This window comes from Cupressus sempervirens, chromosome 7 (assembly GCF_028749045.1).
Source record: "Cupressus sempervirens isolate cs-2001-9-10 chromosome 7, ASM2874904v1, whole genome shotgun sequence".
NCBI classification, from domain to species: Eukaryota; Viridiplantae; Streptophyta; class Pinopsida; order Cupressales; family Cupressaceae; genus Cupressus; species Cupressus sempervirens.
The window spans coordinates 63727031-63799119 of record NC_143124.1 but is presented as its reverse complement, the minus strand read 5'-3'; the positions used below and the strand labels follow the sequence as shown (position 1 = coordinate 63799119).

Here is a 72089-nt window from a genome sequence, read left to right as displayed (position 1 = left end):
TATTGAATACTATTTAATAAATATTAAACAATTTTAGAGTTGTTTAATGAAGATGATAATGTTAAGAATTTGAAGATTATTCATGTTAAAATCTACGATGAGTCTTATTGGTTTGTGATAGGGATCTTTTTCAAACAACGTTTTTATAGACAAAATATCATTAGAACAATTAGAAAATGGAGTTTAATAGTTGATTTTAATATTGATTAAATAATTGTAAGATGATAATTTATATTATGTTGATTTAAATTTAAAAACTCTGAATGATATTGGATTAAGACTTAATTATTATGTTATTGCTTAATACGTTTGAATACCTTAATAGAGTTAAGAGTTAGCCAAATATTAACAAATGAGTTTATGGAAAGATTCTATAGATTGAGTATTTATAGTTTCAGGAGTTTATTATTTATTAATGTTTGTAAGGATTAGCAAACTATTAATAAATAATGGTTTAAATAGATATCAACAAATTTGATTAGATTTAATCTAGTAGAGATTATTTAATGATTAAAGTTCTGTAAAAAGATATTAGTTTTTGGTTTGAAGTATGATTGATTTTTAATCAATATTCATTGAGTTGTCAATATAATTATGTGATTGAGATTTATCTTGAGATGACTTTCATTAATACGAATTAATTAAGGAAATATTAGTATTCATAAAGAATGATGAATGAGATCTATTAATAAGATTTCCAATATAGCTTGTCATTGAATATTGGCAAGTTATTATTATTGAACTATGAACATGAATATTTGTGTATGGCTGACTTTTAGTTATTAGTCAATTAATATTCATTGGGTTGATGGTTTGGTTGTGAAATTATTAATTAAATCAATTAACTAAAGTTAATTAGATTTAATTAATATTTAAGTTATGTAATGGAGATTTAATTCTTTTAATAAGATTGTAGAAATATTGATATCAAGTTGATAGGTCTTATTCTTGTGACTTGAATTATGATTTTAGATATTATATGATTGTCAACGATGATGACGATTAAATTAAAAGACTCAAACTTTAGTAATACTTAATTAAGTTTCTAATTGAAAACTAATAAGATGTAATAGGTCATGGATGGTGTACCTATGTTAATGGATTGAGATAAATAAAGTTATAATACTCTTATTCGAAGATTAATAATTGGCTTTTTTATAATATAATGAATAATAATCTTAGAAAAGTTGAAAGGTTAATTAATTAGAATATAGATCATGGTTAAATATAGAGGACAATTTAATTAAAGGTCAATGATGATCAGTTTAGTGAATATTTATCTTTAAGTTATTCTTTGAATGTAATTCTTAATAATGGAAGGATAATGCTATCGGGGAACAAATGGGTTGACTTGTAGGTCAAATGATGAAACTTAAGACACTTGAAAATATACTTCCAAATAGAAAATTGGAAACCTCTACACTTGATTCAACTATGTAAGATAGCAAGACTAAAACATGTGTCTGCATCATGTATTTTATATGCTTCTTGTTTTGGGTTTTGGGTTGACTAGTGTTGACCAGTCCTAGGTTGTTACCAAAGGCTCAGGGGTTATGAGATGTGTTGGCATGTTGATCTTATTTGGTCTTGATCTTTATAAGCCCAACCATGGTAATGTGATCGTATGCTCTATGAAATGTTTGTATTTACTGATTGTTATTGTTCATCAATCTTCATGTGTGAAGCTGAGATATATGTGTATGAGACACTTGAGCTAATCATTTTTGAGTCATCGATCAGTTATCCTTTGATTATTTTCTAGTCGCCATGATGAGACTGGAATGTGGATTTATTTCTTGATGATGTCCTGTTGTGACATGTTTGACTCAACCATTTTGGAGTCTTCGATCAGTATGATTTTGAGATATTCTTGGTTGCTTATTGAGAACCAGTGGATATTGTAATTTATTTTGAGATATATTTTGATTATTGAGAACCAATGTATACTTATGATTATCAGTGATGCCTTCAGTTGCCAATAGAAAACTGTTGTGGTCATAATTTTCTATGGATTCTTTTCAGATGCTCATGGAGATTTGATGATTCTTATCTTGGAGGTTTGATGATTTTTTTTATTATAGATATTTTATGCTTTTATGCATATTTGATGAATTTATTATGGATTATCTTTTGTGATTTTGAAATTTATGATTCCATGAGCTTAGGATAGGTAATCTACTTGTAATATCGGGAAGTGGCTTGCAATGGGGGTCGGGGCCCTAACTGGCTGCCAGAGTAACTCATTGTAAGTTTGTTTAATAATTGATAACATTTACACACTAAATGGGGATTAAATGAACCTAAAAAGATAAAAAAATTTGTTCTCGCCCATGCTTTGAGCGCTTGTATAGGCTAGGATGGGAGTAGTGAGAACGCATGGTTGCGATCATGCATTTTGTAGTATGCCTCGTCAGTATGAGAGGATACTAGTGGCTGCATGAGATCAGTATGGACCCATCGAGTTTAGCTAACTACCAGGGTAACTTGGACATGATAATTGCGATGACACTTTCTCGCTTGCAGAGTAGGTTTCCTACATGTCTTTGTGTGCCTCTGAAAATTAGATGTCAATTTTTTGTGTGATTGGAACCTTTGAGTTAGAATACTTTTCAGATTTTTCGACTATATAGATTTGTGCTATGTGTTATGGATTGCCTGTTTGGGACTTGAGATTATCTCCTCAGCACGGTGGGAGTGGACCACTTAGTTTCCACGCGGTCGGGTGGTAGTGTATTTTCTACTCTTATCATTTGACATCCGTCGGAGACATCGTGGCTGGAGCATTCTTGGTTGGTATTTATCTTCATTATGTTCTTGGAGCATTATGATAGATGATATACCTTATGATGGATGTATTTTTTTCTATGTTTCCTATATTGATGATTTGCATATGTTAGATGATGGTATTCTATGCTTTACTTTGCATGCTAGTAGGATGTTTTAGGAGTGACATTTTTACTATGTTAATACCGATGATCTCTTCAGTACTTTGGAATGTTATGCACAGAGGGATGGCTAGGATCCACGATGGTCTAATGATGCTATTTATGGTTGGGAGGAACCGTGCACTTAGTTATTTATGTTTGTGATATATGGTTATCTCTTATAATGGATATTTATATCTTTATGATGATGATGTATCATGTATGATATGTGATTTCATTTACTTTAATTGCATCATGGATTAATATTGGATGATGATGTACTTTATTTACGTGGATGCTTTATTCTTTTAAGCTTTTTCATACCCTGTGATATGTATGGTGGATGATTGAGCAATCTGAAGTGTGGTTACAAAAAGGACACTAGTAATATTGTTTAAGTACATTGGATGTATCATTGTTATTTCATAAGGATGTGATGTTAGATGAATAAGTTATGATTAGATGTGATTCAATGTTAAGGGATCTTTAAAGAATGTAATCTGTTATGTTATGTTGTGTGTACTTTTATTCGAATTGTTTCTATTGCTTCCGCAAGTGTTGTGAATGGTTTATCTTTCATGTTTAAAAAAAAAAATTTGTTTGGTAAACTTAGTGTAATTCTTTGGATCCCTTGGCAGGGCATTACAATGATTTTGATCAAACCATAGAACATGGTAAATATATTTAATAATATATTTATGAATTTGTACACTAAACAAAAATAATAATGCAAAACATGGATTTCCTATTTAAATTTGGTGGGTGAGAGAGAGAGAGAGAGAGAGAGAGAGAGAGAGAGAGTGTGTGTGTGTGTGTGTGTGTGTGTGTGAATTGAATGTTCAATTATATGTAGAAAGGTGCTCTCCAACTAATCAAAGCTCATCCTTCTTCTTGCATCAATTTGGTTGTATAAGGACTCTACAACTATATTGAATTTTATATATATATATAAAACAAGGGATTCTAGATAGTTAGCTCCAGTATAAAGTTGGGGTTTTAATGCTAAGAATGCTATACATGTTTTTGTGTAACCTTAGTATTGTGTAAGTTATTTTTTTAAAGAAGAACTAATTAATAGTTTTAAAAGCTTTGTGGACTATACACAAATTGAGAAATTGATAACTTGTGAAATCATCCAATGGACATCATATTAAGTTTAATTTGAAGCATTCTTGATCTCAAAAGTGACAATTCTATTAGATTATAATTGAGGACCCCACTGTAGTGAAATAAAGTATAATCATCAAATCAATATAATTGTGCCATTTTTTTAGAAAAGTCTTATGATAATATTAAATTCCTTTCAAAATGAATGTGTATTTATTTATCTTACATTCAAATATCCCTCAATTATAGTTTCTATTGATAAATACAATTGAGATTTATTCCTATAATTAATTAGATGAAAATGTATCACTTGTTATTGTCATGTGTGTGAAGCGATAGTGCAAAATGGCAATATTCTCATTATAAGTTCATCACTAGATATAGAATTTTTTTTACTATATCTCTCTGAACTATATTGTATTGCTGATTTTATGTTAGATGCCTTGAGTGAACTTAGTACTCTTATGGTTGGGTGCAACATGGAAATTGGGGAGGGATAGAAATTGATGAAGTATGCTTTTTTTCTTTCTCTTTGTCAATTCTGATTTGAATGGATACTACACATTTTGTTTCCTCTATCAACTAAATTTGGATCAAATCATTTTCGCTAAAGCCATTCTATTTTAATGTATATGTGTAGATATGTCATTATTTCATTTTACTATGTATGTGTAGATATAGTATTATTTATTGCACTAAATATGTGTATATATTCTGGTTACTTTTATTTTCCCTACCACATTCTATTATTTGGATACTTAGGCATATGTGGAAAGTAGTATATTTCATGGCTGCACTAGATCCACCGATCCTCTTGTTCCAAGTTGCTAGGCTTGTTATACTGGGATCGAGGCATTCTTCATGTCAAGAAGGACTCTAGGGGAGCTAAATACTCCTTGGTTGGCATGGTAAAAGCCCCTAGGTTACATTCTCATCTTAGATAGTTGATGGACAATATTGGTTAGCTATGGATTGGGACTTGAATATGGATACATGATCGAGATAACTGGTCTTAAAGCTCTTCAAGTGATTTAGCGTATAAAGTCATGTCATTGATGTAATTAATCATTCAATGCATCCATTGGTATATTGTACAACCAAACCAACACACACACATTTAATTTTTTGTCTTGGATGTATGATGAGTATATCAACATCATTTAATTGACATACTAGTTTCTTGATTAATAAGCAATATTTCTTATCCTTGATTTTGATTAAAAACATGGACAAATATTTGGTAATCCTTTTTATGGTTTAATTTATTGGATGGTTGAATAGGGAACTAGGGTTTTCTTATTTTGAATTCTACATATCTCGCACATTTGATGATGTGGCAATGCTTAGTAGGACATGGTTCTTAATTATGGTTTTAGAGAAGTGTTTAAAACCTAGGGCCTTTGGCTACTATGCTAGTGTGTACAGAGTTGTATAGATGTAGGTGTTTGATCTAGTACCATGAGCAATAGAGCTCTTGTTTCTGTTGGAAATATGATAGGAAAAGTAAATTTTGAGAGGGGTGAGGTGCAAATCACCTCAAAATTTCAACCATAAAATCATTCACCTTGTAACACTATAACTAACAATAGAATATATATATATATATATGAATCCAATAACAAGTACAAAGAATGCAATAAATTTTTTTATTTATTAACTCCACTTAATACAAGTACAAGTACATAGATTGAACCATTCTCAATCTGAAAACCTCAATTTACAAGTAAACATCATCCAAATATGATTTCATAAAGATTCTAAAACATATAGAGTTCAGTATAATAATGAAGTATAATCTCATCCTTAAATGCCTATGTCCAAAATACTAACCCTACTAGCAAATGAAAAATGATACAAGAAGAACTTCAATAAGCATCTTTAGCTACTTGAAAACTCGAGACACCTGGAAACACACAGGATGCAACACAAAACAAAAGAGGGCTCAGTAGACACTGAGTTGAAAAGCGTAATCCATCTGCATGCACGTTAGACCAAACATATACAAAACCATAATGCAGATATCTATTTTAATATAACACAGTGCAGTTCCAAAATTAATATGCAAGAAGTAAACCTTTACTCATTATTTCAAAATTAAACTCACACTATGAATAACATGTAAATGAAACATATATATACTGAGGTGTCATCGTTATGGCACTAAGATACTGCATCCATGTATGGTATGCTCATAGTCAACACATAACAGGTTTCTCTACTATACTCATCATATGACATAATAGAGATCTGCCTTGTTCTCCGTACCTAACCATTTAGGTCCAAGTCATAGGTAAGGCAAATTTAATCATTTAATATGAAATTAACCCACCCAGTTCATTTTATATGTTTTCACTACATTAAATAACTGAATAGGATTACCCAATTCAGCCACCCCGATATATGTTCATCTCAGATATTCTTAAAATACACATCAAATAGATATTTTAGAATGCCTATACTACATTATACCACATTCCTCATCTATATGAACTTAATTTCCACAGCTAATCTTGAAAGTAATGCCTAGGTTATTTCAACAATATGAATAAAACTTTAATATTAAGTACTAGTAAATACAACTAATTGTGACATCGGATTTAGTGATACTTACTAATCTAAACATTATAACTTTATCCCTATTGCTAAAATAAACCAAAAAAACCCTCAAGTTAACTATGATAATAAATTCAATGTACTTATTATATTCTTTTTGTTTACACGATCTCAACATATATCATTTTCATCTATTCATTTGTTTGAAACAACTTTCCATATCAACATTGAATGGAAAACAACTCTGAAATCAAATAACAAGATACAGTTAAAGAATAGAAGAATTCTAATTCATTTCAAACACCATATATAATGAATTGATATACTTCATGAAAAATTTCAAACAGTAAAGAATATCCATAATACATTCACCTATAGATTATAGAAGTGTATTAAAATTCTCAAAGTAATAGTAAAATGCTAGTAATTAGCAATTACAGGGTTTAAGTTTTAATACCAACCTTACCACTAAAATAATTATATTATGCCAATTAACAATCTTAAAAAAATTCTAATCTTACTCAAAACTAAACTTTATAAATCATTTTATCAAATGCGACTGATCATCTTAAATAAAAACTCAAAATGACCCAATCATTCCAAAAGGTAATATTTGCTAATGATAAGTTTCATGCTAATTATTAACAAATGTCGATGTCAAATCTTTGCCAATGACTGTTTTTACACCCATATGATCTTGTCCATGTTTGATGTTATGCCTCCAATTAGCTCATATTCAAATCTAAACAAGCCGCAATTAAAATGATTGATACAACAGTTATGTGGATTTTTTAACCAGTAAAGACAACAGTTTCGATACACTCAATTTCAATTCGTGTTTATGTTGAAGCAACATTCAAAAAATCGAGCAACAAGATATGTTTACTAAACAACATGTTTCGAATAGCTTATACTGCCGCATTGACCACAACATTTCATGATAACAAACCTATGTTCAATAAATTTTGATACTACTTCTTAAAAACCTTCAACAGTCCAAAATTTTATAACCAAAAGATATTGACCTGCTAACTGTTCATTCAAATGCCTAAGCTTGGTGCCGTAACCATGACTCACAAAGAGGTATGCTTTGTAACTCTTGTTTAAGACAAAACCCCAAAAGTTACATGCCAACATATTGCACTCTTTCTTGCTTGACGTGCAAGCATGAGTGCTCACAGAGCTAAGCTCTGTGGGTACTCATCCTTGTGCGCCAAGTAACTATATAATACAATTTCTTGTGAAGTCTTTTATAAATTTTTTAAATATAATGACCCAAATCATAATCTCGCATATGCATGAAACACAGGGGTGTGTGAGATCTCAGAACTTCACATACTCCTCTGTCTCATGTTTATGCAAACTGAATGACTGATTATAAAATAAAGATAGAACATATTAAAATTTTCATGGAATGAGTTCCATTCATTTCAAATCTAAATTTAAAAAAATAGAGAAAGATTAGGGTAAGGAACTGCGCCCTACCTGAGAGATAGTAGAGAGTAATTGCTCAGCACCAAAAACTTTAGTAACTCACCGAGAAAGCCAAAGCCCAAAAATAAATACCTCACTTTTAAAATGCAGAGACCCAAATACTAGCTTGCAACAGAGGATATGATGATCAACAACATAAACCAAGAGAAATTTATCAAAAGAACTGGCTGAGAGCAACACCACAATGCTCAGCCTTAAAAACTCGAGATCTTTTTCAACAAATTCTTCCATGAACCCAATTCCATAGCGACAAGGGTTACAAGTGTTCTTAAATCAAAGCAGTGTGGCCAAATTTTTGGCCCTTTCTCAACAGATAACCAAACTATCAACAGGAAATGGCCGACTATACTAACAGTGCCATAAAACCTCATTACTCTGCATTCAATGAACCTTCCCTCAAAATCGAGTCGTGTAAATGGTAGTTTCACTACCACTGCCATGATTTGGCTATGTTCAAAGCAAATATCCCTTTGATATAAAAGTATGCAATACCCATGAGTTTTTGTGTTATGTAAATCTCATTTCATATCATCAATTAAACAATATGATATGTCCCGATCCACTAGAGAATGGTAATAGCCACGGGTTAAAACCCTAATAAAAAACACCACATAAACATATTGATGCCTTATTTTAAAAACCTTATAAAAACAAAAGAATGTATATATATATATATATGTATATACATATACATATATATATATACATATGTATGTATATATATATATATGTATATACATATACATATATATATATATGTATATGTATATACATATATATATATATGTATATACATATACATATATATATATATACATACATATGTATATATATATATGTATATGTATATACATATATATGTATATACATGCATATATATGTATATACATGCATATATATGTATATACATGCATATATATGTATATACATATATATGTATGTATATATATATGTATATGTATATACATATATATGTATGTATATACATATATATGTATATACATATACATATATATATACATACATATATATGTATATACATATATATGCATGTATATACATATATATGCATGTATATACATATATATGTATATACATATATATATATACATATATGTATATGTATATACATATATATATATACATACATATATGTATATGTATATATACATATATATATATGTATATATACATATATATATGTATATATACATATATATATGTATATATACATATATATATGTATATATACATATATATATATGTATATATATATATATATGCAAGTTACTCTTCTAAGATAAGATTACAAACATATTTAGATGAATACCCCCTGCCCCCCTCCCACCTTTTGCATAAGTGACCAATAATTTAAACTCAAGGTTATAATACCCAAACAATATTAATTGAATGACTGCTCAGTGGTAAAAGAGAAAACTGAACAAGTATATATATATATTTCCTTAAGCTGGTAACATCAAATAGAACTTTTTTTGTAAACAATTGTACCTTGGCAAAAAAATTTCATATAGCATAACCTAAATTTAACATTGGGCAATAAATAACTCGCAATGTTTACAAATGAGTTCCACCAAAACAACTGAAGTATACTTTCTAATATTAATCCAAAAGTATAGTGCATCATAAAATTAGAGAATTCAAATATAGAATCTTGAAACAAGCTAAATATTTAGACATACAACACATGTCCCAAGGACATTATCACCAAGTTCAATAGATAAAAAGAACATAATTTCAGAGAAAAAAACTTATAACCACAAATTCCTAATATGAAGTAAAACCCAAGAAGTGGTCAGGCATGACACACCTCACATCCATCTCATAATTTAACATATAAACTAAAGTAAAAAAGTAAGCATGCACATCCATAGCATCAAAATATGTAAAATTTCACACATGACACAAGATATGATTACCTAGAAACCCTCCAATGAGAAGGTAAAATTGGGGTTCAGATGACACCCAAAAATCTTTACTACTATAGTTGTAAAGTGTATCCAATGAAGGTTACAATTGTTTGACCATACAATATGATCTACCCTGTGAAAGCTTTGCCTTGTTAAAGGCTTATAGTTTTGTTAGATCTTACTTTATTAAAGCATTTCAACATCTTATTAGAAGTGTGCCTAATTAAAGGACTTCAACTCATAATTAAGTAAGCACCATGTTAAAGGATTAATCATAGCTTATTTGGATAAACTTAAAAATCATGGTTCATTTGAGGAAGGAACAATTTCTAGTGGGAATATATAATAATTTGAATATGAAGAACTTTGGACCATGTGAATTACTAAAGAAGCATGATCAAGGAAATGCTTATGAAGTATAATTTCCTAGTGGCATGAATATTTCAGTAGTATTTAATATTTTAGATCTAACATCTAATGTCATGAAGGAAGAGTTGAAGATGGGGTTACTGAAGAAAAATGGGATATTCTATAAACTATATAGGGAAAATTGAGGGTATATTGGACACTCATGTTGGTAAAAGAATTGTTGGAAGTCTTAATTTGGAAACACAATACTAAGAGGGGGAGTGGGGTGAATCAGGATATGTAAAAAAATTATCCCTTAAATAAACTTTAGTGAGTTCATCATATTTTTCATCTCATATGTAATTCATGCATAACATTATGTGTAAAGTCAAATGCTTTAACATGTAGATCCAACTAGCAATCACATGCATGAAATGTAAACACATAACACAAAGATTTGGTTACCTAGAAACCCTCCAAAGTGAAGGTAAAACTAGGGTGGGGATGACACCCACAAATCTTTGCTACTATAGTAATGAAGTTAACCTATTGTTGGTTAATAGTTTGTCTTCTCATTAGATTTATAATCCCTGACTCTTCTTCACACCCAAGGTGAGAAAACAAGAGAATGTCACCAACAAATGGGTCAGTGTATATGAACAATCACTGCCCTCTGAATTAACAGGTACAGTTCCCTAATTGTATTAAATATTCAATGAATTTGTTTTTATCAATCACTAGATACATTGAGTAATGAAATTAACTAAATTACTTTGTCAATACAAGCAATTCAGGCTGGATAAAATGAAGATAATCTATAACCTCCAGTAGAATGTCAATTATAGATCATCACATGAATTTTAATATCTAACTAATTCTATCATATTTTATATGAAATGCAGATTCTAATTGGCGAATAGGAGCAATCCTATATAATGAAAGGAAAATAGAATTATCGTGACTATAATTTTCTTGGGAAGAAATAGAATTCAGGAAGACATCACAGTATCCAAAATATAAGTATTCTTTTTATTCAAAAAAAATTGCAACTAAAATAATACTAGAAAGACAAACCAATAAGTAGGCTAAGTAAATGGAATTACTTTGCTACCTTCCAATTCCCCCCCCTTTTGCATTTAATTTTCCAATCCTATATATAGTCCACAACATACGGCTTTCATCAGAGCGCTAATTGTTTCAAATTTTGGAATTTGAAAAGACTGGAGATTAAAATTTTTGAAATCACAAACAAAGGGACCAAAATGGCTTTGTCTCTTCATTAACTTTTTTCAATTGTAAATAGAATAGGGAACTCCAGTAGTCCTTTTCCAAGTTCATTCGTATTAATTACACCATCTCGTTAATTGCATGCTTGAAGAGATCAAGATGAGAAAGGTCAGTTATATTCAAAACTTCTTGGCGCATCTGATGTGATATATTGATTTCCATGGGTGAACCAACAGCTATATATTGTTCAATTATATGTCCTAACAAATATATCCTCTGTGCTGTATCAGCAATAGGAATTTTATTCAGCTCATGCACCTCATCATAAAAGTGCACACTCTCACCAGCCATCCGACTGTCTGCAAAAGCCATAAAAGAATGTTGAAACTTTTTCTGATCAAGCAGTTTTTCAATAGGTTCATCCAAATTCAGAGGCCTTTGACATCTACCAAAATGATGGACTAAAACTATGGTAACAATTGGCTCCGTCTGGGGATCATGTACTATAAGGTTCATGAATAATTCAACATCTCTGGTTTCACACTAACTAACAACTATCCAGGGGTTACCTTATTTCCATTATTGCATTTGGTACAATTTTAGGTCCTACCCATTATAAGAATATGGCAACCACTCACCTAAAGGATGAATTATTCTGATTTTCTTGTACAATTTGAAATGGGCCTTTCCACAATGATTGAAATTTTGAATGCATTCCCCTACGCTCCTATCTTTTATCCCACAATAATACTAGATCACCTTCCATTAACTTTCTTGGCCTTGCCCTTTTATCAAACAAATTTTTGACTCTGCTTTGGTGTTCTGTAATTCTATCTACCATATCTGCTCTTTCTTCCTGTAGCTTTCTCAGATACAAAATTCTCCTTTCTAATCCTTCCTTGAACACACCATCTTCAATCGTAGTCTTCAATTTACAGGTAGCTAACTCAAGTGGTAATGGTCAGATAGCTTCAACACCATAAACTAATTCAAAAGGTGAATTCCCAATAGCTCTTTTTGGAGTAGTCCTATCAGGCCACAATGCATCATACAGTTTCTTGTGCCAATTCCTTTGATTATCTAAGACCAACTTCTTCAAGATGTTAATTAAATTCTTATTACTAGACTCTGCTTGTCCATTGCCTTGAGGGAAGTAATCTGATGAATGACCAACCTGTATTCCATTATCATAACAGAAAGCAATGATTTCTGCAGAAATAAATAAGATGCATTATTCATTACCAATTTTGTAGGAACTCTGAATCTAACCAATATTTTTTCTTTGATGAATTCACAAACCACTGTAGAAGTAGTCTTTTCCATTGCCTTTGCTGCTACCCATTTACTAAAATAATTTGTGGCTGTTAGGATATAGGTATGTCCTTGACTTGAAGGAGGATTTATAGGTCCTATAAAATCTAGACCCCATTTCTGAAAAGGAGCATCTATTATCATTGGTCTTAATGGTAGAGCGGCCAATTGTGGCTTTCCTGTAAACAACTTACATTTCTCACAATTTGCAACCCATTTATACGCATCTTTAAACATACTTGGCCAATAATAGCATTGTCTGAGAATCTTAAATGCAGTCACAGTAGAAGAGAAATGTCCCCCACAGGCTTCATCATGAAAAGTCTTCAATAATATTACCTACTATTCTTTATCCACACACCTTAAGAAATTGCCATCTATTGCTTTCTTGTACAAAAAATCATCAAATATTACATACTTCAAAGCTTTATTTTCTAGATCTCTCTTTTTTTTTCCTGTTAAACCATCAGGACACTCACCATATGTTAGATAATAAGCAATGTTGGAAAACCAAGGATCTTGTATACTCACCATGAGCACTTTATGATCATCTTCAATGTGTTGATCCTCTGCCATAGCTTTGCAAAGTGCATTTCCTCTTACTAACTTCATTGGTTTTATGTCTATATCAAACTCCTGTACTTTAGCAATCCAGGTTCCTCTATGATTACAACCCACTTCTTGCTGAGTCAAGATACTTTTTACTGCAACATCAGGCACATGAATAACTGAATGAGAATGTAGAATGTAAAATCTAAAATTTTTCAACGCCTTTACAACTGCATATGCATGCTTTTCCATGTGAGAGTATTTCAATTCCTAATTTTTCAAAGGCACACTCATGAAAGCAATGGGAGCTTGTATGCCTTCCTTATTTTCCTACATTAGTATGGCTGAAACAGTATGTTCTGAAGCATAACAATATATGATGAATTCTTTATTGTAATCAGGATGAACTAAAACAAGTGCATTTGCAATAGCCTCTTTTATATTTTCAAAATATTTTTTACCAACATCAGTCCATTTGAAAGTTTGATTTCCCTTCATCATATCAACTATACTTTTTACAATCTCAGAAAAATCAGGAATAAACCTCCTTAGAAAATTCACCTAGCCAAAGAAGGATTTAACTCCTATTTTACTCAAAGGTAAACTTAACTGTTGAATAGCTTTAACTCTATCTGGATCAATTTTAACTCCTTCTTGAGAAACAATATGGCCCAAAAGTTTACCTTCAGCAACACAGAATACTAATTTCTTTGGATTCAATGAAATACCATGATCTCTGCACCATTGCAACACTTTTGCCAGATTTGTAATGTGGTCTGCATTTATTAAACCAAAAGGCATTATGTTATATGCGAAGGTGCCCCAAGGTGTAGTGAAAGCTATCTTATATTGATCTTCCTCCTCTACTTGTATCTGATTATATCCTGAAAATCCATCAAGCATGGACATTATTTCTGATCCTGCAACCGCCTGCAATAAAAGGTCCATGTTAGGTAAGGCATAGTTGTCCTTGAGGGATGACTAATTTAAATTTCTGAAGTCTACACAAATTCTTATCACTCCATTTTTCTTCCTCACAGGAACAATATTTTCCACCGAAGTAGAGTGATGAATAGGGTAAATAATCCTAGCTTTCAGCATCTTGTCAATTTCTTTGAAAATTGTGTGTTCTATCAAAGGATTATAGTTCCTCTATTTTTTCCTGACAGGTGTGGCTCCAGGTTTAAGGGGAATTGTGTGTTTGAATTTTCCGTTCATAAAATTTTTCAGATCTTCATAACTCCAAGAAAATACATCTTGAAAATTAATCAACAATTCTTTGACTTTTATTCTCTCTTATGGAGTACACCACTTTCCTATGTTTATCATCTTTGCACTATCTTCTATCCCTATATTAATTCCATCAAATTCCCCACAAGTTTTCCCTTTTTTATTCCTTTCTTTCCTTATGTAAGCATCATGTTTATTGAAATTTTTTTCCAATGAAACAAAGTGGGAAGGAATTCTGTTACCTTTTAATTGAACTGTGCTTGATTTAATGTTTCTTTCATTATCTGATGAATGTTATTCTTGCTGATCACTTTCAAAACAAAGGTCTGCAAAAGGGCTTGTACCTTCAATAAATTGCTGAATATGTTTATCATCATCAAACACTTGTCAAGATTCTTCATTATTAGGGACACTAGGTCTGAACAAAACCTCCATTCTATACACTTGATCTTTGAAATCAACATGAGGCAACAACAAAGATGCAAATATGGCGAGAGAATCTGCTCTAGTATTTTGATCTCTAGGTACTGAAATTATTGAAAATGCTTCAAAACTCTCAATCTCATCCCATACCTTATTCCTATAGTTTCTCAATCTGTTATTTTTCACAGAATACTATTTTCTGATTTGTCTTACCACCAATTCAGCATCACCTTGTACTTTAAGCAATTTGACTCCTCTTTGATTAGCCGCTTCCATACCAAGAAGGAGTGCTTCATATTCTGCAGTATTGTTAGTGTTCTTGAAATCTAAATTATAATCCAAGCATGTGATTTCTCCATTAGGAGCAATCAATACTACGCCTACACCAGAACCGGCTTTAGCACAGCTACCATCAAATTCCAATGTCCATATTTGTTTATCATCAAAATTAGTCTGATCTTTTTCTTCCTGAACATTAGAATCATCAAACAAAAGAATGTAATTACCAAATTGCATTTCCTAATAAAGTATTTGGGGCCTAGGATCATCTGACTTGAGCACAGTAAACTTGGCTTTTTCTTCCAGCTCTAACTTCACTTTCTTATCCCCTACTTGAATAGTTGCAGCAGACCAGTCTAATTTAATTTCTCCTCCTATGTCTTTACAAAAGCTTCTACTGAGAAGCATCCCATAGCTGGCAGGGATATCAGCCATAAGTATGGTGAGTTTTAATCTTTTGGAAGGATAGGCTGCAAGGGCAACTTGGGCATCTTTTATTTGGCCAACTAGGGGCACTTGTTTTGCATCCATTGAATAACATCTACCAAAAGCTTTAGTCAAAGGAAATCCCAAGGCTTTAGCTACTGATGTAGGCATGACATTATCAGAGGCCCCTGAATATATAATACAATTACTCAATCTATTGCCATTAATAAAAAGAGATATATAGAACGGTCCCAGTTTTAAATTTGAACAAGTAGCTAAAACAGCGGACTCTTCTTCCTGAAACAACTTAGAAATTGAAACACCTTCTTCATTTAAGGATCTACCATTGAAATTAGCATTGACAAAATTATCAACCTTATTCGTACAATGTTCCACTAATCTTTGAAGTTGATGAGGATTTGATTTCAAATAATCAATGGGAGAAATCTGAATTTTACTTTCTTCACAAAACTGTACAATGTCAAAAGAATCAGATGACTTACCTCTGTGATCTTTGTGTGAAGAATTAGCTGATATATTATTATCTTTACCAATTTTACTAGAAGATGCCTGATTCTTATTAGGTACAACATTGGATATTTGATTTTTCTTCTTCTAATTTCTGGTCATCACAGTGAGTTGTGGTCCATCCAATGTAGCAAAACAATCACCTCCATTTTTTGAATCTGACTCATACTCACAAAATAGATTTACAGAGTTGCCATGTAGAGCATGGTCATCATCACTTTTTGGATATTCTATTCTCTGTTCTTTCTCTTCTTCCATTTGTCAATACCTGATCATATCTGCGCATGTTTCTCCATCATGATCAGGTCTAAGATGTAAAGCACACATCACATGTTTCTTAGGAGGAGCCTCAATAGCCAACCTCTGTTGTGGAGCAGGAATTTGTAAATTCTTATTCCCACCTTGATAAGGCTGATGAAAAGAATGAGCAGGCTTAGTGACCTATTTCTTTAATGCAATTAGTTCATTTGATAACTTCTGTAACATTGTTTCAGTGCTATTTGAAGTGCCAGTTGTGCTATTAGAAGGCCCAATATGAAGGTCTTTCTTCCATCTACTAGAAGCTATCATATCATCCTCCATCTCTACAACTAATTTTTGAGCCGTTTGCAAATCAGCTACATTAGCTCTTCTTATTTGGTAGCCAAGTTCAGGAGGCATAGAACTGATGTAGAAAGTCTTCTGATTATCCACTGTAGGTGTACTGGCAGTTGGAATTCTTTTTATCAATTTATTAAATTTGACATTAAAATCCCTCATAGATATAGATGGTTCTTTCTTTATTTGAGCTATCTGTAATAACAAGACTTGAGCATCTTCAGTACTTTTATACCTGTCTTCAAATCTTTGTTTCATGTCATTCCAATTTTTTATACACCCTATAGGCAAATCCTGAAACCAATTTGCAACATCATCTACAAGAGTATCTATGAACATTCTCACTGCAGTGTCTTCATAGTGAGGATTAACTACACTACAAGCCTTATGAAAAGCACTTAGATGCTGCTCTGCTGAAACTATACCATCACCATTGAATTTTGGAAAATTCTTCCTTGAAGCTCTTGGTAAATCATGATTATTTGCAAGGTTCAATGGTCCTATTGCATTTTCCCATGGGACTGCCATGTTTGTTATTGCTAAGTTTTGTATAGGTGTCTGAATGGAAACTGATAGGGAAGAGCAATACTGTGTAACAACAGTGAATTACAAGTGGTTGAAATGGAAATTCTACCTATTGGAGGAGAGGAAGATTTGCTTCTTCTTGGTCTAAAAGAGGCTTGCACAGGCAACTGAAATTCTTTAGGATTCTTGACTTCAAACTCCTTTGCTCTTGTTATTCCTTTCATGAATCTATCATCTAAGATAGGAAAATTGACCTTCTTAAGTTCTTCATACACTGGGTCAACTTTTCCCTTCTGTTTCACACTCCTGGTAAATTTGGAGTCCAGGGTGTTTATAATTCTAAGAAAAACTTCTAATACTCTTTATTTTCAAAATATTTTCAAATTCTCCCCAGCAGAGTCGCCAAAAACTGTTGGTTAACAGTTTGTCTTCTCGTTAGATTTATAATCCCCGACTCTTCTTCACGCCCAAGGTGTGAAAACAAGAGAATGTCATGAACAAATGGGTCAGCGTATATGAACAATCACTGCCCTCTAAATTAATAGGTACAACTCCCTGATTGTATTAAATATTCAATGAATTTGTTTTTATCAATCACCAGATACATTAAGTAATGAAATTAACTGAATTACTTTATCGGCACAAGCAATTCAGGCTGGATAAAATGAAGATAATCTATAACCCCCAATAGAATGTCAATTATAGATCATCACATGAGTTTTAATATCTAACTAATTCTATCCTATTTTATATGAAATGCATATTCTACTTGGCGAATAGGAGCAATCCTATATAATGAAAGGAAAACAGAATTACTGTTACTGTAATTTTCTTGACAAGAAATAGAATTCAGGAAGACATCACAGTATCCAAAATATAAGTATGTTTTCTATTCAAAAAAAATTGCAAGTAAAATAATACTAGAACAACAAACCAATAAGTAGGCTAAGTAAATGGATTTACTTTGCTACCTTCCAATTTGCTCCCCCCCCCCCCCCCCTCCTTTCGCATTTAATTTTCCAATCCTATATATAGTCCACAACATACGGCTTTCATGAGAGCGCTAACTATTTCAAATTCTGGAATTTGAAAAGACTGGAGATTAAAATTTTTGAAATCACAAACAAAGGGACCAAAATGAATTTGTCTCTTCATTAACTTTGTTCAATTGTAAATAGAATAGGGAACTCCAGTAGTCCTTTTCCAGGTTCATTCGTATTAATTGCACCATCTCGTTAATTGCATGCTTGAAGAGATCAAGATGAGCAAGGTTAGTTATATTCAAAACTTCTTGGCACATCTAATGTGATATGTTGATTTCCATGGGTGAACCAATAGCTATATATTGTTCAATTATATGTCCTAAAAAATATATCCTCCGTGCTATATCAGCAATAGGAATTTTATTCAGCTCATGCACCTCATCATAGAAGTGCACACTCTAACCAGCCATCCGACTGTCTGCAAAAGCCATAAAAGAGTGTTGAAACTTTTTCTGATCAAGCAGTTTTTCAATAGGTTCATCCAAATTCAGAGGCCTTTGACATCTATCAAAATGATGGACTAAAACTATGGCAACACCTATTAGGGTTAAAATTTTGATCAATTTTGATGATATACCTTACTAAGGGTCTTCCTTGTTAGAGGTTGTTAAGACTATTTGCTCTTACCCCGTAGGAGGATTTTACTCTTACAATGAAGTAAGGACTCAGTTAAGATATTTAATAAATTTATGCTAAAACCATTAGGTTAATAATGATTCAGTACTTGATCCTTCAGCCTATACTCTTCTACTAATTACATATCTCTTGTCTTGAATTCTAATATGATCTTCAATCTAATAAATCTCTATTCTATCATTCACTACTTCATAAGGTCACTATCTCTATTTTGCAAATAAAAAAACTTCACTCTTCTGCCTTCCTTGCAATGTTTGCACTTTTACACATAGATATTCTTTGTGATTGCATAGATAAATTTCTCTATCTTCTCCACATACACTCACACACTTACAAAAAATAGGGTTTATATCTGCTCTATTTAAAGATTTTTTAAAAAAAATTCTAGATGCTTCCCTTTTGCCTCTTCATTTGATTGGTTGATCACCTCTCTTAGGGATCTATGATCCATGTCATAAATACATAATTGCCTCTATAACAAACTCTACAAATATTAAAAGTCATGTTTATGTTGGCTTGAAATGGTTTACTCAAAGTTTTTATATATCCTAGCTTGAATGTTAATTCTATGTTACATATTGTTCCTATTACTCAACATTCACTATTCTTTTCTTCAGTTTCTCAACCTCAACTATACTTGAGACCTTTAGTGTAACTTGAAATCAATATTCTCTAACTGCTCAAAAATCACTAGGCTTGGCTTATACTGAAATACTCAATGACCAAAGACTTTCTCCACTCCTATAGAGCTCGATATTTACATGTTTATTTACAATTCTTTCACATGACTCGACCTATATAAAGTAGCTCATTTATAGTGATTACCTACTAACTCTACCTTGTATATAACTAAGTGTTTGACACTAATAGACAACATGATTTAGAGATACCAAGAAGTACAAGAAATAAGACATATGAAGAATATCTGGTCAAATAGAAAATAAGACTTATTGAAGATTCATCATGGTTAATATTGTCACAAAAGTTTTCACCTCACCTAAAGTTTTACCTGAAGGAAACCTTGTGAAAATAACAAACAATCTCCAAATGTGAGGCTTGAATAGTGAGATTGATTGTCTCGAGAAGGCCAACTTCCTTACTATTAGGATGCACCTAACTACTCTTTGAAGGAAAAGAGAGAATTAAATGCATGGAACCAAACTACCTAATATAATCTAGAGGGATGATACACTAAATAGAAATGGTTACAACTCTTACCTTATATTCACAATACATCAATGAAAACTCAAATATACAGGTCCTAACTCTATTCTACTTCCAAAGAATGACATGAAGGTTAGAAACTAATAAAAATATTGAAAGGAATAAATCTTGATAGTACAATCTTTATCAACAAATTAAAAACAATTTGTAAAATCACGGGAAACAAAAACTAAACATTCAAGGAGAGGCACGATACATGCACAAACTAATGAATGGAAAGAAGAGGCAAGAAACCAAATATTTTATTAATGGAATTCAATGAATATAGTTGTAGAGTAGAAGGCTATTGCATGTAAACATAATAGAATAGAGGAGAACCATTTTTGTATATTTACAATTGCCTTTTGTAGAGTTTAGGAAGAACTCACTAAAACCCTAAATTAAACCATTGAGTTCAAGTTGAAGAAGAGAAATAACCACATGGTCTTTTATCATTGAAATACCCCACTAAGTCGTTTCCAAACATTGAAAAGCCTCATGCTTGGGAAACTTGGACATGTGGTGCAATCACATTTATCTCAAACCATTGGGAACACTCATGGGTCATAGATCTTTATTCCGTTATACATTATGGAAGATGATCTTTTAATCGATCATTATATCTCCACTATCTATCTTTGGCTTAAAAGCCCTTGTGCAAAATTGTTTACATAAGTTGTGGGACATGTGGCTGCATTTTGGGGTTGTGAAGCATTTCCTTCCTTTGATCCATAAAGACCTTCTAAAATGTTGACACTTATTTATGTGTGACATCATCATTGGATCCACCATATATCTTTTTTTTTTCCTACAAGAACACAAGCATCTTTAGATCAAGAAATATTTGATGGTGAAGATTCCATTTTGGGGCCTCACTGTACTTTCTTTCTTCAATGCTTCACAAACTCTTGAAATTCCAACATGTGGCCATTGCTACATCACCACCATCGAGTCCCACTAAAAATGGACATAGGAAAACTATTAAGGTAGATGCGTAAATTATTTAAATGAATAGGGTGTGTGGCAATACTTAGAGTGAACGAGCCTAGCAAGGGGATCCAACCTAAGTGACATGTATGGGTAATATGACCCTTCAAAAATGTAATACAAATTTATATCATTAAAGGGGATAGCTAGGTTTTTAGTTAGGTTTTGGCTATTTTAGTGCATTGTACAAACCTTACTGCCATGAGCAATGTATCTATGATTGAATTTCAATAATGGAAACAAGGGAGTAAAAGGAGTGGAGCTTAAATGACTAATAATTCACAAGGAAGGAGGTTAACCATCTTGGTTTTCCTTTTAAGATCTAAGATGTGACAAGATCACTTCTCAAAATACCCTAGGTGTCTGATATATGAGCATCCTTGGTGTAAGGGGTAATCCTACATCACTCAAAAATATGTTAGTTTTTTTTTTTTTTTTTTTGCAAAAAGGGTTCTCTTCATGTAGAGTTGTTTTCAGTAGAATCTTAATTTTTTAGTAAGTTGGCCATTCAAGATTATATTATTCTAATTTATTCCCTAGAGGTTCCTTCTAGATATATCATCATGCCAATTAAGTTTCATTGTAAGATCAAGTCTATTTGTGAACATAAATTGAAAAAAAAAAATAGTATTGTTTCCAAGGCATAAACACTTTGAGCTTAATTTTAAAGGATCTAAAAAGGAGTTCAAACCTCAACTAAATGGAGCTTAGAATAGTTAAGTATTTCAAAGTAGTTTGTGACATTTCTAAAATGGGGTTATCATCTTTAATTGGAGCAACCGACGATGAGTTGTGGTCATTGAAAGTCACGCCACCTAAAATGAGAAAAAAAATAGCTTTCTCAAAAATATTATTTGAGTTTTAAAAGTTATTAGGACCTACTCTTATTTAATAAAATACAAATAATAATAATATTTTATGTTTTGTCTACCTCAAGGTCTAGTGTTAAATTTCTAAAACCTTCTTGGGTAGTGGAAAATTTTCTATATAAAGAAGGCCCTTAGGGTTGCCTAGGACAGTTTGGGGATGTTGGTGGTGGCTCTCACTCATAGTATATTGTATGGAAAATGACCATGCAACTTTGGAAAATTTCTTGGTTAAATTTTTAATTCCATTCTTTTGGAAATAAAAAGAAGTCAATTTTATGTTCTTGCAACTTGCTATTATTTAGATATTTGTATTACATGTTTGTGTTATTAAGAGGAGTACCCTTCTTTAGTTATCTTTTAGTGTGACTTGAAATGATTACTTGTTAACATGGTAGAAGGCAACACAAGAGGTGATAATAATGTTTTTCTCCTCACATAGTAAGGCACCCATACAAAAAATTGTATAGAGTATTTAGACAAGTCGATTTATTTTTATAAAAAAATTCCTTGATTAAAAAAAGAAAAAGGTCATTTGTTCAATATACTAAAAAAAATGTTTTTTAATAAAACATGTTGATGCTACATCAAATTCAAAAGACTCTCCCCTTCTCCACCTCTCCCATTTACATGTTCAAAATCTATCATTCAAAGGGAAGATTATATGAGAGGAAATTAGGATTTGGTATATAAACCTTATGAAAGAATACTAGGCATAAACTATAGTATGTTTCTAGTAGATTAACATGGTCAACATTTTCTTATTTTTATTACTTATTTATTGAATGCAGATTAATAATTTAAAAATGGATTTTAATCACCAAAATAAAAGGTTGGAATCATCAATGTTATTAATGAGTAATAAAAATAAATATTAAAAATTGTAGTGTCTACCCTAGTTCGCATTTTGTTGTCATTGCCAAACTCTTTTAGGCCAAATTTATGTTGATGATTATTCGTGATTATAACCCTTTTGTTTGATTTAGTATGTATTTTGTTATGTTGGGTTTTCGTATTTTACTTTATGAGTTCTTGGTGTATTTTATATTAATTAAGTCTAATTAAAAGATTTAATTAAAGATTTAATTTAACTAAAAATTATTATGATACTGTAATATTTAATTCTATTTAATTGATTGAAAAATTAATTAAATAAAAGAATTAAATTTGGAGATGAAGTTATAAATAATTTAATAATAATATATTTAAAGTTCATTTTTAAATAAATGTTAAATATTATTATTAGTTAAGTTGATAAATATTTTTTTAAAATATATAAAAAGGAGAAAGATATTAAATTATGAAAAAGTTTTAGGTTCGCATGATGCGTACATGAGATTAAAATATAAGAAATCAATTAAAAAGATAAAATATGCGAACTTAATAAAGATATTTTAATAAAGTGCACATGAGATTTAAAAGTTAATAAATTAAATAAAAGTGAAGTCAAGAAAATTAAATAAAGTAACTTAATAATTCCTTTCACGTGCATGAAAGGAATAATAGAATAATATTTTAAATAAAAAAAACTAATTGTGCATGAAAGAATTAATTAAATAAATAATTGCAAATTAGAACTAGTGGAGACACAAACCCTAAAAGGTAATTAGAGTTTATATTATAGAGTTTTCTGGTCATTATTGCACACACAAGTTTTGAAAAGCAACTAGAGGGTTTGGAAAAGAAGGAAAATTTCATGGTTTGAAGGATTTTGCTTGTAGTAGGAATTTCTCATCTAGTTGTTACAGTAATAGCATCAGAACCAGGTAGGTTCTTGAGTTTTCATTCATTCGGTAGAATTATCTTATTTAGATAATCCTATCTTTTTCGTGATTGTTAAAATTGAATTCTAGGTATCTTTGTATGAATCTTCTTTCTCTTGTTATGAACTTTATGATATTGTGTTGTATCTCATCTATATAGTAGAGCTGGAAGAAAAATAAATCAATCGACAACCCTGTCCATAAGTAAAACAAAATCATAGTTAAATTTGGGGAGGGTTTGAGATAAAAGGAAAATTTAAAATTAGATATTTGAATGGTTTATTGTATCTTCTCTATTAGACTATATTCACAAATAATATTAAAATAAATTTAAAAAAATATATATATTTTAATTATTTATTATGGAAAGGGTCTTGTTGATAAATTGTTTAAATATAAACAAAGTAATTTAAAAGAAATATTAATAAATAAAATTTTTAAAAACAAAAAATTTAATATCTTATAAATAAATGAAATTTAAAAAATAAAAATAAATTATATATATATATATATATATATATATATATATATATATATATATATATATATATATATATATATATATATAGAGTTTTGGAGGGGGATATTCCCAGTTCCCCAATGCACTTATCTTTCATTATCACCAGTAGCCAACATAGTGCAATGTATGCAGTGTACCTGCAAGTGGTCACACGACTTATTAAAGGCCGATGGCTTAAAAGCCTGTAGGCAATGATATTAAATCGCTTTTCAAGTTTTGATTTTTTTAATTTGTTATAAAGTTTTAATAGTATAAAGTGTTATTAATAGGTTTCAATTAATATTAATGTATATTATTTAATTTAGTCGATAGGCTATTTGTGGGAACTTTGTTCTCGGAAATTAAATTTTTGATGAAAAATTTGCAATAGTTTAGCCGGAAAATTGAAAATCCTTCTTGTTAATTATTTACTAGCCAGTTTTTATCTCCCTCTACTTTTAACTCTTGTTTTGATATTTATTAGTTGTTATCTCCATTTTCAACTATTGTTTTTCTTTTTCCATTTATTAGTTGTGATCTCATGTTGTGATCTATTCAGTTAACTTTTGATTTTTAAAATTGATTTTGATTTTAGTTTTTAAATTATTTTAACTTTTTATTTATATTAGTTTAATCTTTTCTTTAAATATATTTTTTAGTTTTTATAATTTATTTAGTCAATAAAATATTTATAGACATTTTTTTTTTGTATTTCTCTTATTATTTTTTTATAATAGAGTTTTTGATGGGTTTTTTTAAATGATTTTTTTTTTCATATTTGATAAATTTAATTTAAATAAATAATATGTATTAATCTATTTTTAAAAAATTAGTAAATATTATGTTATTTAAATTAAAAATTATTAATAGTCTAATTTGTTCACATAATATTATAATGTAAATATCAACTTTTAACTATTGTTTTTCTTTTCTTATTTATTTTTAAAATAATTTTTAGTCATTAGTTGTGATTTCCACATTAGCTCATGTTGTCATCTATTCAGTTAACTTTTGATTTTTAAAATTGATTTAGATTTTACTTTTTAAATTATTTTAATTTATTTTTTGTATTAGTTTATTTTTTTCTTTAAATTATTTTTTAGTTTCTATAGTTTATTTAGTTAATAGAATATTTATCAAACTTTGTTTTTTTTGTATTTCTCTTATTAATTTTTCATAATAGAGTTTTTGATGGATTTTTTAAATGATTTTTTTTCATATTTGATAAATTTAATTTAAATAGATAATATTTATTAATTTATTTAAAATATTTTAGTAAATATTATGTTATTTAAATCAAAAGAATTATTAATAATCTAATTTGTTCGCATAAGATTATAATTTAAATATCCACTTTTAATTATTCTTGTTCTTTTCTTATTTATTTAAAAAATAATTACTTGTGATCTCTACATTAGATTATGTTGTGATCTCTATTTATTAAACTTTTGAATTTTTTTAAATTGATTTAAGTTTTAGTTTTTAAATTACTTTAAATTATTATTTTTATATTAGTTTTGTTTTTTCTTTAAATATTGTTTTTTCAGTTTCTATAATTTATTTAGTCAATAGAATATTTGTTAGAGATGTCGCTATTTTTCATTTTTTCTTTTTGTATTTCTCTTATTAATTTTTCATAATAAATTTTTTGATGAGGTTTTTTTTCAAATGATTATTATTTTTAAATATTGTAAATTTTATATCTATGTTTTAATATTCAAATTTCTTATTTTTGTATTTTCATTTTTTAAAAAAAAAATATTTACATTATTTATTGTTCATTGTTCATTTTTCTCTTAAATCTCATGTCCTATCGACACACTTGTTGCATGTACAAAAGCATGCGATTGCTAGTAAATATTATGTGTTATGTAAATATTCAATTTTAATTTATAAAATATTAATGAATTATTATTAATAATTTAAATTATGCTCAAATCTATACCTACACAAATGTTTAAAAAAAATATTTTATAAATTTTTTTATTAAAAATAATAACATTAACAACTAAATAAATTTAATAGTAAAATAAAAACGAAAAAACAAAAGTTTCATATTGCTGGAACAAGATCGACAAGATTGTGTATCTGCAAAAGTATTTTAAAAGATATACATAATGAGAAAAATAATAATAATACAATTTTATAAAATAAACAAAATATATATTTACATTAGAACCTTAGGCTATGATCGGTCATTGGTTTTGATTGTGAAAATATTTACACATCCTAAAATACAATCGCCTTTCTTAAAAAAAAACATATGTCAAACAAGAGTTATGGCTAACATAAAACTGAAGTTTAAATTTGCATTGATCGACGTGATCAACATTCAAAGGTTGATTTCAAATTAATTTCTATTTTTTAGGATTTGGCTTAGCATGCACCATTCCCTAGGAAATCTCCTACAAATAAGGATTTTTCTTTTCTTTTTTGTTTGTTATTTTTTTTAAAACTAAAACATGTTAATTATTTTTTCCCCATTTCATAGCCATTCTCTCACACGTGGCCTATTTGTGACTAATTTAATTAAGTATTTTCTATCTTGGGGCAAAGTATGTAGGCTGAATATTATTTTTATTTTATTCTATTTAGGAAATGTAAGTATATGTATTTCGATTTAGGGATAAGTTTTTTTTTTTGTATTTCTTTAATTTATAATTTTTATAAATACAAATCTATAGATTGAAATTGATAGTATGTGTAATATTAGTTTATATTCAATATAAACATGTTCAAATTTTAAGGTTCTACAATTAAGATGGTTATATTTAAATATTGTTACAATTCAAATAAAATTATGGTATTTAAATATATTCATATTGTTTGTTAATAGTTTTTAAATATTTAGTCTTAAGGCGTTGTTTGATTTTGAAACATGTATAACATGATATAGTCAAATTAAAAATTTGAAGATAAAGAAATTCAACTATATGCTTGAAAACTTATGTTTTTACTTGTGATCCTATGTTAATGTGATGTTTTCTGTCATGATAGTTCTTTTTTCTTTGAGTTGTATTAGTTGGCCAATTAGTATGCGAACCAGAGGCTTTGAGTTTTCTTTTATATGATTATTTGACTAGATGACATGAAGCATTTTATGCTTTGAGATGGGATTTATGTTTATGAGTTTTTTTTTAAAATGTGATGTATTTATGTTTATTTGGGTTGGGAGAACCAACTTGTTTTTGGGTTGCCTATTAAGGAACCAAGTTTTATCATTATGGGTGTTGTAGTATGAGACGCAATTGTATTTTATGTTCTTAGGAGAGGTTGTCTAGGTACGTGTCTTGGGAGTGGCTTGTTGTAGGGGTCTGAGACCCGAAGTGGTCAGTGTCAGGGTAACCTATTGTAAGTTATGTAATAAGTGATAATCTAATAATTAATAATTTGGGGTGAAACGTGCACTAAAAAAATAAGTTAGAGATATTTTCCCCACCCATGCCTTGAGTGCTTGTATAGACTAAGGATGCGAATGGGATGATTGCCTCATCTTCTTGAGAGGTCTTTCTAGTTCCACATGTGTCATGTTGAGGGTCTAGGGTTCAGAGTAACCAGTCCACAATAACTCAACGCTTGAGGGTCTAGGGTCTATTGAGAGACCAGTCCAAATTAACTCAAGCAACCATGTGATGACACTCCCTAGTACGTAGCTTGAGTCTTCTCTATAGATTTTGTGTACCTTTGGTGCAGTACTTATTGTTGGATGTGTTTATTGTGGTTATTTACTTTCATTGATGATGATTGGTGATTCTTGGATGGTGTACTTTTGACATGTGGATTTTGATTTGAGGTGGATATCTTCCGTTGATTTTATCTTATGATGTTGGTATTTGATTTATGCTGGGATCTTATGATAGATGTTATTTACTAACATGTTTATTTATATTGATGATTAGCATGTGATAGATGATGTTATCTACTTTATAGGATCATCTTATGCTTTATTCTTGCATGTTATATTTCTTTATGCATATGATGTAGCATGTTTTAGGAGTGACATCCATATTATAATATTACCAATGATCTCTTTGGTGGCTTGGGATGTTATGTGTGGGGGATGGCTAGGGCCCATGATGGTCTAATGATGATATTGATAGTTGGGAGGAATTGTGCACTTAGATTAATTGTGTTTTATGATGGATGGTTATCTTTTACAATGGTTTTTATATCTTTATTGATTGATGGTTTCATTTACTTGATTGTACTTGTATCATGGATTCAATGAGGATGATGCATCTTTGTTTTTGCATATTTATATTTATTTAAGCCGTTCATACCCTATGACTTGTTCAGTGGATGATTGAGCATTCTGAATTTAATATTCCAAGACGCATTTGGAACAAATGTATATTATGGACTTTGGACTTTCTAACTATTCTTTCATGCGGATGTGGTAGTTGTTATACTTAGTATTTGTTAGATTAAATGTGATTCAACGTCATAGGATCCTTAACGAATGTAACATGTTATGTATGCTTACAGATGATTGTATGTTATTGCTTCAGCTACTATGTGTTTGATGTGTATGTTAATCTTTCTTGTGTTTAAAAAAAAAATGTTTGGCAAACTTAGTAAAACTTTAGGTTGATTCTTTTGGATCCCTTGGTGGGGTGTTACAAAAATAATGCAAAATATTTGTAAAACATAATTCAAATATTGATCAGAAAAATAAAAACTAAGGATCAAACATGAAACCCAACACTCTATCACAACAACCAAGGATAATGAATAAATATATAATATATTACTGTTATTCATAAGTTATAACTCTTGAATTGGTAATGAAACTATCACTAATACTTAGAATCAAATTAGAAAATATTAAGAAATGTTTTGTTTTTGCAAATGATCAATATTTTGGTGTAATGTTATGAAACCAAGTGATATATTTTTTTCATTGGATGTTACCAAACATAGTATGCAACATAGAAAAATTCAGAGAAGAAATAACTCATTTGCGCTCTAGCAACATGTTTTTTCTCATATTCATGATAGCATTTATTGCTCCATATAAATAAATCCATCTTATATTGCATTAAAAATAGAATACATGAAAATTAAAAGGAAATAGATCATGGAATTATTATTTTCCTTTGTAATCTTGTTTGTCAATCTAAAAGCCATCTAATCCAACTACAATATCGCATTAATTTCACTAACTAGCAACCTTGAATACTATTTACATATTTTGGAAAAGTTACCTAATGACTTTTTCCCATTGAGTTCTTTACTCATGTAATAGTGAATATAATCTTGGTGCTTGAACTTCCTATATAAGGAAGGGTGTTCTTCATCTAGAAGGTTTTTAGTAGGAGCCACTTCATCATCTAAACCCGGATAATAAAACATAGAAATTGATAATCTTTCCTTCACTCTGTTTGTTACTACTCGATGTTCTATACTCTTGCATATTCCATTTGTCATCACCTATATTGAAATTAAAATTCTTAATAAGGTATATGATAAAATTAAATCAATTGCCAAAACTTAAATATCATTTACCTCTATTAGGTCACCAATATAAATGAAAAGTGCATACGAAATAGCTTTGATAGGAACCCATTTTTTATTCTTGCAAACTTGAAGGCCTTCTATTTGATCATCTTGAAGTAAAATTGTTATGCCACTTCCATCCAAATGAGGGTTTAACCCCAATACTAGTTCAGGCCTAGAATAAGGTGGATATAAATTCATCCTTACTATCATCATTTGATCATCCCCAAACATTTGTTCAAAATAATCACTCTTTAATTTTAAGTTTTCCGCAAATAGACTAAGGATCATCTGAGCCACCCTTTCCACTTCAGTAGTGTAACTCTGTAATGCACTCCTAAACCACATATTAAAAACTCATTAGTTGGTAGTTCAAATTATTAATAATAAAGTTTGTATTATAAATTATCATCAAAAAATTTCATTGAAATAATCACTCTTCTAGTGTATCATTGAAGTGAATAAATCAAGAAACATTTGAGTCATTCTTTCCACTTAAGTGGTGTGACGAATATCAAAACTTACATACCATGTACCTCTATTAAGTCACGAGTATTAACAAAAAGGGCATAAGGAATGGGTTGGATAAAAATTTATTTATTGTTCTTTTGAACTTGTAGGCCCTTTTTTTTCATCTTGAAGAAAAATTGTTAGGAACTTAGGACACCTTGTTCTGAATGATGTCTTGACCTTCACACTAGATCAAGTGATCCTCTCCAAACCCTTTTTCAAAATAATCTCTCTTTAATTATATATTTTCAACAAATCGATTAAGAATCATTTGAGCAATGCTTACCACTTGACTGATAACATTCTGTAATATATTTCTATAATCCCAAACAAAAAATCATTAGATGGTAATTCAAATAATTAACTAAAACATTTTATGTTAATTGTAGTGCTACATAATAAAAATAAGTAATAAATTTATAACAAAGACAAAGTACAATGAATGTAATTTTTTTTTTAAAACAAAATAATACAAGTACAATGATTGAGCCACTCTCAATCCAAAAACCCAAAATAAAAGAAGATATCATCCAAATACATTTCCATTAAGATACTAATACTTATTGAGTTCAGTACAAAAATGAAGTACAATATCATTCTTAAATGCCTATGCCCAACATATGGACCCTACAAGTAACAACTTCTATTTTTAGATGTAACTTCAACAGTAATCCTTAGCTATCTGCTAATCAGCTTGAAGCACCTAAAAAACACACAGAAAATTCAACACAACACAAAGAGGGCTTAGTACACACTGAGTTGAAAAGTGTAATCCACCTGCATACATGTTAAATCAAACATACACATATCCATAATGCAGATATCTGATCCACTTAACATAGTGCAATTCTAAAATTAATATACAAAAAGTAAACATCTACTTAACAATACAAAATTAAACTCGCACTAAGAATAACCAGTAAATGGATCATATATATACTGAGGTGTCATCACTATGGTGTTAAGATACCGCATCCATGTATGGAAAGCTCATATACAACACATAGTGGAATTCTCTATTGTACTCATGAAATGACGTAATAGAGATTTGCCTTGTTCTCCGTACCTAACCGTAATGGTTTAAGTCATATGTAAGGCCAATTATCATTTATATGTAATTAACCCACCCAATTCATTTTAAAGTTATAACTGAATTAATTAATTGAATAGGATAAACAAAATTCAGCCACCCCAATATATGTTCATCACAGCTATTCTTAAAATACACATCAAATAGATTTACAAAAGAATGTACATACAACAGATATAAAATCAGTATACAACATGATACTACATCCTTTCATCTATTTGTAACACATCTTATTATGCCAATTGCAAAGTAAATTCAGATAATTATAACAACAGAAACAAGACCTACAATATCAAGATTATGCAAATACAATTAAACTGTTATCTCATCTTAACGGTACATACGTAATCTTAATACTATACAATCAATGTCCTACTGACATAATCGTCTACATTTAACTTTGAAATGACCAAGATAACAAATCAAAATGCATATGATATTCCTGTTCAATATAAAATCCTTATCAAACATATATCATTTATCCAACATTTCCATTGAAAACAATTTCCAATTCAATAATCGATACAAAAACATCATTAGAAAAATAATTCCAATTCACATACATATGATTTCAATATTGTTGATATCTCAATCGCATTTAGTTCCAGTATACAATGGTATTCATTTCAACCCTTGCTAACTATAATCACTGTTTAAAATATCACATACTATACCATATAATAGTTTCCTTCAGCATTCAATTGAACAACTATTAAGCATTGTAAATGTTTTCATACAAATAAAACTTGATCAATAATGCTAAGTATACATTTATCTTATTTCCAAATTCCAAATTAGCATAAGATAACTAAAATCTCAATAACATATGAAACTCCAAAATATAATCAAATCATAATGCCCGTTCACACAGGATATTGGCTATTCCATTGATATCTTCCAATGTGTCGATACTATAATAAACTATGTTGACGAAAAGGAAATTCATCTATTTAAGGTTGCAAACAAACTATTCAACATAATGTCTATGACTGGTGTTGGATAATAAAAATTAATTAAGTTCCCAAATATCATATGATTACATTAAACAGTTGATAAGAAATTTGAACCACAATCAATTTCATTGACATCGACTGTTTGACAACATTTAAATCACAAAATAACACTATGCAAAAAATTGCTAATTCAACATTATATAAGTTTCATGCTAACTATTTGACCTAATGCCTTTCCTTGATTTCATACAACCATTCGATACCTTGTCTATGCTTAAGGTTTCAAACAACTAAAATACAGAATAAGACTTTAAAAAAAAAAAAAAATTGATGTTTTACACCTCAAAAATTAATGTGCAAGATAGATAAATTCATTCTAATTCTTATAATGTTGGTTGTGCATGGCGAATTCGAAACCCCAAAATCTTGTTAAGAATTCTACATAATAACTAAGTCTCGGCTTCATGCAAACTGTTCAACCAATGACTGTGCCTCAATTTTCATGCAAATTGTTTGATGTAATGAGTGTGTCTAGATTTTCATAGATAAATGTTTAATATTATGATTTAATCCTAAGTCCATGCAAATTTATATAGTCACAAGAATGTATTTCCTACTAGGTTCAACTCAGTGGGAATCACATGTTTGGGGAAAAGCCCAATATATATACATACAGAAAATCCCAAAATATTTCACCATACTTCACATTCAAGTATGGATATGTGCAGGCCTGCACCATATACAGTGCCTAACTTTGCATATATCTATGCTTGAGTGTCAAATATTCTTCATTTAAATCTAATACATGCATATTGAAATACAAATGTGAATATAAATAGAGAGAAAGAATAGGATAAGAAATTTCCCCTACTTGTAAATTAGTAGAGGGTATATGTTCAGCACGAAGTACTTCAGCAACCTGCCATTAGAGCCAAAACAAATAAACTTGCTTGAAACAGAGAATAAGGTATTCAACAAAAGAAACCGAATGCAATGTTAAAGATTGATTGGTTCTGAGAAACTCAATAGTTCTCGGCCTCATAAGAAAGTATCTACTTCCAGCCAACACCCTTCATGTTGTCGACTCTTCAGCAATAGAACACAAGTGTTATGCTTACGTAGAGCAATAAGGCCAAATTATCGGCATTGCTTCCTTAGAAGCCTCACTTGCAAAGGCATGGTGATCAAGGCCTTTAGTACTATTAAGGCCTCATTAACTTGCATAAAATTCAACTATGACACTTCACAAGGCCAAGTATATGGTAGTCTCAATGCCACCGCCCTGTTTGGCTTTTTTTTTTTTTTTAAAAACAATGAATATATTAAATAAACTGATATATTTCTGGATTCGATTGTGTAAAGATTTTTTTACCATCAACATTTCGAATCACACCAAGTGATCCATCATCAGGATGAAGAGAGCAAGAGATGTCAAACAAAATGGGTTGCAGAAGTTGAAAGACTCAAAGATATAGGGACTAAGGGAGGGGGATTGCACGCACACCAAAGAAGTCAAATGGGGAGATGGTAGGATAGAAGATCATAAGTGATAGACTCCCAATCAACAAGGGAACCAAGTATAAGAGAAGTGAAAAGGAAACTAAAGAAATGGCCAGATGTAGGGCATGTAGCAAAAAATGCACATCCCACTAAGAACGAAAAGCAGAAAAAATAAAAATAAAAAGTCAAAAAATAATTAAAAATGAAAATAAATTACTAAAAAGTAAGTTGGAAATACATATAACAATGCATAGAAAACACCACAAGAACAAACTGCTAAATAATTGATGGTAAAAAAATCTTTACACAATCGAATCCAGAAATATATCAGTTTATTTGCTATGGATTGTGGAAATTTAATCTCTTTAAATGAATATATTCCCTTTTTCATGGCATTCGAAACCCATTTAGGGTTACATGTTACCTAAGAGGTAATTAAACCTTAAAAAAAAAAATAGAAAATGTTTATGCCAATCTCAACTTAGGGTATATAGACCCTTTTAAAAACAAGTATATACGCATTGCCAACTGCAGTTTATAATAACAAGTTAATATAAGTCATGTAATCAAAACCATCTTAGGGTTATATGTATTTAGAAGAATCTAAAACCTTAACATCATATGCTTATATGCTATACTGAAAACAAATCCAATGCATTAATTCAATCCCTTCTCAGTCACACACAAGAAATTACAACGACAAGTTTCAAATATATACAACATATTAACATACAAATGTATTTGCAATGTCAAGAAAAAAATACAATTCATAGAATGTAGTTTACAATGAGTTTGAAACATAATAAACATAATCGATACCCAATCAACATGGACTTATATATATGTCAGTTTTCAAATCATAAAATCCTAAGTAACCTTCAATGCTAATAAAATAGTTCTGACCAGAAAATACGTACAACATAAGTCTCATGTTCCAAAGGACAATAATATAGCCAAATTCTATAGAAATAAAAACATAACATCTGAAAGGAATTTATAACAACAAAGTCCGAATATGCAGAAAAACTGAAGTAGTGGTCAGGCATGACACCCTCCCCCACTATGATTCGACTTTCTCCTGGAAGTCAGTAAACAAGAATGGATGAGCTGCTCTCATCATTGCAGTGTCCTCCCAGGCAGTAGATGTTTCATCATTGGGGTCCCATAGGACCTTTACCTGCCTTATTTCTCTTCCTCTTAAACTCATAGTTCTACTTTGTGTGATCTGCACTGGTTCCAGCATGACTTGTCCATCCATAATCTGCAAATTTTCCAATCAAGCACGTGAGCAATATCAAGGATATACTTACACAAAACTGAAACATGAAAGATGTTATGAATGCGTGAAAGGCTTGGTGGCAAGGCAAGTTTGTAGGCAACAGGTCCAATCCGTTCCAGAATTTCAAACAGACCTACAAATCGTGGTGCTAACTTGGATCCATTTCCATAACAAATTGGACTCTTACACGGTCTTATCTAGAGAAACACTTTATCACCAACCAAAATTGATGGTCTATCCTCTACTTATCAGCATATTTCTTCTGTCTATGCTGAGCAGTAATAAGGTGCTCTTTGATCCTCTTCACCTGCTGCTCCAAATCTTGCAACATATCAGGTCCTAAAAGAATCCTATCCTCCAAATTATCCCAATTGAGAGGGGTCCTACAAGGTCTACCATACAATGCTTGAAAGGGTGTCATACCTATGGAACTGTGATATCCATTATAATAAGAAAATTCCACCAAGTGTAGATACTCTTCCCATTTATTCTGTATATCCATTACGTACATCCTAAGCATGTCTTCCAGAATCCGCTTGACATGTTCAGTTTGTCCGTCTGTCTCTGGGTGATAAGTTGAACTAAAATTTAGTTGAGTACCTAGCTCTCACTGCATGGATCTCCAAAGAGAAGAAGTAAACACTGGATCCCTATCAAAAATAATCTTTTTAGGAATTTCATGTAACTTAACTACCTACTCCATATATATCTTGGCAACCATTACTGCATTATAGGATGATCTAACTGGAATAAAGTGGGCAACCTTAGAAAATTGGTCCACTACCACCATAATAGCGTCATGCCTACGATCTGTAATAGGCAATCCAGTAAAAAAATTTATAGAAATGGTGTCCCATTTCCATTCTCGAATACTATGTGGCTACAATAATCTGGCAGGGTGCTGATGTTTAGCCTTAACCCGCTGACATTCCAGACACCGAGCCACAAAATCTACTATGTGTCTCTTCATTCCAGGCCAATAGTAATGCTGCTTAAGGTCAACATGCATTTTCTTGACACCTAGATGAGCCGAATATGGTGCTTTGTGGCCCTCAAACATAACCAGATTTCTCAAATCACCCAACTCAAGAACGTACACACTCCCTCTAAACAGCAGAAACCCTTCAGAATTCACTAAATACCCCGCAAAATGCCCTTCCAAGATGCTGCCACTATCCATAAGAGCCTTAAAATCCTAAAACCAAAGATCTGTGGAAAGGTTCTGGAAAATCTTATCCTTAAGATCCACTATTAGGATTAAAGAAGATAATTCATGTCGCCTGCTGCTAAGTGCATCAGCAACCATGTTCCCCTTCCCTTGCACATATCTAATCTTGATGTCGTATTCACATAGGAACTCCATCCATCTTCATTGCCTAGAGTTGAGGTTTGGTTGTGTGAAAAGATACTAAAGACTTCGGTAATCAGTATGTAACTCAAATCGTTGACCTAGAAGAAAATGTCGCCACTTGGTTAAAGCATGCATAATCACAGCAAGTTTGAGATCATGAGTAGGGTAATTCACCTCATGACTCTTTAGCTTTCTAGACTCAGAAGATATAACACATCCGTCTTGCATCAACACTACCCCTATGCCATCCAAAGATGCATCAGTGCAAACCACAAACTCCTTAGTTGAATTAGGGACTGCCAGAACTGGTGCACTAGTCAAACATTCCTTAAGTTTTTGAAATGCTACCTCTCACTCCTCTATCCACACAAATATATTCCCTTTTCTCTGAAGAGATGTGATAGGATGCACTATTCTAAAGAAGTTTGAAACAAATCTATGGTAATAGCTTGCTAAGCCCATGAAACTTCGAACCTTGGACAAATTCGTAGGTGCTGGCCAATCCACAATATCCCAAATTTTGGATGGATCTATAGAAATTCCATTCCCTAAAATGATATGTCCTAAATAAAAAATCTCTGATTTGAAGAATTCGCAGTTCTTAGGATTGGCATACAGTCTGTTCCTACTAAGGCATTCCAAAACCTACTCTAAATGTTGCTCATTCTCCTCAACAGAGAAATAATACACCAAAATATCATCCAGAAAAACAACTACGAACTTGTTGAGGTAAGTTCTAAACACACCATTCATTAAGCTCATAAAGATAGAAGGTGCATTAGTTAACCCAAAAGGTACTATTGTGAATTCGTAGTGCCCATACCTGGTGCGAAAAGTTGTCTTATAAATATCAGCTTCCTAGATTCTAAGTTGATGATACCCAAATTTTAGATCAATCTTCGAAAAGACTCGGGCACCCTTGACTTGGTCAAACAAGTCATCAATTCTAGGCAAAGGATACTTATTCTTAATAGTGACCTTGTTTAACTATCTATAATCTTTGCAAAGTCTTAAGGAGCCATCTTTCTTTTTGAAAAAGATTACTAGAGCACCCCAAGGTGTTACACTAGGATGAATCAAACCTTTCTCCAAAAGCTCCTCCAACTAAAATTTAAGTTCAACCAGCTCTTGAGCTGTCATTCTGTAAGGAGTCATGGAAATTAGTTTCGTTCCTAGCACTAAATCGATTCAAAAATCAATTTCTCTTCTTGGAGGTATTCTAAGAATTTTCTCAACAAAGACACCCAAGAAACTTTGCAAGACTAGATGATCGAGAGAAGAACCTTTAACTATGGAATCTTCTAAGTTGTTTATCAAAATGGCAAACAAACTGCAGCCTTTTTGAGCAAACCTTGCCAATTTCTTGGCAGAAATTGTCCGCAAAGAGATGGGTCTCTTGATTCCAGCAATAACCCTAGCTGATCCAAAATCATCTAAACAATTAATTGTCTTATCCTTGCAATCCATAATAGCTTGATGTTGTTCTAACCAATCCATTCCCAAAACTATGTCATACTATCCTAAAGGTATAACCCTAAGGTTCGCTGAAGTAGTAAAAGATTTCATCTGAATCTTACAGTCAGCAGCAACAATATTAGCATTCACCCTAGAACCTGATGCTAACTCCACTTGCCATCTATTCCTTGCCCTAACCACAACAATTCCACTATATGCAGCTAAACCAAAAGAAATAAATGAGTCTGAAGCTCCAAAGTCAAATAAGATAGATACTTTCATACCTTGAGTATTACCTTGAGCATTAATAACCGTGTTCTGGTGTTCGGCCTACTTTTGATCTAGGGTAGCAAAAACACGGTGGTTCCTGACAGAATCACCAACTGTCATTGCAGACCTAGCTGGCATAGGTCCAACCTTCGGTTTGTCCCAGTTAGGGCACTGAGACTGGTAATGACCTAACTATCCACAATGATAACACACAATAGATTTCCTAAATCCCATGTTTTGACCAGAAGGACTAGGAGATGGATTATCACTTTGCACACTCTGAGGTGGTTGAGATGGTCTAGGCCACTCTAAACCCTTGGAATCCTTATTAAACTTCCTCTTCTTGAATTTACCTCCTGAAAATCCTAATTTTGAACTACTTTGTGGAGGCTTTTTATTCTTACTGACATTCGGGGTAGGTGGATTCATGCTGGTTTTGTATGAAGTCCCATGATAGCTAGACTTCATCTCAATCAGCTTTGCTCGCTCTGAAGCTTCCTGCATAGATAAAGGTTTGAAACTTCTCACTTCCTCCCCAATCTTGGGCATAAGCCATCTAATTAAGTGTTGTATCATAGCCTTATCATTTTCTACCCACCTAGAGAATTTCTTAAGGTCATAGAACCTACATTCATAAGCTTCCACTATATAGCTAGACTGCATAGTCTAAAAGAATTCCTCTGCATGGGCCTGATGCCAATATTCAGACATGAACCTCTCCTTGAAATGCTCTACAAAGAGTTCCCAAGTAACTAGAGAGATATCAATGCCAAGCTTCTCCAACTCCTGTTCCCACCACAAGGAATCGAATCCTCTCAAATGCATAACCGTCCATATTACTTTCACATTACTCAAGTAATGGTGTAAGATAAAGCATCGCTCAATATTCAGCAGCCAAGATTTTGTTGCTGTACCCTGTTCTGTACCATAAAATAATGACCCTTTCATCTTGGAAAGATCTTTGAGCCGAGCTCTTGCCATTGGATCATCCTCTACAGGAAGGTTAATATCTTGCATAAGAGGTATCCTAACATTCGCTCCCCCACCAGGAATCTGGTTGTTAGTCTCAATATTATCGAGACGTTCCAATATCCATTGAAGTACCATAGCTTGATCTACCTGGTTATCCTAGTTGTTTTCAACCCCAACATTCTGATCAAGCTGACCATCCCCAAAAATATTCTTGTGCCTAGGACCTCTACCATGGCCCCTACCACTACCTTCACCTCTGCCAGTAAAGTTATCCTTAGGAACGTAGCGTCCTCAAGTTCCTCTAGTGACTGGAGGCATGATAGCAACCTAAAAATAATTAACTATTAATAATGCATTGATGACGGTTAAACCCTATAACCCAAGAGTCCTGGTTATTTTAACCGTGCTCTAATACCAAAATGTAGTGCTACATAATAAAAATAAGTAATAAATTTATAAAAAAGACCAAGTACAATGAATGTAAATTTTTTTTAAAACAACCTAATACAAGTACAATGATTGAGCCACTCTCAACTCAAAAGTCCAAAATAAAAGAAGATATCATCCAAATAAATTTCCATTAAGATACTAATACATATTGAGTTCAATACAATAATGAAGTACGATATCATTCTTAAATGCCTATGCCCAACATATGGACCCTACAAGTAACAAATTCTGTTTCTAGATTTAACTTCAACAGTAATCCTTAGCTATCTGCTAATCAGCTTGAAGCACCTAAAAAACACACAGAAAATTCAACACAACACAAAGAGGGCTCAGTACACACTGAGTTGAAAAGCGTAATCCACCTGTATGCATGTTAGATCAAACATACACATATCCATAACGCAAATATCTGATCCACTTAACATAGTGCAATTCTAAAATTAATATGTAAAAAGTAAACATCTACTTAACAATGCAAAATTAAACGTGCACTAAGAATAACCAATAAATGAATCATATATATACTGAGGTGTCATCACTATGGTGTTAAGATACTACATCTGTGTATGGAAAGCTCATAGACAACACATAGTGGAATTCTCTATTGTACTCATGAAATGACGTAATAGAGATTTACCTTATTCTCAGTACTTAACCTTAATGGTTTAAGTCATAGGTAAGGCCAATTATCATTTATATGTAATTAACCCACCCAATTCATTTTAAATTTATTACTGAATTAATTAATTGAATAGGATAAACCAAATTCAGCCACCCCAATATATGTTCATCACAGCTATTCTTAAAATACACATCAAACAAATTTACAAAAGAATGTACATACAATAGATATAAAATCAATATACAACATGATACGACATCCTTTCATCTATTTGTAACACATCTTATTATGCCAATTGCGAAGTAAATTTAGATAATTATAAGAACAGAAACAAGACCTACAATATCAAGATTATGCAAATACAATTAAACTGTTATCTCAACTTAACAGTACATACGTAATCTTAATACTATACAATCAATGTCCTGCTGACATAATCATCTGCATTTAACTTCGAAATGACCAAGATAAAAAATCAAAATGCATATTGATATTCTTTTTCAATATAAAATCCTCATCAAACATATATCATTTATCCAACATTCCATTGAAAACAATTTCCAAATCAATAATGAATAGAAAAACATCATTAGAAAAATAATTCCAATTCACATACATATGATTTCCATATGGTTGATATCTCAATTGCAATCAGTTCCAGTATACAATGGTATTCATTTCAACCCCTGCTAACTATAATCACTGTTTAAAATATCACATACTATACCATATAACAGTTTCCTTTAGCATTCAATTGAACAACTGTTAAGCATTGTAAATGTTTTGATACAAATAAAACTTGATCAATAATGCTAAGTATACATTTAGCTTATTTCCAAATTCCAAATTAGCATAAGATAACTAAAATCTCAACAACATACGAAACTCCAAAATATAATCAAATCATAATGCTCGTTCACATAGGATATCGGCTATTCCACTGATATCTTCCAATGTGCCGATACTATAATAAACTATGTTGACAAAAAGGAAATTCATCTATTTAAGGTTGTAGACAAACTGTTCAACATAATCTCTGTGATTGTTATTTGATAATAAAAATTAATTAAGTCCCAAATATCATATGATTACCTTAAATAGTTGATAAGCAATTCAAACCACAATAAATTTCATCGGCATCGACTTTTCGACAACATTTAAATCACAAAATAACACTATGCAAAAAATTGCTAATTCAATATTATTTAAGTTTCATGCTAACTGTTTGACCTGATGCCTTTCCTCGGTTTCATATAGTCATTCGATACCTTGTCTATGCTTAAGGTTTCAAACAACTAAAATACCAAATAAGACTTTTTAAAAAAAAAATTTGATGTTTTACACCTCAAAACTTACTATGCAACACAGATAAATTCCTTGTAATTCTTATAATGTTTGTTGTGTATGGCGAATTTCAAACCCCAAAATCTTGCTAAGAATTCTACATAATAACTAAGTCTCAACTTCACGCAAATTGTTCAACCAATGACTATGCCTCAATCTTCATGCAAATTGTTTGATGTAATGAGTGTGCCCATATTTTCATAGATAAATGTTTAATATTATGACTTAATCCTAAGTCCATGCAAATTTTTAAAGTCATGAGCATGTATTTCCTATTGGGTCCAACTCGGTGGGAATCACATGTTTTGGGCAAAGCCCAATATATATTCAAACATAAAATCCCAAAATATTTCACCATACTTCACATTCGACTATGGATATGTGTAGGCCTGCACCATATATAGTGCCCAACTTTGCATATATCCATGCTTGAGTGTCAAATATTCTTCATTTAAATCTGATACATGCATATCAAAATACAAATGTGAATATAAATAGAGAGAAAGAATAAGGTAAGAAATTGCCCCTCCTTGTAAATTAGTAGAGGGTATATGCTCAGCACGAAGCACTTCAACAACCCACCATCAAAGCCAAAACAAATAAACTTGCTTGAAATGGAGAATAAGGTATTCAACAGAAGAAACCGAATGCAATGCGAGAGATTGATTGGTTTTGAGAAACTCAACAGTGCTCGGGCTCATAAGAAAGTATCTCCTTCCAACCAACACCCTTCATGTTGCTGACTCTTTAGCAACAGAACACAAGTGTTATGATTACGTAGAGCAATAAGGCCAAATTATCGGCATTGCTTCCTTAGAAGCCTAACTTGCAAAGGTATGGTGATCAAGGCCTTCATTACTTTTAAGGCCTCATTAACTTGCATTAAATTCAACTGTGACACTTCACAGGGCCAAATATATGGCAGTCTCAATGCCACCGCCCTGTTTGGCTTTTAAAAAAAAAAAAAATAGTGAATATATTCCCTTTTTCATGGCATTCGAAACCCATTTAGGGTTACATCTTACCTAAGAGGTAATGAAACCTTTTTAAAAAAATAGAAAATGTTTATGCCAATCTCAACTTAGGGTATACAGACCCTTTTAAAAACAAGCATATACGCAATGCCAACTACGGTTTATAATAACAAGTTAATATAAGTCATGTAATCAAAACCATCTTAGGGTTATATGTATTTAGAAGAATCTAAAACCTTAACATCATATGCCTATATGCTATACTAAAAAAAAATCCAATGCATTAATTCAATCCCTTCTCAGTCACACACAAGAAAATACAATGACAAGTTTCAAATACATACAACATATTAACATACAAATGTATTTGCAATGTCAAGAAAAACATACAATTCACAGAATGCAGTTTACTATGAGTTTGAAACATAATAAACATAATCGATACCCAATCAACATGCAATTATGTATATGTTAGTTTTCAAATCATAAAATCCTAAGTAACCTTCAATGCTAATAAAATAGTTCTAAATAGAAAATACATACAGCATAAGTCTCGTGTTCCAAAGGACAATAATATAACCAAATTCTACAGAAATAAAAACATAACATCTGAAAGGAACTTATAACAACAAAGTCCTAATATGTAGAAAAACCGAAGTAGTGGTCAGGCATGACATTAATCACTATAAAAAAACCATTAAATAGGAATTTAAAATGCAAAACCATTTCCTACAAGCATGGTCTTGGCTTAGTTTTGCAAAGGTGCACTAGTGATTCGGTTGGCAGGGGGTTCGAACCCATCTCAAGATTGGGGCCAAGGATAGGATTAAGCTATTTACTGACTTGACCCACCTTAGAGACTAAGCATACCTAGATGACATGGATGACTTATCTTAATGTCAAGGCCTGAGGAAGCAATATAAACAGACCCCAATAAAATTGGCTGTAACTAGAATTCATGGTAACTATATAATATTGAAAGCCACCAAACTAACACCTTTCTAGGTGAGTGTATGAACCCAGTACCTGAAGTTTGATGGTGTGGTTTGCCAAAGAGTTAAGTTGACGAGATTTTGAGGCATAAGTGCCAAACCCATCAAGTCACCCCAGTCCAACTTTTGATCTTCATCAACCACAAACACATTACCATAGCCTTAAATATCTCCTCCTTGTGGGGCATACATTTTCTTCTCTTCTAAGGAAAGGCTAAAGAACTCATTAGCCACTCCTCTTATCCGATCTATCAAAGAATGCGGAATTCCATGATTCACAACCTGAGGATCAGTACTGCATCTTCAGCAAAACTACAAATCCAATTATCAAAAATCTATGTGGGTTTTAGCTATGTATTCTGAATGAATTTCATGATACCTGAAAGAAGCCCCAGTCTACGCAGGCCTCTGAAAGAATGTCCATCTCCTTCTGTCTTTCCTTATTATCAGAAGGCAAGGGAAGCTTTTCCATCTCGATTACAGGGACTTTCAAGACATAATGAAGTGGTGTTGAAGATGGCCTCTCTTCTTTAGATCTTATATATCTCTGAGGAACCTCATTGAAGTTGTTAACTGCGAGCTCCTGCACACTCTCTACAGCAAAAAATTGTTACCCCAACTTGGACTACTGAAAGATTCACCAGCATGGAACGATGAAAAATTATAGTTTTTCACCTGCCAAAGGAAAAGTATCAGAATTATATTGCAGGCGATGAGAAACAACTATAAATTGCTATCTAATATTTGTAATTATTTAGTAATTTTGTGTTTTGGAGATTCTTTCAACGTTTCTTCCTTGACGATTCTTATGCCGTTTTTGTTTGTCAGTGTTTCGTTGATTGGTGTTTTGCATTCATTATAGTTCACGTATAATGCTTTCCTAGTAATTGGATGTATTCTAGTTTAAATATACTTTTCCAAATATTCTTTTCCTTTGGGATTTGATACATTTTAAATATAATAATTTATTTGTTTTTCACGACAAAACAATCATATTCTAACATGAGGTATACATATGCAATCATTGTCCTAGCTATCATTTCTATCTAGCCAAAAAAATGTCACATTTATTTATTCTTGAAAATACTTACATTAAAAAGAATTCACATCAAAGATATATTTTAAAATAAGAACATTGAAAGTAAGTGAATTCACATAATGATTGAGAGTGATTAAGAATGAATTCATTTTTTGATATGTTATTATTTAAATTAGATCAGATTAAATCATCATTGATGGAAACAAACTAAAAATTAAATCACATATATTAGGATTCTTATAGATTTTCGATGCATACATTAAAGAGGATAATGCATTTGTATGTTATTCATTGTAACTTTTCTATGTTTATGCCGAGAGGCGTTCTATACAATGGCAGCACAAATGCTCAACATGGAAATATGCCAAGATTCCTTGTCAATAAAAAAGAATTCGGAGCGGTTACAAACTTCCAAATTAAATATTAAAAAAGAATTCCCGAAATAATAGCTGGCCGAAATAATAGGAAGCCAAATGGAGGCCGAAATAATAGGCCCGAAAATGTAGGACTCGAAAAAAAAGGGCCCGAAAACATAGGGGCGAAATAATTTCAATATGATTTTTTTTTTGTTAAATATAATTTTGCATGCACATTCATGCTTTTTTTTTTGCAAGGAGTGGGGGAATTTGAAACAAATTCATGGAATGTGAAGAGACGTCTGTTGGGGGATATGAGGAGCCTCTCAGAAGTTATAAACCCAAGGCTCCTCATTTCATTTTCATTTTATGTTTTTGCAGGAACGAAGAGGTGGAGGTTATTGGAGGATTAGATTGGAGTTTTTGACTACGAGTAAATTGAAGTTTTGGAGTAACATTTTTGCAGGTGAGATTTCTATTTTTTATTTACATTTTCATTTAGATTTAGATGTAGATGTAAATTGAAATTCAAAGTTAGTTATAATAGTCTACTTTGATTTAGATTTCAATTTTAATTAATTTCATTTAGATTTAGAATTTTGTTCATAACTATTTAGGCTTGCATTTAATAGTTTAGTCTTGCATGTTTGATTTAGATTTAGGTTTGTATTCAAAATCTATTTGATATATATATTTTATAATACTTTTCATTGTTAATGGTGCTTGATGGGAGTGTTTTAAGGGTGTCTTCTTTTCTGTTTCTGAAATATTTTTGTCCAATATGTACTTTTCTAACCAGATCTATCCATTTTCTTCTGATTATTGCATCGAGCTTCCTGATGCTATTAGCGCATTGCTAAGACTAAATGAGAATGGATTAAAGGTAAATGACTGACTCCGGATCTGGATATGCATTTGGAATTGGCTCTGCTATGGCTCCAATTTATAGGTTCCTTCCTGCTACCTATTCTTTCAGTGGTTTAATCTGGTTAAGTGCAGATTGAGAGGTTCTGGCTCATTCCCACCAGTTTGTAATTTTGTCACGATGTCTAGCATGTGGCATTCTGATGGGATTCTTCATTAGAAAATGGTGCGAATAATTATGTCAATGCTGAACGACTTGTCCAATGTGATAATTTCTCTAGATATAGAATGCAACCATGGTGATTTTCTTAGCAATACAATTGAAAAAAAGGGAAATATGGTATTAACACAATGTTATAGGAAATCTCTGAGCAGAAATGCTTATAAATAAATTTAAATTTATTTTGTAACTCATAATATCAATCTCACTTTTTCTTGTGCTCCTTTAGTCTAAGAAAGATAATAGATTGGAGTAACAAATTGATTCTGTAATGGCAGTTGTAGGTGCAATTATTTTAGCAATTTTGGGCATTCTAACTGTTCCTGTGATGGGTACTTATGTTTTAGTTCTTAGATTATGTGATTTGGTTGTATTTAGAGTCCTTTTAATAATGTTTGAAACTACTATTAAATATAATAATAAAGATTAATTTAATGTTAAATATAAATTGCTACAGCACTTATCAAAAATATCAAAAACACAATTGCTACAGCAAAAGAAGAATGGAGAAAAAACTTCAGTTTTTGTATTAATTCGTTTGCTTAAAATATATTACAATTGCCTTATTTTATATTGAGAAATGCCTCATATGGACTTTCACATGCTTATTTAACTACACTACAATCAAGACTAACTTTGTACTTAATCTTATTTTATTGAATGAGATTGGCCAAAGATTCCTACGTAACTATTGTTATAACAAACATAGACAGATGTAGAACTTGTGATTAATAATTTATAACTGCTTGATTCTCCATATTTCATGCGTAAATTCATGATTCTAAAAACTCAAAGTTCAAACTGCATGTTACATTCTCTTCCTTATTTGGTGAATTGGTGCATGACTATTAGATTAAACGATGCATGGAAGAGACAAAACACTGAAAGAAATTACTCTTTTCTTATTATTATTGTTGCTGCTATTTTAAATTTTTTTATAATTATTGTTAGTCTTGATGTTGTTTTTAATTTTGTTATTACAAATATTGATTATTACACTGAGAGGCATTCTATACAATGGCAGCACAAATGCTCAACATAGAAATATGCCAAGATTCTTTGTCAATAACAAATAATTCGGAGCAGTTACAAACTTCTAAATTAAATATTAAAAAAGAATTCCCGAAATAATAGCTGGCCGAAATAATAGGAAGCCAAATGGAGGCTGAAATAATAGGCCCAAAAAAGTAGGGCCCGAAAAAGTAGGACCCGAAAAAATAGGGCCGGAAAAAATAGGGGCGAAATAATTTCAATATGATTTTTTTTTGTTATATATAATTTTGCATGCACATTCATTCTTTTCTTTTGTGAGGAGTGGGGGAATTTGAAACAAATTCGTGGAATGTGAAGAAACGTCTGTTGGGGGATATGAGTAGCCTCTCAGAAGTTATAAAACCAAGGCTCCTCATTTCATTTTCATTTTATGTTTTTGCAGGAAGGAAGAGGTGGAGGCTATTGGAGGATTAGATTGGAGTTTTTGACTAGGAGTAAATTGAAGTTTTGGAGTAACATTTTTGCAAGTGAGATTTCTATTGTTTATTTACATTTTCATTTAGATTTAGATGTACATGTAAATTGAAATTCAAAGTTAGTTATAATAGTCTACTTTGATTTAGATTTCAATTTTAATTAATTTCATTTAGATTTAGAATTTTGTTCACAACTATTTAGGCTTGCATTTAATAGTTTAGTCTTGCATGTTTGATTTAGATTTAGATTTGTATTCAAAATCTATTTGATATATATATTTTATAATACTTTTCATTGTTAATGGTGCTTGATGGGAGTGTTTTAGAGGTGTCTTCTTTTCTATTTCTGAAATATTTTGGTCCAATATGTACTTTCCTAACCAAATCTATCCATTTTCTTCAGATTCATGCATGGAGCTTCCTGACACAATTAGCACATTGCTGAGACTGAATGGGAATGGATTAAAGATAAATGACTGACTTCGGATCTGGATATGCATTTGGAATTGGCTCTGCTATGGCTCCAATTTATAGGTTCCTTCCTGCTACCTATTCTTTCGGTGGTTTAATCTGGTTAAGTGCAGATTGAGAGGTTCTAGCTCATTCCCACCAGTTTGTAATTTTGTCACGATGTCTAGCGTGTGGCATTCTGATGGGATTCTTCATTAGAAAATGGTGCAAATAATTATGTCAATGTTGAATGACTTGTCCAATGTGATAATTGCTCTAGATATAGAATGCAACCATGGTGATTTTCTTAGCAATACAATTAGAGAAAAGGGAAATCTGGTATTAACACAATGTTATAGGAAATCTCTGAGCAGAAATGCTATAAATAAATTCAAATTTATTTTGTAACTCATAATATCAATCTCACTTTTTCTTGTGCTCCTTTAGTCTAAGAAAGATAACAGATTGGAGTAACAAATTGCTTCTGTAATGGCAGTTGCAGGTGCAATTATTTTAGCAATTTTGGGCATTCTAACTGTTCCTGTGATGGGTACTTATGTTTTAGTTCTTAGATTATGTGATTTGGTTGTATTTAGAGTCTTTTTAATAATGTTTGAAACTAATATTAAATATAATAATAAAGATTAATTTAATGTTAAATATAACATGCTACAACACTTATCAAAAATATCAAAAACACAATTGCTACAGCAAAAGAAGAATGGAGAAAAAACTTCAGTTTTTGTATTAATTCGTTTGCTTAAAATATATTACAATTTCCTTATTTTATATTGAGAAATGCCTCATATGGACTTTCACATGCTTATTTAACTACACTACAATCAAGACTAACTTTGTACTTAATCTAATTTTATCGAATGAGATTGGCCCAAGATTCCTATGTAACTGTTGTTATAACAAACATAGACAGCTGTAGAACTTGTGATTAATAATTTATAATTGCTTGATTCTCCATATTTCATGCGTAAATTCATGATTCTAAAAACTCAAAGTTCAAACTGCATGTTACATTCTCTTCCTTATTCGGTGAATTGGTGCATGACTATTAGATTAAACTGTGCATGGAAGAGACAAAACACTGAAAGAAATTACTCTTTCCTTATTATTATTGTTGCTGTTGTTTTTAATTTTTTATAAGTATTGTTAGTCTTGATGTTGTTTTTAATTTTATTATTACAAATATTGATTATTAATATCTCTGAGTTCATCCAGAGAATAGTACTAAATCTAGAAAAACTTAGTAATAACAGTTTGAGATAACTGCAGAAAGTTTTTATTTTCACAAATATTCTCTTTCTTTTGAAAATTTGCTATTATTTTGGTAATGAATTGTAAAGTAGAAAGGAAAAACTTTCTGTAAATCTTTTTTGGTTACTGTTTCGCTTGTAGTTTACATTTTATCTGAAAGTTTATTATTTTTTCAAATCTAAAAAATAAAGATTTTTATATATGTAATTTTATTTTATTATTAAAATAATAAGATTTTGGAGGTTGTAAAATATTGAAGTTTAGAAATTATTTTAGATTTTACAAATGAATTTTAACATAATATTTATATTAATGAAAGAAAAGTTAATAAAATTGTTACTTAAATCAAATATAAAAATTATAAAATTTTACCTAAATTTATTAATTATATAAAAAATTATTAAAGATAATTAAGTTCTATTAAATTTACTTGATTTTATATCATAGAAATACAAACAAAAATTATAAATTGGGACAAACTTTAGAAATGAAGTCAAATTTAAAGAGAGACAAAAAAACATGAGGTGACGTGTGTGTGTGTGTGTGTGTGTGTGTGTGAGAGAGAGAGAGAGAGAGAGAGAGAGAGAGAGAGAGAGAGAGAGAGAGGATAATTTTAGAGGGGGTAGAAGGAAAAGGGGAGAGGGGGAGAGATGAGCCATGGAGAGAAAAAGCATATGAAGGGTCCAAAATAGATGGAGATGGAGACGGAGGAGAGAGAGAGGCCATGAGAGAGAGAGAGAGAGAGAGAGAGAGAGAGAGAGGAGGGGAAAAAGGTGAGAGACATGAGGTAGACATACATGGAGCATTTTAGAGATATATAAACATGAAGATGGTGTGTGTGTGTGTGTGTGTGTGTGTGTGTGTGTGTGTGTGTGTGTGAGAGAGAGAGAGAGAGAGAGAGAGAGAGAGAGAGAGAGAGAGAGAGAGAGAGATGATTAAAGGTGGCAGGAGATGTAGATATATAGAAGGGGAGTAGGGAGAGATGAGCTAAATAAGAAAAAGAATATATAAGACCCAAAAGAGATGTAGACAATGATGGGGAGAGGAAGAGTATGACAGATAGTGATAGACAATGACAATAATTATGGAGGAATGTATATATGTAGAGAAAGAGATGGACAAAGAGAACAACGTAGGGGGAGTGGGGAGGGTATACATTACTTGGGGGGGGGGGATTAGAGAATGGGACATGTGAGAGAGAGTGTTATTACAATTAACCTTAACCCTAACCCTAACTCTAAATTATAATTATAATTTAGAGTAATAATATTTATTAATTATAATTTTATAAGCTATAATATGATTAGTAACCTAAAAATTATCTTAACAGCAATAATAACGCAATCCCTAACTCTAACTCTAACTTTAACTAGATAGTTCTAATTTTAACCCTAACCCTAACCCTAACCCTAACCCTAACCCTAACTCTAACTCTAACTCTATCTCTAACTTTAATTCTCCCCCTAACCCTAACCTTAACCCTTTATAATCCTAAATCTAATGCTAATTCTAACCCTAACCCTAATTCTAATCCTAATCCTATCCCTAACTCTTACCCTAACCCTAAATCTAATCAGGTAACTTTAACCTTAACCCTAATCTAACCCTAATCACAACTCTATCTCTAGCTTTAACTCTAACTCTAACTTGAACCCTAACTCTAACTCTAATTCTAACTCTAACTCTTATATGAACACTAACACTAACACTACCTTTAATTTTATCTCTAACTCTAATTGTAACCCTAATCCTAACCATAACCCTAACACTAACCCTAACCCTAACCCTAGTGCTAACCCTAACCATAACCCTCACACTAACCGTAACCCTATCTCTAACACTAATTCTAATCCTAACATTAATTCTAACCCTAAATATAACCCTAACTCTAACTCTAACTCTAACTCCAACCCTTATTCTAACTCTAATTCTAACTCTATCTCTAACCCTAACCCTAACTCTTATTCTAACCCTAACTATATTTGTAACCCTAATTATAACCCTCACCCTAATTCTTATCCTTATCCTAACCCTAACTCTATCTCTATTCCTAACTATATTTCTAACCCTAATTCTAACCCTAACCCTAATCCCAACTCTAACTCTAATTTTAAAGCTAACCCTAACCCTAACTCTAACTCTAACCCTAACTGTAACTCTGACCCTAACAAGAGCCCTAATTCTAATTCAAACCCTATCCCTTACCCTAATTTTCATCCTAATGCTAACCCTAACTTTAACTCTAACCCTAACCCTAACCTTAACACTAACCCTAACCTTAATTCTAACCTTAACCCTAACCTTAACTCTAACACTAATCCTAACCCTAACTTTAACACTAACCTTAACCATAAACATTAATTTGTCCCTAACTCTAACCCTAAATCTAACTCTACCATAATTGGACTCTAACCATAACCCTATCCCTAACTTTAATCTTGGCTTAAAACTTTTCCCTGGCCATAACTCTAGAACCTTAACCCTTACTCAAGCCCTAACCATAACCCTAACCCTAACTCTGGCCCTACTATAACCCTAACCCTAACCATAACCATAAGTCTAACCCTAACCTTAACCATGAGCATAACTCTAACCCTAAACTTAATCATAAACATAACTCTATGCCTAACTCTAACCCTAAATCTAACTCTACCATTACTAGAATCTAACCCTAACCCTAACCCTAACTTTAATCCTAACTAAAACCCTAACTCTAATCCTAAACCTAACCTTAACCCTGACTCAAATCCTAACCCTATCCCTACAATAACCCTAACTCGAGCCTTATAATAACCCTAACCCTAACCCTAACCTTAACCATGAGCATAACTCTAACCCTAAATCTAACACTACCATAATTGGACTCTAACCCTAACCCTAACCCTTACTTTAATCTTGACTCAAACCCTAACCTTCACTCTAACCTTAACCTTGACTCAAACCCTAACCCTAGCCTTACTATAACACTAACCCTAACCATAACCATAACTCTAACCCTAACCTTAACTATGACCATAACTCTAACCCTAACCTTAACCATAAACATAACTCTAATCCAAACCTTAACCATAACCATAACTCTAACCCTAACCTTAACCATAACTCTAACAATAACCATAACTGTAACTCTAACCCTAACCTTAACCATAACTCAAAACCTAACCTTGACTCCAGCCCTAACCCTAATGCTAACCCTAACCCTAATTCTATCCCTAAGGTTAACATTAATTGTAATGGTAACTTTGTCCCTAACCATATATATGTTTGACTATAACATTTTACATTACAATATGCCAAAAAAAATTACTTTTTAAAACCATAATCCTACCCCTAACTCTAACCCTATATATAACCCTAACTGTAAATCTAATTCTACCATAATTAGACTCTAATCCTAACCCTAATCCTTAGTTTAACCTTCACTAAAACCGTAACCTAACCCTAACTCTAACCTTAACCCTGACTCAAAACACTAACTCTAACCTTAACCCTTACTTTAATCTAGATGAAAACCATAGTCCTAACCCTAACCTTAACCCCTACTCAAACCCTTACCCTAACCTTCACCCTGATGTAACTCTATATACAACCCTAACTCTAAATATAAACCTCACCTTAACCATCACCCTAAAACTAACCCTTTCTCTACCCCTTTCTCTAACTCTAACTGTAAATCTAATTTTAACCCTAACCCTAAGCCTAATTATAACCCTAATTTAAACTCTAACTCTAGCCCTTATTCGAGCTGCAATTCTAACTCTACCTCTAACTGAAACCCTAACTGTAATTCTAATCCTAACCCTAAACATATGTTTAACCTAAACCCTTATTCTTACCCTCGCCCTTTCCTTAACCCTAACCCTAACTCTAATTCTAACCCTAACTATATTTGTAACCCAAATTCTAACCCTAATCCTAATATTAACTCTAACTCTAATTCTAAACCTAACCTTAACTATAACCCTAACAAGATTCATAATCCTAAAAATAACCCTACCCCTAACCCTAATGCTAATCCTGACTCTAATTGTAACTCTATTCCTAACCATAACTCTAACCCTATCCATAACTCTAACCCTAACAATAGCCCCAACCCTAACACTAACCCTAACCCTAACTATAACTCTACTCTTTAATATAACATTTTATGTAACAATATGCTTAAAATAAAACTAAATTAAAGTGATGCAAATAAACACCATATATAGAATTAAAAAATAAAATATTCAAGAATAATTTTATAGTAAGTTTAAACAATTTTATTTTAAAAGAAATAAATAATTCGACACTTACCTTAAAAAATAGAAAAAAATTTAAAAATACTTTTCCTATTGTGCTGCGATTGCCACTAGCTTATATATACTTCTATATATATTACGCTGCGAGTAATCGTTCTCGAGGCGCCTATTTTCATTTTCATAAATCCCAACTATGATTAAAATAACCTTGGGATTAAATGAAAATAGGCGCCTCGAGAACGATTACTCTCGGCGTAATATATATAGAGGTATATATAATCTAGTTATGATTATTTTATAGATAATTTATTTTTGGTTAGAATTCTCATAACTTTAATATAGGGTCAAAACTAGATATCCTAGAGTTAGTACATTTCTATAATGAGAAATATACTTACACATCAAAATTTGAGTATCTTTCATATTGCATTGAACATTTGTTTAAAGAATTGGGAAGGCTTAATGGATAAATACACAAATACAACATTTTTCTTATGAAACTAGGAAACTATAACCTTTAACGAGAAAATGAAGGAAACTACATTCAAAATTGGAACATTCAAGAAAAATAAGAGTTGTTGTGTGTCAAATCTACTTTCTAAACTATTAATTTCTTTTGAAAATCATGAAGATTATTAGCTTCAAAAAGAGGGAGCACTTGAAGTGATCCTAGATTTTTTTCTCAAGAACACCACCTAAACTAGTAAAAAAATTAATGTAATTTTAGATAACACTGTGTACTCCATACCAGGTTTTCCTAACATGCTTCACAGTGGCACAACCCTAAAAAAAAGAAAATTAAGCATATTATGATCTTAAATGTTTTGAAAACTAATTATAAATTTATTTTTTCTTCAATATGTATAGAATGGAGTCTAATATGTAAATATAGAATTGTTGCAATGATTGATGAATGAGTAAAAAAAACTACATGAAATATACCACATGTTGGTTCTTTGCAAAACCAAATGTAGCTACAAGGATAAATCAAAGATAAAAATCTAAATAATTTGAATGTACAAAAAATGATGTAATTAGATGTCTAAGAGATAATTAATTTTAAAATGTGCAAACTTGATGGTGACTAGGACCAAGTTTGAAATTACTTAATTCTTTGGCACATAATGATCATCCAAACCTTTAGGTGGGACATCTAAGACAAATCCAACCGAAATGTTTAGTATTCTAAATTAAAATAATTTTGAGTGCACAAATGTTCATATTATATAAAAATGTCCAACATGAATATAGACTTTTATTTGGTACTAGTCAAATTTGATGCTAGCACTAAATGAAAATGCATTGTTAGATTGCTAGAACCAAATTGAGAGGTCACACATTCAAATCCCACTAGGGGGTAGGGTATTTATGCCTCATTTATACTAGAGTTAGGTTCCTCCTAAAAATAAGTATGAGGTAGTCCCATATTACTATCACAATATGTCAACCCAAAAACTAAGGTTGGTGCCATGGACTATAAAAGCTTCTCTCCCTTTCTTTTTTCCTTATGTCATCAGTATTAGAAATTAAATGTTAGTATTCACATTTGTCAATAATGTGAGTTCCTATCACAAGCATAGCTATATTATATATTACAATATTTAGATAGTTTCTAATTGTTCTCTCTTCCATCTTTTTCTAATGATCACTCTTTTTGCAACATTTCCATAAAAATTCTTTTGTTTGTTATGGAAACTACCTTTTTTCACTATATATGTATGTTTCTATTTTGTCACTCATGTTTGATAAGATGATAGGCTTATATGTGGGAGCTTTGCTCCTAGATTTTACTAATTTTTGTCAAGAAATTATCAGCCCCCTACTATACAAATATATTGCCGATTATTGTGAACTATTTCCTATTATTTTAATTTCCTTTCATTTTTCTTTTTTCTTTTTAAAATTGGGAAGTTTCTAATTGTGGAGACCCTTTTATAAGATTCTAATTTAATCTTAGAATTTACATTTTTCTAATTATGATGACTAGTTTTTAATTCTCTTTAGGACTTTGTATATAAAATAAAAATCAATGCGTAAAATTCACTAAAGGTATTTTTTCTCAAACAACTTGAAGAACTATTATTTTTCACTTTTATACATTTTTGGAGGTAGTGAATCTTTTGTTTATTTTTGCATTTTCATTTGTGTTTGTATTTCACTATGCAAACATTTCTTGATATGTATGTCTAGTTTCTCTTCTCATTTTCATCATTAAAATATTCTCTATATAATCAAAATTTTTCCATGAAATTATTTATATGTGTGAAATCTTGATAAAAAATTTGGGCCAAATGAAGGATTTGCAGTGAAGTGGTGGTTGAAGAAAATGAGAGAGAATCAAGTATAGTAAGAGTAATGCTTTCAACATTGTAATCAATATAAAAATATTTTAAGAAAATTAGGTTAGTGTGAATGAAATATGTAAAGGATAAAATTATACTGGTAATGATAATGAAATGGTGATTTGAGATTGAAATAGAATGGTGATTTTTCCTTTGCAACTTCTCAATCTAAATTGTACTCTTATTTAAAATTTGTTACTTTGTTGTGAAAAAGTTGCTAGGATTCTGATGGAAAATGCTTGCAATATCAAGAAAATATGTATGCCAAACTTACATTTAAAGTTCATCAATATTGAATATTTTAATGTAATATGTTTATATTTGATTTAAGTTAAATTGGAATAAAATTATGAAATTTGTGAGCATATTTTCTGGTCAAATCTTTATTATTTACTTTTAGCATAGTCTAGAATAATTTTATCTTAGATTGATGAAAAATATTGTAAAATTTTTTTATTTTGAGCTTGAAAATATTTAAATTACTTTTCAAGAAAAAATAACAAAAATATTTGATAGAGAGCACTAGTACAAAAAAATAAAAGTACAAAAAAATAAAATGAAAAAATCTCAAGAAAGATGTACATGTGAAGAAAAATCTCAAGGAAGATGTACATGTGAAGAAAAATCTCAAGGAAGATGTACATGTAAAGAAATATAATATTTCTATAGAGGTAGGCTTCTTTACGAGAACAAAGCACTGTGAATAATTCATAAAAATGAAAATAAGTTTCCTTTTATTTTGTTGCAAAAGGATATTCTAATGTTTTACAAAACAAAATTATTCTCTATCAAATGTTTCTACATTTTAATAGGGCAAAGATTGTATTTTATCATTTGCATGTCCACATGCAATGGACCCTTATTACTTGTCACTCAAGTGAAGGAGAGGAAGCAATCTATATAAACATTTTTAAAGTTTAATTTAACTAATTTAATAAATATAAATTAATGTACATTAAAAATAATGATTTTTATATCAATAGTTTACAAAATGAAATGTTGAATTGGAAAATTAAATATTAGTATTTAGTTCTATGATTAAAATATTATTAGTTTTTGTTACAATTTAAAATGTTAATTGTATATGTATTATATATATAATATTTGAAAATTTATTTCGAATGTATATCTCATTTGACATCAAATTTTCAAAGATTAGATTCTTGCATTATTAAAGTGAAATAAATATCAGAAATACAACATCCCATTTAATAAAATGTGTACTTGATCACTATACTAGGGTTGGTGTATGAATATTTGTATAATTATTTCAATAATATATAATTATATTACAATATTGTCATGAGGTACAATTTTCTTTTGTGAAAAGAAGCTTTTGATCTCGAAATAAATTTGTGGGTCTTCTCTGAAGAGTGAATGTCTATTCTTTGATCAAAACTTCATTATTATTATTTTCACTTTTCTTTAGTATTAGATATACCTCTCTTATGGATATCACTCCTATCGACTTATTGTTGCATGTACAAAAATAGACAACTGCTAGTTATAGAAATTACACTACTACATAGGGGGGATTTAAAGTCATATTTTTAGACAATTTATTAATGAATTGTTTTAATCAAAGACAATGAAAAATTGTGAATCATCTCCAATATCATCTTTAACTTTCTGTCTTGAAATATTATCTTTATAAGACAATATGAAACAAAAGTAATATTATCTCTTTAGAGACAATTTCACCTTTGTCTCTTTGAAGACAATATTTCTTTAATCCCAACTATTGTCTCTTGATAGACAATACTTTTATTTAATACAATATTCACTGTAATTATTTTCATTATTCTTCTTTATTTACAATAATCATTGGCATTTAATACAATAACAAATAAACATAACAAACTAACTTGGCTAAAATACTAATATATAAATTTATTTATCTCCAATGCTTTGCTTCTTACAAAATGATGTGGGAGTTCCTCAACCACAACCAATAAAGTAGGTAACCATCATTGAATAATAACATTGATTTCCCTTTATAACCTCATAGTTAAGTACTTAAACTAACCTCGACACCTTCATACTAGATATGTCCACCAATTTAATGGAGTGGTACAAAAGATCTTTGATTTAAATACATATGTTTTGAATAAAATCATAAGGAATGTTTATTTTTGAATATTTAAAGAGTCATAATGCTATCAATATCCATATCAAGAATGACCACATCTAGATGCAATTTCTCAATAATATTTTCAAAAAAAACAAGAAGCATCTTATTTTCTTCACATTTATTCTATAGTTGACCGATAGGGACATTTAGCCAAATAAAAAGCATATGATGCTCTTCATGACCTTCCTATAGCCTAAAAGATAATTTTTTAAACATATAAGATAACTAATCAAATGATGTCACTCATATATGTAAAACTCATCAACAAGGAAAACATGTAGAGAATTTTGCAAATGATGGACATCACTCAAAATGCTATGCATAAATTTATTTCCTTTTTTTTTTATAGTGGGAGTGAAAATAGGCTTTCTAACAAGTCTAAGGGATTTTTATAAAGATTATAGATGTTATCTAAAGTAAGTGCAAGAAAATAGAATATCATAACACTTAACAATAAAATTCTAGGGGTAAAATACTAAATTTGATAACATCCACACTCCATAAGTATTGGAAAAAGCCTATTAGAACACTTTTGGCCAAATTTTGTTTGGTTTTTGTAAGATATACATTAGAGTCACTCCATGTTTTTTGGATATTCTATATAATGATTTACAATTGAAATTGATAAAGTGTTTAAATATGTGTTGTTAGATATTTGGAACACGAGAGACAAGCTTCTTTGGGAAACTATGACGTTGTTAATGGTAGTCTAGAGTCTAAAGTGTATTATGATATCATCAACATGCTTTGTGGGATCTTATGGGGACCAAAAGTTTTTTTAGAGATATCCATTTACACTTATTTTTCAAAATCTAGTTTTGAAATTTTTTTGATGATTTATCAGGTAAGCATATCTAAATTATTAGAAGATTCTAAGTAACCTTTTTTTCTTTTATTGTATAGTTTCTCTAGCAAGGCTTCTATTTTCTTTGGAAGAAAAAAATATTATTAATATTTTATATGTGGATTAAAATTTAGAGTTCATACGTGATGGATCTTCTAATCATGCATTGAGGAATGCGGGGACCAATGTAGATCTTAATGCTACAACCACTGCAATCAACAACGACCATCTTTCCAAGGTGAAGGCCTAGTAAAAAACTAGTATATCTTGATTTTCTCTCCTGTCTATGATACATATGTTGATTTCCAATCAAAGAAATTACATAAATATATTTATAGGGTCCTCAAAAAAATAGTTGTTTGTCTTTTAGTCAATGAATAGAGGTGAAGGAGATTGAAGGAAAAAATAGAGTACATAATAATCTGGATAGATCATGTTCCAGATTAATTATATTGTAAGCCAATCTGATAGTGGATAGCCTAAGAAGAAAAAAAGGGGAGCAAGTAAAATTTTATGAATTCTTTTACTTGTTATTAAACTTGCAGGCCAAGGAAATAACCATCCAATTTCATAACTAATACTTCTATTTTCTTTTGATGTGTATATGGATTGTATGATCATTATAGTTCTATTTATTGTTGCTGTGAAATATAGCTTGCTAAATTTATTCAGGATAAATATGATATTATTAAATTTTTTTATTATAAAGCAAAGTGTTGGTTTGGTGTATAAAAGGGTTTTGGGAGATTCACTAACTTAACCAATCCATTGAAGAAAGGTAGTTTCTAGTGATCTATTTTTTAAGAGCTTGTGATCTAATTTTTAACAAACATGGATGTCATGTAATTCTTGTTCTGGGAAGAAACTTATTGTAGAAATTTATCATCTCTAACATGGATGTGATCCAATTCTTGTTGTGTCAACTAGAGATGCATTTGTTTAAAGAAAGAAAAATTATAATTGCAATGTGTTTTTAGTTGAAAGAGAATTTATAAGAAAAAAAAATGTTTTGCAACATAAAATGTACCTTTTGTTTGCCCCAATTCCATTTACTTTGAGTTCCATGAAGATCCTATACGATAAATGTATCAATTTTGGTCTTATGTGTTAGATCCTAAGAGAATAATAGTTGATGCTTATTGAAATATTAATTTAATATTTTGATACCCAACATGAATACTAGTAAAGAAATATGTACATATAAACAAGCATTAATACCAATCATTAACAATTTTTCATACCTTGACAACAAGAGCTGGTTCAATAACTGTATCAACACTTGCAAAAACCCACACAAAACTAATTAGGATTTAGATTCATTAAACAAGATAATCATACACTCAAAAGGGAAAAAACCTAAATATATATATTAAATATTTGTAAGTAGTACTCAACAATTTGAAAGAAAACAAATGAAAATGAGACAAAATTTCTTATCGTACCTAGATCTCTAGTAATATGTGTTAACCTCAACAAGTTAACATAAGATTTCCTAAAAAATAATTAAATTATCCTCTATAGGATCTTGTATTGCTTTACCATGAAAATGGCAATGATGTACATAGTGTAAATATTGTAGCTTAAAAAATAAATCCACATACATATAGTTCACAGACTATATTACTAACTAAAAGTTCACAATTAAGCACCACAAACTACTACTACTAAAACAAGACTTACACAGAGAATAAATTTGCTACATCTCCATGAGAAATATGTAGCAAAGAATCCAAAACTAAAAATATTGCATGCATATGTAGACATAGAACATGTATTATTTTTATAAATAGGAGGCAAAGCCTTATAAAACTTAATATATTTTTATATTATTTTACAAAATATTTATATCTCTTTGTTTCCTTTTTGTTCTCTTTCTATAAAGAACTACATTAAATGTAGGAACAAATTTCTCATTGCATTGAAAATTATCGTCATTATTCTTGTCACCTATGTTGTACTTCAATAATGGTTTCCTGCTGAGGTTCCAGAATGACAAAAACTCAATTAAGTGAATGTGTCTCATCCTCATGATCATTACCATATTCTTCACTTCATGAGCTTAATTTTTGGGCCTCCTATACACAACACAATTTAACTTGTCAAAACATAATACTAGCAGTTGCACGTTTATGTATGTGCAATGATTAGCCGATAGGAGGTATTTTAGAAAGAATATCGTAATGCATAATGCAACAAAGTTGGCATTAACTTACAATGATAGAATAATACAGCCATGATATTTAGTATTAATAGGAATTTCAATTATGTGTATTAAATTAGGAGCAATCAATATGCTCTCACAGTTATGAATAATTAGTGAGAAATTGAAAATTTTCTTTGAGAAGCTAAAAGAAGAACTTATTTCATACCACAATGTTTTCTTAAAATAAAGAATCAAAGCCAATGAGATTATTCCATGTCATGTTGGAACCAAGAGTTTTCTAGAGGGACTAAATTATAACCCTAAATTAATGGCTAAATGAATTAAGAAAGTGAAAATTAATTATGGTAAAATGTATGTAATATTGATAATGTCAATTTTAGTCATAGTATTTAAATGGAGAAGAAGAATTACAAATCATCTTGGTAGGAGGGTATGCAAAAGTTAACAAAAGAAACATGTTGGTAGTGTTGAATGTTGTGATGTTGTAGCGCATGCGATCCTTTTAGAAACGTGATGTCATCTACTTGAAGTATTATGGAAATTTATAAAAAAACATTAGAGAATTAGGAACTTAAATAAAATTAGAAATGAGAGTATTAGAAATGTAAGAGTAAAATAGAAAGTTTATATAAAAAGGATATTATTTGAAAGAAATTTTTTAAAAGTATTGTTTATAAAATAATTCTAAAAAATGACTTTGATGGGAAAAGTTAGAAAAATGTTTGGGCTGACAACTTTTTCGCTGAAATTATATTTTTTGGGGGAGCAAAGCTCGCACATAAAACCTATCACAAGAACGTGCTCATTCCATCAAATTTAACCATAGATGCAACAATGTTGGGATAAATAGACTTACTGGAATTAAGCAACCAACAAACATGATACTTTGAATTAGACCAAATGTGATTAAGTGTTTCAGAGGCTTCCCATTTTGTAGACATGTCTATCATCATGCACTTCCTTCTCTTCGCTAGTGGGTTATCTCTACATTTATTTCATTCAAACTTCTATAACATGGCAAACAGTTCCTTGAATTTGATTTTCATTATGTGCAAGACAATCTGTTGAGGTTCTTGCATTTGAATGGGTAGAAGTGGCCAATGTCTTCTAAATTCTAAAATCATTGCGTGGAGCTCAAAAAAATGCCAACATTCTGAATGATTCAATCACCCCTATTTTTATGAGAGGTCGAAAGATCCCTGCCCTTCAGTAATGGCATATACTAGTCTGTCACGCATTTTTTTTTGTGATTCTTTTATTCATTAGAAACATATGCTACCACAAAAAATTATTAGAGAGCCATAAAATACATCATAAATGTTCTTGATTCAATAGGGAGAAGGGAAAACCTTGTTTGAGTAAGGAGGGAGTTTAAGGTAATTTGTAGAAGTCATAGCACTTGGCAAATCCATATTAATAGCCTCTATTGAATTTAAGGGATTCTACATTTTGAAGACATATGCTTAGAAGATGTAAAATTTGAAAATAATAAATCTATACTTGTAAATGTGAGCAATGCACTTACCTTGCAAACAACAGTCAATTTTAGATTTAGAGCACTCAAACCACCTGGACGAAGGTTTGGATAGCCAACAACAAACTGCAAAAATGCTCTCTACAGCTTTGGTGTGAATTGCCCCATGATCTCAATAAAATTCATGTAATTAAGCAAAAAAAGATGTTAGGGTATTGCAGATCTAGGGTTTTCAAAGTCTCAAAATTTAGCAAGAAATAAACGTGCACTCTAAACATAAGAGCTAGGAATGTATAACTCACGTCCACTGCGTACTCACATTGTGCAGTGTATCCATGGTCAAATTTTATGTGGTCCCTTAGCATTTGATCCTGCTAAAACATTTTACATTTCAAAACTCAAACATTGATAGAGACTATGATAAATAAAAATCAATTAAACTGCTTCATAGTTCATACTTACCTTTTATAAGTCATCCACACCACATATAAGTGTTTCCAATTCCTCTTCTGAAAATAATTGCAAAGTTGAGATGGGAAACACCTATAAGCAATAGAAACAAGCATTCAATCACCAAAAGCTTTCAAAGGTTAAGATACATACCAAAAAATGCATTTAATAATTTGGACAATGGAAATTTAATAAAATCAAATCTAGAATCGGTTCTATAAAAAATGCTAAAGCCAATAGATAAAACTAATGAAATCTAGAAATGCTTCCACAAAAATTACCAAATCAATAGATCAAATTGACAAAAACAAACCTAGAGCTAGTAATAATGAAAGGTCACTCACCTGATTTGGGTTCAAGTGAAGACATTGAAGAGCAAAGTTCAAAAAACATTAGAGAATTAGTAAGTTAAATAAAATTAGAAAGAAGAGAATTAGCAACATAAGAGTAAGAGTAAAATAGAAAGTTTATATAAAAAGGGTATTATTTGAAAGAAATTTTTACAATGTATTGTTTATAGAATAATTCTAAAAAATGACTTCTATCATAAAAGCTCCCGTAAAGTAGAAAAATGTTTGGGTTGACAACTTTTTTGTCGAAATTATTTCTTTTAGGAGCAAAGCTCCCACATAAAGCCTATTGGCTTAACAAGAAATTAAATTACTCTTGAGGCCATACGACATAGTAATTAGTCATCTTAAGTTGATTACACATGATTATTTTCTCCCCTTGATCTATCATACATTGTCGAAGGCCTTGGAAACCATGGAGAAAACATATTTCAAGTTCTCTTTTGAACCTTCCTTCTCAGACTGGTGAACCTATATTGAAAAAGATAATTAGATGAAAATACCCACTTATCATATAACCACAAATGCTATTATATCCATTACATTCTAATTTATGAGATGTAATTTTTGCGACATAAGCTTGGGTTGCATTTCTTGTATCTTGTAGGTGTCTTTTACCTCCTCGTGTGGATGGCTTATAGTTTGGATTGTTATGGATCTTTCTCCTAAACTTGGCATGTTTTAAAAGTTAATTCCATATTGCTTGATGTGTAATCTAAGATGGACATGGATGCTTCAAGTCTTTTGTCAAAATTTTCCTCTTTTTGTCTTGTTTGGAATGTATATAGTTATGTGCAGTATTTAGAATAATATCTTTGTTAAAGCCAGGGTCACCAAATTTTGTTGCAATATATTTAAAATACTCTTCATTTTTACCAATTATTTGCTTCCTCATGTCCATTTGGATGGTATTTCTTTAAAACTATTTTGCATGATGATAAATAAAGTGGACAAACTTTAAAATTATTTCATCCTTCAATATGTTTCCTTCTGATGTGAGAAATAATTTCATTTCTATCAATCCTTTTATAGGTACTAAGGATAGTTTCATTGTTTTGGGGGTTGATGTAAACACCCTTACATAAACATTAGTACTTTTCTCATTTGTCTTTGGTATTTACAATAGAATTGTGAAATCATTAAACCCCGACCAAAAATAGAATTGTTATGAAATCAAATACATGAGTAACAACACAATCATAAATGGGAAATTAAGTTAAAGATAGTGTTGACAAAATCAATATGGTTATCAATCATAAAAGGATAACTTATGATAATGATAGTTCTAGTTTTTCTATTATGTAGTAGAGATTGCTAGATTCAATAATGTTGAATTTGCTTTTGTTGAATTCAGTGTTGTAGAATTTTCTATTACTAAATTTTTTGTTGTAAACAAGTTATTAGTTTGGTGTATAATAGGCCTCTCAGAGATTCAATAAATTTACAAATCCATTGAAGAAAGATAAGCATGCTATTATATGGGGTGAAATAGTTAAGCAATGAAGCACAAAATGTGATGTTCAACCTCATCAAAGATTAGAGACTAAGCAAGGATTTATACAATATTTTAAGAGTAATGTTTTAAGAAGAGTTGTCATAAAGATAATGGAGAAATGAAAAAAAAAACATTAATTTCAATTATTTGTGTATTAGTCACAAATGATGAAGACTAGAACAGGGAATAGGGTACAACTTCTATTAAAAAATAGTCCATCAAAGAGAATATTTTCAGACCAAATATTGTACAATGTCAAAATTTTTGTATAATGTAAATGAATGGAATGTTCACAAACAATGTAAGCTATATACAAAGACAATTAATGATAGTGATATCTAATGTGAAATGAAAAAAGTGAGTATCATATTTAAATAGCGAATAATATAGGAATGATTACATTAAAATTTTTGAGATCCATGATGTTCAAAAAAAAAAAAAAAAAATTCTTAAAATTAAACATTATAAACGTTAAATCTATATCATTGACAAAATATATAAACTGGACAAGATCAAGATTTTAGCTCATCCTCTAAGACCGGGCTTGTAACCTCCAATAATCCCCTTTCTCATAACTAAATTTTACTATTCATTTCTTATTTGATATGAATATTTTAAGGAGAATCTAGTAGGAGCCTTAACATTCTTGATTTCAAATCTATATTACTCCTCAAAGAAACTTGTTCTACTATTGGTGGATGAACTCTAATTGAACCCGCACTTATTGTAATCCTAATAGGGGCATGCATTTCCATTTGAAAAAGTTCACTAGGAACATTAGTGATTTATGTTGAGGGAAGACTATGGAGTATTGTACTTCATGTCACTCTTGTGATTGGTGTTTTTGTTCTAGATGTAGAGGGCATAACATGAGCCTCTAAACTAGTAGATTGTATTATTTTTGGATTTTCCCTTGAAATATTCTACAAGTATAAATAAATATTTATGGTATAATAAGAAAAAATAACAAAATCAATCAATCTCACACAAACATATGATTGAATCTTACCTTTTACATAACTCAAGTTGCATTGGAGGGTGTACTAAGATCATACATGACAACATAATGTATGCTTAGCCACGTTACTTTATAAATTTTATGTAAAAATAAATAAATATTAAAAAATAGATACAATGAAATAAGGTTATTAAATACACAATAATCATGATCAAACTTTACCACAAACATAATACTAGATGTACTAGTGGATGTGATAGGGTTGTGATGACTTTAGATATGGCCTACATTATAGAGAGATAAATTAACATTTTTAAATAGGTAACATAAAATTATAGAACTTAAACAAAAGATAGTCTTCAAGTTACCTCATGTACTATCATAGTTATTTTTTTCCCTTGTCAAAATTTTAACATTTCAACTAAAGAATTTATAATCAATGGATCCCCCATAGAAGAATTGGTTGCACAACCATAGGTCGCATTCCTAAAAAGGAAAAATTAGAATAAAATAAGAACATATTTATTCTAGAGCATATGCAAGCAATATTGTACTAACAAAATTTAAATTCACTGCCAAATGAATAAAAACATACATAAATCATTATATTTTAGTACATCAAAAAATATAAGAAAATCTCATCCTATAATTATTTTAAATTTCATTATATTATATGAGATGGCAATGATTGCATCAATTTCTTAGGGTTTTTTTTGATTGGTAAGAGAAAAAAGCCAAGATTCATTAGAATTATATGTGTTGTGATTAATTATTATTATTTATTAAGGTTGAGTAGATTTGAACCCAAGATCTCCAAGATAAGAGGCTCACAATTTACCATTGTGTTGTATGCTCTTTCCTATCAATTTCTTAGGTTCTGATTGTGTAAGATTTCTCAAATTTTCAATCAAAGAATTAAGGTGTAGTAGATCATGTACCTCTACCAAATAGGAAAGTGTTTTTCAAATAAATGCTTAAAGAAGTGAAACATAAATAAAATGAAATCAAACTTGGTCCAATTATAAAAAATCAAGTTATATGAATTGACATTAAAAAATAGATCCGCTAACAAAAAATTTATATTACTAAGCCCTCATTACATTTTGTGTACAATTAAAACCTCAATGCTCATAAATATTTAATAATATCGTGTTAAATCCTTACAAGAATTTTAAAGTGAAAATGATGATTAAATAAATTCATCCTCACATGAAATTTCACCATATGATGGTATAGATACCCCATCATTAATGGCCCCTATATCCATGAATAAATTAATACTATTATTTTCATGATCGTCATCACCTTCTGCTATAGGTAAATGAAAATCAATAAAGTCATCATCTTCATGATTACACTCATCATGATCTTCATCTAGGTCATATTCATCATTGACATTTTTTAGTTCATCATCACCATCTTGGTCATCTATGTCTTTGGGTGGAACATCTTCATCTTCAAGTAAATCATGGCCCTCTATCTTGTTGTTGAATGTTGTCTTGTGAACTTATTTTCTTGCAATATTTTATTAGTTTTATCTTCATGTGGATTCTAAAAGAGTAGACTTGGGTCAAGATCTATGTATTAAGGCGATTTATTCATGTTTTGTGTACTTATAGGAAGAGTTTTAACCATAGTTCTCTCTTTGTACATCATTTTTTTACTTTTAAAATTTTAATTTCAGTTTCCTTCTTCACTTTCCCCTCCAATTTTTAGTTTAGGTGCACCTTGATAGTGAGGAATCTGACCTTCTCTGGAGATTTATCCTTAGAGCACAACTCCCACACTTGGAGTCTATTTCCATGTTACATAAGGTCACGCAAGGATAACATATCGGGTAGGGGTGCAAGCTTTTGTGTCGATAGTTTTTGGCACACCCTATGGGACAAATATTCAAAGATTCAAATCGGTTTCCAAAAACTCCACCGATCATACCATAGTTTTTGGCACAGTCGATGGGACATAGATTTCGGCTTCATAAGTCCACTAGTTAGCTAGTTGAGCTCTATCCATTGAGAATTTGGTTGCTATTCTCAGTAAAATCATCCTTTAGAGGTAGTTTATCTAACACCATGGTGACTCTATGCATCTACTAGTTTCAATAGACCAAGTGCTGATTTGCATAAAGATCTTTTGATCTTTTTTGCTCATCATGGAATCACTTCATAGAGATCCATTTTTCCCTTCCATACTATGAGAATTAAAATGAGTTTTGGATCTCATCTACTCTCTAGAGTGGTAGGTTCTTAAAGCTTGATTTAAGGAGGACCTTGATAGAAGGTTTACTACAGACTAGGAGGAAACAAGGCTCAAGATTTCCTAATTACAAGAGCCTCCAAAGTGTAAATTTTTCCACTTCAAGTAGAGGAATCCTCCCCTTCTACATTAGGTGGAGACACAGATTAATAGCCATACCATCAGAGCTAACCCCTATTGGCCAAGAGGATTTGAGTGTTGTGGAGCACAAAAATGTGGTCAAGGATGATTACTTAAACCAAGTGACATCAAGAGGATGCCCCATAAGGCATCTAGCTCTGCAAAAATGAATGTTTCCCCTTGTCATGACCATTCTAAAGAATAAGGGGGATAATCACAAGGAAGAGAAAGCATGTTTTTCTCAAACTGATGATGTCCTAGTACTAGAGAGATTCATTTTTCTCAGCATTGGCAAGGTGTTTCAAAGTGGAATAGTATGGTTTTCATACTTGTTGATCTATCTAGTTGGCCATGTGAATGGAAAAAGAAATCAACTTGTAAGGATGGGAAACTATTTCTACAAGCTAGTAAATGACTTTGTTTGATTTATTTTACTTATAAATACTTGTATATAGTAGATTAGGTCTTTCTAGCTTTCTAAGAAATGCATTCACACAAGTTTTTTAGAGCTCCCTAGAGCTTTTTTTTTTTTTTTTTTTGTGTTGTGTAGGTTGTAGAATTTTATGAAGTTGTAGGTGGAATAACATGTCATTCTTTTCTAGTGACTCCATGCCCAATGCATTTCTTAAGGTGACTGATCTATGCTTAGTAGTTTTATCATCTTACAATGGAAGCACTTCCATGTTAAGAGTGTTTGGACCTTTGAGTAAGTGGTCCAAGGTCATGTCAAGTTCCTTGAATGGGTATTTGCAAGGATATAGTAGTTTTCCCCTTATTTTGCTTCTCTCTTTTCATTTCTAGCCTATTTCTAAAAAAATGCACTGTGAAACTGAGGAGTTTGGCCTCTGGGTCAAGGAAAGCCTTCTAGGTCAAGGTCAACCTCAACCTTGACCTAGGTCAAGGATGACCTCAATCTTGACCTAGGAAGATTCAACCTCATCCCTAACCCTAGGTCCTATTTTTCAATTGCTAGAAGTTTGGGATCTTAGGCTTCAGAAACTTTTTTTTCATGCTTTTGGGTCAGTTATCTTGGGTTTCAAAATGGTAGAATCTTAAATTTAATTTAATCTAGGTCCATTTCAAGGGATTATGATTAATTGGGGTTTAATTCTCCAATGTCATCTTCTTTAGAAATTTGTGCCCTAGATCTCTATAGAAGGGAACCTTCTTCCCTTATTTCATCAAACTACAATCAATTATCTTATGCATTTGTAATTTATGAGAAAAGTTATTATCTACAATCTTGCACCTCCATCTATGATTCTATTAAGTGAGGATCTACTATCCATCAAGAATTCAAGCATTCATCAAGGAGATCCATTGTAAGCGATTGAAGAATTCAATCTCTATGGAGCCATCATGTTGAAGAATTCTCCATCCATTCATCAAAGATTTCTTCTATGCAAAGATACATTCAAGATTAGTGATGAAGATCTAACAACATTGATTTGAGACATCCTACATACATTTTTACATACATTTTGAGCATCCATACTTGTGGATTCAAGGATTCGAATCCTCCACAAGGATTTCCATATAAGCAAGGTAAATAGTTACATTTACTTTGTTTATGCATATATTATTTCAATTATATTTTAAGGTTATTTTCGAACTAGTGTTTGACTGAGGTAAAGCCCCCATTCAACAAACAAAACCATTTTTCTTGTAGATACATGTATGGAACAACGAATCAAAGAGAAGATTCAGATATCATTTTTGTTGAACTTGCGAGAGCTATGAACAAAAAAATTGTCAGAGCAGTGCACATCAAGGTTGACTTTCTATGGTAGGATTGTGCCCTACCAATAGGGTCAAGGTAGAACTCCCTTCAAAAAGATAAAAGATTTCTAGGTTTTCTTCATCTCAACATTTCTAGTCTACATCAAGTTGCATAATTCACTAAAACTGTACATAGACATTACAAATCAGCACTTTACAGATTCAAAGGTTAGTATTTGTCTTTTATCTATTTCAAGATTTAAGAAATTAATCTCCCATAATAGAAAGACACACATTGATCCTAGTTTTTAGCTATTCTCTATCACTTGATCCATTTCTACATTGAACAGTTTCTTTTGCTTAACCTTCCATTCCAAATTTCTTTAGTATCTCCTTGATATACTTAGATTGCGTGATATAGATACCATTTTTGTTTTGCTATATCTACAATCCAAAAAATAAAATTTTCTTACCAAACATAGAAATCTCAAATTCTTTCCTCATTTCTTCTGAAAATGCTTTGCATAAGTGACCATTTCTTGTAAATAGAGTATCATCAACAAATATTTCTGTCAACACAATCCTTTTTTTTGGTACTTCTTTGATATACAGACTACTATTATCATTTATCCTTTAAAAGCCAATTTGTACCAAGTAATTATTAGCCCATATAATGCTTTGTGTAACTTGCAAACCATATCCCTTTTGTTAGGATCTACAAAACCTTATAGTTCAAAGTAGACTTCCTCATAAAGAATTCCTATAATGCCCCGCCAAGGGATCCAAAGAATTAACCTAGAATATCACTAAGTTTGGTAGCATTTTTTTTAAAACATGAAAGTAATTCCCACATATACTTTATGCACAATAACGGAAGCAATAGCAATGTCCATCTAAAAGTAAACATAACATACATAACAGATTACATTCTTTAAGATCCCTTAACGTTGAATTACATTAAAACAACTAACATACATGAATCCATCTAGTACAACATCCACATGAAATAATAATGATAAGTCCAATATTTATACATTACATTTCCAAATACTCAATCATCCACTCTACATGTCACAGGGTATGAAAAGCTCAAAAGAATATACATATGTAGAATAAGGTACATCATCCTATTCTAATCCATGATACATCAAAGTAAAGATAATCACATAATACAACAACATAGAAGATCAAACATAATAAACTAAGTGCACGGTTCCTCCCAACCATTAATAGCATCATTAGACCATCATGGATCCTAGCCATCCCTCAGTGCGTAACATTCCAAATCATCGAAGAGATCATCGATATTAACATAGTAGGAATGTCACTCCTAACATATACTATATCATATGCATAAAGTAATCTAACATGCAAATATAAGAATAGGGTAACATCATCTAACATATGCTAGTCATCAATGAAAGGATACATATCCACCATCATGAAGGACACATTATCCACGATGTCTCAATTAATCTCAAAGGATAAGAGTGGAAAAACACTACCACCCGACCATGTGGTACCCAAGTGGTCCACTCCCACCCTGCTGAAGAGATAATCTCAAGTCCCAAATAGGTTATCCAAAACACTTAACATAAATCTCTTAAGTCTAGGAATCCTAAAAGTATACTAACTCAAAGGTTCCAAATACAAAAATGAAATATAATCCCAGAGGCACACAATGACATTTAGGAACCTACTATGCAAGTGGGAAAGTGTCATTGCATTTATCACGTACAAATTACCCTGGCAGTTAGCTAAACTCCACGGGTCCATACTGATCTCATGCGGCCACTAGTATCCTCTCATACTAATGAGGCATACTATGGAATGCAAGGTCACAACCATGCATTCTCACTACTCCCATCCTAGCCTGTACAAGCACTCAAGGCATGGGTGAGAACGAAAAATCTTATCTTTTTAGGTTCATTTAGTTAGTATTAGGTGTGAATGTTATCACTTATTAATCCAACTTACAATGAGTTACCTTGGCAGCCTCTTAGGGCCCCGGCTCCCATTGCAAGCCACTTCCCGACACTACATGCAGATATCCTACCCTAAGCTCATGGAATCATAAATCTCAAAATCACAAAAGATAATCCATAATAAAATCATCAAATATGCATAAAAGCATAAAATCTCCATGAGAAAGCGTTCATAGAAAATCATGACCACAA

General features: G+C 31.0%; 1 pseudogene; it reads right to left on the bottom strand.

Moving 5' to 3' along the window:
• Window positions 1-29624: 29624 nt before the first annotated feature.
• LOC149545492 (protein LATERAL BRANCHING OXIDOREDUCTASE 1-like) lies at window positions 29625-44557 on the bottom strand (annotated as a pseudogene).
• Window positions 44558-72089: the final 27532 nt, after the last annotated feature.